Here is a 72,089-nt window from a genome sequence, read left to right on the forward strand (position 1 = left end):
GTAAACGTAATTAAGGCACAGCATTTCTACATTACTCTTTCATTAAGTTTAATTGAACTGGCTTTTATGCTCATAAATTGGTTCAAATCTATAAATATAGTTTCGTAACTCAAATTTTGCCGCTTCTCTAAATTTGCAGTCTAAGAAAGTACCTGCTGCTTAAGTCCACCCAGGCTTCATCTATTACTGAATTTTAATTCTTGCTTAAGAATTTTAGCACTTGATATATCACCCTTTTCTTATTGGAGTTATTTTAATGAAAGTTTTGGATGTGGCGAAATATCAAACTCTACCCTCTGTAACGTATATTTGTTTAAATAATATTACTTGATTTGTTCAAAATTATAGTTTCAATGAGAGATATGTTTACTTAATAATTGTTGATGCATTTTTTTTTTTTTTGAACCTAACTTGCTGAAATAAAAATTTAATAGAATGTATCAGACGAGAAACATTAGGATACAGTGCTATTTTACAAGTAAACGTAATTAAGGCACAGCATTTCTACATTACTCTTTCATTAAGTTGAAGTATGTGCCTTAATTTTATTTAAAGATGTTGCACATTTGTTTGTTGGTACCGTAAATACATTTATTTATTCGAAGACTTAGTAATTCGTAGTGTATTTGTATGAACACTAATAATGTTAAAAATATACAGCAACGTTTAAAAAGAAAAAAAAAAAAACTGGCACGTGTTTCGGGATTTCATGGAACATTTTTTTTTTTTTCAATGAAGAAAGATGTGATGTATTGACATCTAGCAACTCTAGTTTACAACCTATCCTATACTTTTATCATTTAATCTTCATTGTTTCAACAAGTCTAATTTGACGGAGATACATGTCTTTACATCTATAAGCTTAGGTTTTCTTGAATTAAAAATAATTCTTTGTAAACCCGAACGTGTTAACATTTTTTTTTTGTAAATTTATATTTTTTTAGCTCTTGTATACATTTTTACTTTTTATCACAAAAGTATTTACATATTTCCTAGTAATATTATCATAATATTTAACATGCCTCCTAAAACAATAAAACTAATTCCTAAAGAAATTTGAAATACTTTTATTTTTAAGTTACTTCATTAAGTTTTAAAAAGTTGCAAAAATATCCAAAAATGACAGTTGTAAAAGAATGGCTGTTATTTCAATTGCTTATGTTTTAGATCTTTCGAATTCTTAATAAAATTTATTAATGTACAATTTAAAGTAAAATTGGGCGTAGCTTTTGTGCAGGAAAAATTGCTTGCTAGAGATAGAGAAATTATGAACATTATTTCTATGTATGCTAAGAATTTTGTCGATAAAACTTTTTCTACCCTTTTAAGTTTGTTTTCTTCTTAAATGTTAGGAGAACCATTAAATTATTTTAGTCTTGAACTGCGAAGCGGGAAATGTGAGTCTTTGAACAAGGGATGGGTCATTCCCAGACAGAGTTATATTTTATGTCCTTCGGAAGGAAAATCTGAATTATGCAAATTAGTCAAGAATATGTCAAATTTCTCAAAACTAAATAAATACATATATAAAAAGTTATAGATATAATTCCAAGGCGTTTCCTAAACTTTTCAAACAAAATCTCTTTTCTTACAGATCTCCTAACATTTAAATTCATAATGCACTTATTCTTTATTTTTAAACACACTTGTTCGAGTTGAGTTTATTTTAAAGCTATTTTCACATAAAATGCTTCCTTATTTTTTAATTAAAAATTATAGAAAATTACAAAATTGCTACTTTTGCCGATTATTTGAGCTTAATTATTTAGTTTTTATTCATTTCCATGCTTCTACCTGTCATTAACATGGCCTAAAAAGTATTATTACCACATTTTCGGTCTGACATTATCATATCCAAATGATAAAAAAATACCAATAAATTAATTAAAAGTAATTAAGGAGAACGATCTTAAACCGGTGAAGTTCCTCATAAAAGGCAACATGGATAATTGTATTATCATAAAGAAATTGGTTACTAAAACAATAAAATAGTACGGTGAAATCCTGTTATAGCGAATACTAATACAACGAAGTATCCATTTCAGCGAAATAAGTTTGAAGACCCTATTAATTTGTTACTAGCGGTACCCGCACGGCTTTGCCCGTACTAGGAAATTAATAGGTCATTTGCTTCGCCTGTATATTTAAAAATGATGGATGATGAATTTCTCGAGAATTTGCTATGTGAATTTGCTCGCCCAAGGTCGCATATGGTAGTTTGCTCACCCTCATTATGGTAATTTGTTCATCAACGTTGATAGTTTTCTCGGTAAAATGTTCTTAAAATTGGAGTAGAAAAAGAATAAAATCGGATTTTCGAAAAATCGTTTCGAGGTGCTCATCTCTACGTTACGAACTAATTTTGTGCCAAATATCATGAAAATCGGCCGATCGGTCTAGGCGCTATGCGCGTAACAGAGATCCAGACACACAGACTTTCAGCTCTATAATTAGTAAAATGCATTACTTGAATTCCATTACAACGAAATTCCCGTTATAACAAATAAAATTAAACTCCATTGAAGTTCGGTTTGATGGGATTTCTCTGTATTACAGTTTTAGGCAATGTTTCCCATTATCTAAGAAGGAATCATGAGATTATGCAGTGAAATTTGAAATATATGACCTTTTAAAGGATTTTATAAATTTAATTGGAAGAAGGGACATTTATTTTTTCGACTGTTTTGATTAATGTACCACATTTTAAACGTACAAATTCATTAATTAGCAATGTAGGTCTAAGGATACTCTGAAATTTTGAAATATTGAAAAAAAGCCGTTTTTTTTTTACTTAACATTCCTCAATACAAATAGCGAGTTTATATATATATATATATATATATATATATATATATATATATATATATATATATATATATATATATATATATATATATATATATATATATATATATATATATATATTAGTCTTTTACGACATTGGGCCTTCCGAATTGGTCAGAGCGAGACACATGTGTCTGAGATCCAAAAAGCGAACTCCCGCTGTCTTAACTTCATACTTTCATTGTGGCAAGTGGTTTGGCTAAAGTGCAGAATTTGCTTGTTGAAGCTAAAAAGTAACCTTGCGTTACAAGAGCTTATAATGAGCTGTTTCCTTTAACTGACAGCTACAAACCTAAGATTTCAGTCTAGGTGCTATGTTAAACAGTGGTGGATTTAACAAGTCGCAACTGTCGCAATGTCAAGGAGTTCCCAAGACAGAGGACCCCAAAGGGGATCTAAAAACTATTTTTTAAAGCTCTATAGTACCCCAAAAAATCATTGTGACGGGTTCCTAAACTTGTAAATTCGCCATTGCTGTTAAGCATATATATTGATGCAGGAAAATAAAAGTAAGATGAACAACGCATACGCAAGCGTGACAAAAAAAAAGGTGCAGACACGTGTTTCGGATCCATCAGCTCAGGTCTTTTTTCAATGAGAGAAAAGTTCCTTGAAACCTCGAAGCAGGTGTCTTTAAAAATTTGTACATTTAACGTTGTTTATATACCATATACTTAAGCGATTCTTTAAAAGCTAAATTGAGCTAAGAGTTTCGAAAATTCTGCTCGAATTAATTTCAGAACTAATAACAAGAAGAAAACTCCCCCTCCCGCATTTTATGAAACTTTTCGCTTAAAGTGTTCCAAAATTTACGATTCAAGTAGCAATTCATGATCCTAAAGACTGGGAGGCTCTATTTATTTCCTAAATCTCTGATTTGCTGTTCGCCCAGTGGAAGACATTTGAATCTCAAACTACAGCAGTCCAAAAAATGTAAGGAAGGGAAAAAAAGAGGGGAGGGGGTTCCGTGATAAAGTGATGGGCGCGGCTTTTAAAGCGACTCCTGCAGGAAAAAGCTTTCTCCTCCTATGGTTTTTATATCCGATGTAGCAATGCGAAACAGCAGAATATAAAGAACGAAGAAAAAGTAGGCCGAAAGAGAGAGAGAGCTAAGAATTATGGACGAGGAAGAAAATGTCACTAGGGGAGAGGGCTGCAAAGCCAGTAGCATCGAGAGGAAGACATAGAAATGCAGGGAAATAAGTGCCTCCAATATAAAATGCCCCCCCCCCCCCAGCAGCAGTACCCTTTGTTTTGTGTGCCCTTCTATCCGCAGTGCCGGGGGGTGAGAGAGGGGTCGGGTTATATAGGGATCAGCAATGCCCAACCATAGCGCATTTGGCTCTGGCGCAGTAACCAATGCCTTCGTCTGGCAGGTCATCTTTCGTCTCCAGTTGTGCTGCGCGTGGGCTGAGCATGTCCTTCTGCCTCTATGCATCCATGCTCTTGCCTATCTTCCCTTCAGACGTCTCGCCATCGCCGCTCTTGCATCGACACTCTTTTTTCCCTCTCTCTCTTTCTCTTACTCTCTGAGATTTCGTCTTAAAACGTCTCACATGGTAAGCTAATTTCAAATGCTCTGGAATTTCACTCGCTTTGCTCTTTTTTTTTTTTTCCCTTTAATGGATTTTGTTCATATAAAGTAAGGCATTTATTTCAGTTATTTTCCGATGCAAGAGCGGCTCCTTGTGACACGGTAAGTTTGTCGTATTTGACCGAAATTATTAATGTTTTCTCATGGTAATTGAGGCATGACCTTGAAGAGGATAAACTATCATAACTTTAAAAATGCGTTCATTTCCCCATTTTTACGGCTTTTCTTTAACTCTACAAATCGATTTCCATTTGAAACTAACCTCAAAATGAAATCTGTTTTATTGTTTTCTGAAATCATATTTTTTTATTGTTTTAACTCCAATAAATCAAATAACACTTTACCTTAACCTTTTTTTTTATTTATTTATTAATCACATGCCAAATTATCTTTAAGTCTAATTTGCATTTTAATAAATGTGTGATTTATGGTGAGTATAATTGCTTGTGTATCCTGATTGTGTTATGTTGAAATTTTTATAATTAACTGCCGTAATTCATTAAGCATCATGCGAATGCAAATGCTTTGAAATTCAGTTTAAAATCAGATTTCTTAATTTTTGAAGACATAAAATAACTGCATTAAATTCATCATAAATTTTGAGCTTTTTTCTTTGTGACTGTTCGATTCAGGTAGTAGGATTTGGTAAATTTGATAAGATATTTTTTTAATATTCATACTATGTTTACATATTGCATCTTAATCACTTAGTAATTGATGTCTGATGATTTGTAATACTTTTGCGTCCTTGGTAGAAAGATTGATATAAAAATCTACATGAGATATAAGTTTTGACTTATATCTAGAATATGTAATAAAAACATCATTCAATCATTTTTGCCGAAAGACAACACTCAGGTTTTCTGAAAGCGAAAACATATTCGAGATATATTTTCCACTTCTCCCGTTTTTTAGAATCTAGCCTGTTATAATATTTTAAGTTAACCTCATTTTCTTTATTTCAACTTAAAAATTAGTGTTTACTTTTTTACTTTTATTGGTTTGAATCTTCAATTATTTAGAATGCCAAAAAAAAAAAAAGAAAGAAATTGTTAATATTGACTGTAATAACGTTTGTTATAACTGTTATTATTGTAGTCACTTACAGAGAGGTGGTTTTTCTAATTTATTTCTAAATCGTCGTCTGATAAAATATCGAAAAGAAATAATTATCGAATTTGTAGTTAAAAATGCATAATCGAGAAAAATTTTTTTGATTTCAATGAATATCTGATAGAAATAAAACTATTTGGTGTATAAATCATTAACTGATTGATCTTCAATATTTTCTAATTTTGCGCTCCCTGAAATTCTATACTTTTTCTAAATGGTTTAATTTTTATTTCATTTGTGTTATGTATCAACATTTTTATTTTTCTCAGATATTCATGGATCAATTTATGTAAAGGTAGGATATATTTCAATAATAATTATTTATCCGATAGGCAAGATATGTTAAAAGTTGTTTTCCACTTTAACGTTTTTACTTAAATATGAAAAATACTTAAGCTATACATTAAAAAAGAAAAAATCTTTTAACGTGTTTAACATGGTTTTGGTTTACCTTTTGATAGAAATTTTGATAGAAGTAAACAAGAAAATTTAGCTGTAAAATAATTAGTTTATTATAGCTCATTTCTCATATATTTGCATTTCTAAATTATTTTTTCTCGCAAAATTGGATATTTTTACCATTATTTGACCTTAAAATCATCTAACGAACGTATTGTACTCAATCTATTATTCAAATTCAATTAAATGATACGTAACATAAGTTTGTAGTCTACATGATCCTTTTTCTATGAACTAAATGTTTCACCGGCTGCAATCTTTTCTTCTTTTTTTTTTCCTCAGCAAATTAGAAATTGCTCAAAGAAATGGTAAACTGACCATACAGCACGTCGGGCACACACGGTTCTGGTGCTCATTTTGTTGAACCCCACGTGCTGGATTTATAAATTTAAAAGTGTTATAAAGATAATTGCGCAAAAGTTAAAAATACTAAAAGCGGTAAAATCTCACCAGACCGTAAACATTTTTAGAAAATCAAATCGTAAATTCAGTAACGTTTATGCATTTACATTAAATGCCGTTAATAAATGCATATTTTGTCAAAGTTGTGATTCATTGCTAGTTATATTAAATTGTTTTATTATTAATAGTAACAGCTATCAATTACGATTTTACAATGATTAATAATGACAATTATTTACCATTGTTAATAATAATGACACTTATACTATTAATTACTAATATTATTATTAATAATATTATTATTATTAATAACTTAATATAGTATTAATAATATAAAGTACTAAGCTAAATTTCATTAAAATAAAAAATTAAATTTTTTCAAAACAGAGCATAATAATAGTGCATTCTGTTATTCAGAGATGTAATCAGAAAACATTCTAGTGCGGCCCTCGAGCTCACTTCTCTTAGATTTTAGCTGATAATTGTTTTTAGTGAGTACCATTGCTTAAAGCAAACAAAGATAATTTTCTGTTTGACAACATTATTATTTGTTTTTAAGTTAAATTTCTGTAAATGTGTTTTTACTGTATGCGGAAACGTGAAAAGGAGACTTGCCTGAAGTATGTCCCGTCAGAAGTGAGTATGCTTAGGACAGTTCAACAAGGATCTGGACCAGACTGGTTTGCTGCAGCCTCTGGAAGCATCTAAAGCAGGAAGTATAACAGAGTGGTCTGTTACGTATACTGAAGGTATACCGGAAAATGAACAAAAATCAGGATACATTCAGTATACGAACAGAATGCTCTTTGCATCCATCTCTACAGTTCTTGGGAGCCTGGAATCAGAGGAATCAACATTTGGAAAAAGTGACATCGACATTATAACTAATTATTCTTTATTAATGGCATATATTTACTATATTTAATCAATATTTTACTTTATCTCACATTTGTTAGTTTAGAGTTTATTGATGATGCCAATAAAAATGATTTATTTTATTTATTCTTTTCAAATGGCAGTCATGTTATGTGTTCGTTAGCTAGAATTATACTTGAACTCATTTTTTTTTCCATCCAATTTTGTTCAATTTATCAAAGCAGAAATTATTTTCAGATTGGGGTACAAACCTTTGTAAATTGCCCAGTTTGAGTCCACACAAAACATAAAAGTAATCGTTTAAAATTACTCAAACTGAAAATATGCTTAATCTCTAGTGCAATTATACAACATTTCTTGAGTACGTAAAATGTATTCTCTTATGTGGTGCTGCGAAGTGGACAATAAGAGGAGTATCATAACACCTTTGTTGGGGGGTTATGACACCCCCTTCAGTGCTTCTTGAGGGGTCAAGAAGTATTGAAGCTATTTATGTGTATGCATGTATGTGTTTATAAGTGAAAATTCCCCGTGAAAAATGTCCCTCTACTCTTCTGCTATCCATAAAATGGGTCGAAGAAATGAGGCCACCGTTAAACTACTTAGTTTTTTTTTTTTATGCTAGTGCATAGCTTTTAAAAAATAAAAGTAGTCTCTTAAAAGGAGTCAACTTGATGAAGTTATCATTTAAGTTCCCTTTACTCTTCTGGTATCCCTAAAGTGGGTCGAATAAATGAAGCTAATGTTAAACTAAAGAGTTTGATACTGGTACATAACTTTTAAAACACAAAAGTAATCACTAAAAGAAGTCACCCTTAAAGTGGTTCGAAGAAATGAAGCTACTGTTAAACTAAATACATAGTTTGATACTAGCATATAGCTTTTAAAACATAAAAGTAGTCACTATAAAGGAGCCAAATTGGTGAAGTTATCATTTAAAATTATGCATTAATTCGTCTTGTTTTACTAGAAGCCAATTTCTGTCATGTCATTTCGAATATTATTGATTCAATTGATTTTACGTTGCGCCACTTGACATATTATCTGACTTTATTTTTCTGTTAAAAGATATTTTTCTTAGTAAAAAATATTTACGCTAAAATATATTTTAAGAAGATCAAAAAATATTAATTAGGCAGGGAAAATTGAAAGAAATGTATGCAATCAAAGTATTAAGTAAATTGTCTTTTAGTTCTGCAAAATAAAAGTTTTAATATGAACGATTAGCTCTCCCGTAATAAAATCGAATCATTTTAAATGAAGAAAATGATTAATAGTAAAAAAAAAAAAAAAAACACGTCACACATCAATATTTTATGGGCCATCGTTTTAGCAAGAGTTATGCTCAGAGCATAAACCACTGACACATAGAATAGTTAACGTTGAGGATTCCTGGGACGCTTCAAGTGTATTTAATTGAATGTAAATAAATGATATCAATGAGTAATTAATCAATGTGTTAATTTGCAATGGGGAGGGAATTAAGTGTTAAAATAAAATTAAAATGTCAAAGATCAATTCAGCCTTACTTGATATTGTTATGATACGTACTGTTTGTTTGTCAGCACAAGCAAACATTGTGATTAAAGAATGTTAATGAATATTTCAAAGGAGTAATGAATTTAACTATTACTTGAAACGTCAGAAAATATCAAAATAATAATAGCAATTATTTTTTTTCAAAAAATCAAAAATCAGTATGGTCCTACTTGGGCTACTTAAGTATGCTGTGATGTATTACTTCTCTTACAGCACGTACATAAATGGCAATTTATTGCAAAGTAGAATAAAATTTAATGACCCAAAAGTCATGAAATTTCAGGTTTCTCTGTTGTTTATCTTTGGATTTAGACATGCAATGACTTAAAAGAGAAAAATAATTCCTGCGGTCATTCTAAGGTTAAAAAATTGATATGCTAAAAAGTTAGGTTACGTAATCAATTAGAATCTCTTATTACTTTCTTTGTGATATAAAACTAATTATAAAGTGGAAATAACATACCTCTCGAGGAGTAAGACACCTGTAAAATATTCATAGTATTTTTCATTATTCAAATTGTAAATTTATTATATGAGGCAATGAGATGCAAAGGAATGCAAGTGGGCTTTTTAAAGTTTTGAGCAAAATGAATGCTAATTTCAAACTTTCTGTAGACTTTCATTTAAAAAGTTTTTCTAAATCAAGAAGTTTAGCTGCTTCTACCAGAACTACTTTAGTACCATTTTGTTTCCAAAACAGAAGAGTTTCTTTAACTTGTTGTACAACTTATCTCCAAATTTTTTAATTTTGGCACTTACACCCCCCTTTTGCTTCTGGGTGTCTCATATGCCTGCTGTATTAAAACTATAGGATCTGAATAGTGGGTTTCTGTGAGAAAACCGTAGATATGATTGGATTTTTAAAAAATTATTTATCTTTTTTTTAATTTTATTTTATTATTATTGTTTTAGCTATTTTAAAGCCTTCTGCTTTAATCCTGCTAAAATTGGTGGTTTCGAAGAAGTTTCTTACAGTATGCAGCTAGAATAAAATTGAATAAAAGTTGTAAGTGCAGTTTTCAAAAAGAGTTGTATTAAAATTAAGGAAGTATGGCAAATGCATTTAAAAAATGGGGGTTTGATTAGAATCTGGGAACCAGTGTAAGTACAAATTTAAAAAAAAAATAAATAAAGATTAAAAAACAGGAAAGAGCTGAATTAGAATCTGAGAAGTATAACTGTCAATGCGTATTCAAAAAGAACTGATTTGATACACTGTAGCATGTTTTGAAAAGTTTTGAACTAGAACACATTGGCAAGAAGCGAGTTTAGTTTCGTTCTTTCTGCTTAGATTAAAAAACTTAACTGTCTGAGTTTGATGTCATAGTATATAAATGCAAACTTTCCGAGGGGGAAATACAGCATTTTTGGGTAAACTACTAACATTATGTTTCAGATGCATTTGGTGTGGGGGGAGGGGGGCTTCAAGGAGCTATACTTGATCTTTTAAAGTAATGAAGCCTAGCTGAATATGACAAATCTTGAATACATCATTTTACTCTTTTGTACTGCATAGAAAGATGCATCAGACTAAAGGTCAGGTCAATGAAGAAAAAAGCTTTAAATCCAGGGGCATTTGATGGACTATTATGAAATAAAAATTTAATTGAACTGTCAAATACAAAAAGTCAATTTCTTAGTTTTGTCAGAATATGTAAACAAACCGATTCGTTGTAGGAATAATGAAATAAGTAATTTAAATTTTGTGAAAGATTTTATAGAACAAGAATTAAACATTTTTGTAACCATAACATTAGTAATTGTATTCATCCTTTATTTGATAGTACTGTAACGGAGAAAAAACTCAGGACTTGTTCTTTTTTGGGGGGAGGGGGTATGTTTATGTGTGGGCATACATATATGTTGTATGTGTGTGTACACAACAGAACATAGGGAAAAAACCTCATAGGTGAAGCTAAGGTATATCTTAGAAGATAGATAAGCTGAGCGATAAAATATATACAAAATGAATGGTAAAGTGTTGTATGTTTGTTTTTATAGCGTAGAAAAAAAACTTAGTAAATAAATGCCACCACCTTTTCTTTAAAAAAAATCGCAAGTTTAAAATTTTGAATTGACTTACCATTATTTAACGACAAGTAACAGTAGAAAAATAAGATACAGATCTACTAGCTTTTAAAAGTTATTTATTTTGAAGAAAAATTTATTAATGTAATAAAACACATAAATTCCTAAGAAATTTTAATCTATTTTTCAAAAATATCAATTTTACTCAACGGTAAAAATTACCCTTCGTTAAAAGAAAATGAACATTTGATCATACTTAATGTAAATACTTAAATTTACAATTGTAAATACTTAAATTTATTTTAAAAAGTGTTAGTGAACTTATTCCAAACGTTTCAATAATCATTTTTTACATGAAAATGCAAAATAACGTAAACACAGAAGAAAAAGAGAGATTACTAAAGATTCAACCCTAAGCACCAGAAAGTTTAAGGATGATATGAATATTACTCATTTCAACAAGAAACTAGAAATTTTAAATTTTCTAAAAATAGACAAACAAATGGCGACAACGCGTTTTGAATTCCGTACTAACAATAGAGAAATGTTGGGATTAGACTTTTTTTTAATCCTTTATTTTCAGCTGGAAACCAAATGAGCAAGCTTTTACAATAAAGCTGATGTACAATAAATGGCAAAATGAAAAAAAAAAAATAATAAGTTTAAAAAATATATGCAGATACTGCGCTTCACCTTCCCACGACACTTTATCTGTCTCTACGTACATAAATATATCTAAGAGCACTTGATCAACATTACTATTTAACTTAATTTTAACGACTAAATCCAAGTTTCAAAACGTTTTCATTTTGTGTTATAAGAGTAACTCGGGGACCGATTAACCTATGAAATTAGGAGAAGCTCAGTCCCATTTCAGGATCTCCCCCCCCCCCTTTTTGTTTGGGGAAATGCTTTTAACAAACACATTGTTAAAAGCAATTACAAAGTTTTTTTTTTCTTCTATACACATTGAATTGAAACAAAATTCACTTATGCTACAATTATTTCCAAAAATGGCTCAGCAGAATTATTCCGCTTCAAAAATGCATTCCACCCCCCACCCCCCGACATAAATTTTGTACATTACATATATGTTTACATTGCAATTTTCAGTGAAAGAAAGTCGAAAGCTTTTGAATCAAATTTAACACTTCAAAAAATTAATTAAACGTAATAAAAATGCATTGTAACATAGTTGGGCCAAATGCCATATTTTAACATAGCTTGTTAACACATTTCATAAAGTTTGTTCTCACTTTTTAAAATTCTTTCGAAATTTACCTAGTTATTACGTTTGCAAACTTTTTAAAATTGCATTTATTAGAAGAAACTGCAATTTTTACGTATATTTTTCAGTCATTTTAGGGCCCTCTGGAAATTCCCAAGCTTTTTGGCTAATCAGGCCCTTTAGTCACCCCGTTTATAGCAACATCGTATATAGCCAATTTACGACTATAACGCAATAATTTCAATTCACAGAGAAAAAATCAAACTTCTCAGATATGGTGAAAAAGAAAGTTCTCACTGATAAATCAAGATTCGCCAAGTAGGAAAAAATAACGAATGGAATGGAAAATAAATGGAAATTCTGTGAGAACTCGATCAAAAATTCAAGTATTTTGAAGCCTCTACTGAAAAAAAAACTAAACCACCTGCGCATGTTATAGCTGGAGAAAAGGAATTTAACAAAAATGAAAAGGAACAAACATAAATTTGTTCAGTTTAAGGGCTCGGGGCAGAAAGGTGACGAGCCACAAGGGGTGACTTTTCGACCAAAATTTTTGTTTCTCAAAATAAAATTGAAATAAATATGACAATGGATTGTGTCATTTTTGAGAAAAAGATGTCATCTCAGAGTAACAGTAAGATATCCAATTCCAGAAATAACACTAAGGTATCTTACCGTTGCTCTGAGGTGACGATATCTGGTTTTAGTATTGCAGAATATAAAATGTATAATACCTTGCAAAATTCTACAATTTTTTTTTTTGGTTGGAAGTTGGCCTACTGAATAATTTACATCGTGTGGCATATCACATTCTTGCCCCGAGCCCTTCAATTGAGAAAATAGTAATGTCTTATACTACACAGAAAAAGCAAAGATTTTTAGATTCCTGGTTAATAAACAAATGTAAGGGTCAAAATGTTTTTAATTTTTTTCAAAAAGTGTTTGATATCCAGCATTTTTCACGTTTCACTGTGCATTAGTAATTATCTTTTTATAACGAAATAAAAGGAAAAAAAAACAAACTTTGGTGGGTCGCTTCGACTCGGTTAAAAATGAAGACCGTTCTTTCCTGTCGTGAAAAGGTAAAGCGCAGTATCAGCAGTAAATGGTTTTTGAAATATTTGGAAGAAAGTCGTTTTTGATTCCCCACTAACATTACTGAAATGTTGAGATTTGACGTTCTTTTCTTGCTTTATTTTCAGAGGAAGCGAAAGAAGAAAGCTTGTACACCAAAGCTAAATTACAACAAATGACAAAAACGCTAAAAAAATGAAAGATTTGCAGATACTGCGGTTTACCTGTCCACGGCAGCTTAGTATATAAATCGGCACACGCGTAAGTGTTTCGTACCATTCAAGCACTATAGGACCTGCTAATCTTCCCTTATTGATTTAAAATAAACTCATACTCTATGCTGCAATATATAATGTAACAAGCGAGGGGAATTTCAAGGATATTGAGTTTCCTTTTCAATTGCATTATTCCCACAACTCCATGTATTTGCTTCAGTGCCGTAGGGATGTGGTTCCCGGGTCCATACCCCTCCCTTGAAGCTCAAAATTAAGCTGCAATAATTAAAATTGAAGTTATTCTATTCCACTTAGAAATATTGTTTTCGTTCAAATCAATTTAACGTAAGCAGTATTGCGTTAGTAAACTTAAAATCAAATTATCTCTGCTTCAATTAATGTTTCCAAGTATTATTGTTGGTAGGTTTTAGACAGGACCCTACTCTTGCAGAATTTCTAGCTATGCAATTGATTTGCTTAAAAAACTTAAAATGGCCGACAGAGGTTAAAATTGGGATAGATTAGATATCGCTTCAATGGTTCCATTATTGATTTGAAGCGTCGACAATTTTTAAAATTTTCAGGACAATTTAAAGAGCATACAGAAGTGCGTTGTGTCACAAGTCTATTTATTACCGGCTCCTCGATTATTATTTTAGTCATCAGAAATTGAAGGGCTCGGGGCAAGAATGTGATATGGATGCTTCACTTGCCAAATCGATAAACTCTATAAAACAAAAATAAATAAAGTTTAATATATATTCACATTCAGAAGCATTGATTAAGCACTATCAAAGCAGAAATGAGGATTTTTTTGAAAAGTGGTGTTAATCGATTTGGCAACTGAGGCATCCATATACGACATGTGAATTTTTCAGTAGGCCAATTTCCAACTTATGAAAAATATTCGTAGAATTTTTTAAATTGTTATACATTCTATATTCTGCAATACTAAAACTAGATACATTTTTCTCAAAATAGCATAATGCATTGTCATGTTTATTTCAATTTTAGAAGCAAAATATTTGATCGAAAAGTCACTCCTTGTGGCTTGTCACATTTCTGCCCCGAGCCCTTCAATTATTTTACGCATGATGGTGTCAAAGTATTACATAATGAATAACTCATCGTTTGAAATCACTTCTTTTTAAATTATAGGTCTCATACCTGGAATTTGAATAGGGATAATATTCCTAAATAGATAATAGCTAAATAGATAATAGATATATCCTAAATAGATAATTAAATAGATCTGATTACATAACATTTCTGAAATTTACTGTAATGAGCGAGACCGTTTAAAAGGCATAATGACTGAAATCGGTGAAACATGCTTGAGGGCCATTCCACCGTCACGTGCGGGCAAAAATAAGCTTAAATTTCATTAACATTTCGTCATATCTCATAATATTTTAATGAAACAGGGATAAGCAAATTTTTTAATCTTTACATTTGATACAAAGATATTCCTGACACAATTATATTTTTATTAAACAATTTTTTATTTAAAATAAAATACATCCAAAGTGAGCCTCTGGTAACTTGCTTATGAATAAGCTAATATTTTTGCTCTATTAATACAGCAATAACGAAAAAAATTTTAGATTTTGAAAGAAATGGTTTCAACGTAAAGGAAACATATCTCATTAGTTTAGAAATAATTATTAAACCATTGAAAAAAAAATGATTTTGCCCTTTCCATTGAAAATGGTCATTTTGTCCCGCACGTGACGGTTCTTATATTTTATAAAAAAGAAAAAAAAATTTTTGAAGAAAGTTTTTGCTTAAGAAGTCACACATGTGTTTGTGATTTCTTAAGCAACAAAATTTTGTTCATCATCCTTTTAAATTATTATTTTTTATGAAATATATGAAGCGTCACGTGCGGGACAAAATTACCGTTTTCTGTGGAATGGCCGTTGAAATTGATAAAAAGCACAATATGTATGACGACTGAAACATCAGTATTTGTGTACGCGCATTGAAGGAATACAAACATTTGAGCTGCTATGTATCGTCGCCTCAGAGCAACAGTAAAATATCCAATCTCAGAAATAACACTAAGATATCTTACTGTTGCTCTGAGGCGACGATATATGCACACACCATATAATACATTGAGGAAGAGTTGAAGTAGAACAATAACTCACATACTTGAAAATTAAAATCATTACATTTCTAAACCTTCAGTGTTACAAATATCTGCAATTTTTTGTCTTTCTCAAACAGCGTTTTTTCTCACTAAAATAATAAAAATAATATCGTTTAAGAATTACCCAATCTCTTACGAGTTATATTTAACAATGGCAGAAAAGAAATAAAAATTAAGTCATTCATTTAAAAATAGTAAATCATTGATGGAAAAACATGCGCATGCAATGAAGTACGTGAGATGCAGACTGATGAAAAACATTGAATGACTAATCTGAATGCAAGTTTTAGGATTGAATGCGTATCCTTCTTTTATACATTAAGCTTATATGGGCCATTTCACGGAAACAGCAGACATTTTGTCCTGCTCGATATTTCATTTCCAAACGTGCAATAAACAAATATTTTTGTCTTACAAATCACTCATCATGATTGATTTACTTACTTTTTAATTATTACTTCAGAAAAAAAATACAGTGAAACCTGTATAAGTAGATCCCTTGCACAGTGCAAAAGAGATAAAAATTAAGTCATTCATTTAAAAATAGTAAATCATAATAGTGGTGAACTCAAGCAGGTGGTTAACTTATAGAGGTTGATTTATATATATTACTAATTATGTACCTAAAATGGCGTTCAATTTAGGCAGGTGATCAACTTTACAGGTTTTGCTATAGAGGTGTCATGTGCAAGACAAACTTTGCTGTGGAACGGCCCACGATTTCAGTCTTTTGAACGTAACGTTAAAGAATAATTAGTAGGAAATCTAAGTACATTAAAACATTTTCAATAGTTTCGGAGGACATTTTTCTAGAATTAAGAACTGATGTCCAAAAGTGTGTCCGTTTACCCTCATGTGACAGGTAAATTTCATTCAAAAATTAACAACCAAAACAGATATTGGAAATAATGTGTTTGCTTAACAGATCACAAAAGTAAAGTAGGGTGAACTGCCAGAAACTGACCCTTTTGTGAACGTTTTTACAAAATTTTATTCAGTATTTTTATTATAATCAGAAAAAAAGAAAATTTTTCCACTTGTGAAAAGGGTCCATTCATTAATTACGTAAGGATCTCAAGGGGGAGGGGGGTTACAAAAATCTCTACATACCCTTATTTTGGGGGGAGGGAGGGGGCAAACCCATTCTTACGTAATATTTTTCAAGTTGATATTTTGTATTGGAAACCGCAGGGTCAAGTGATTTGGAAGAGATCATATTTCATTTGCTTCTGGAAGGTAAAAAACATATTAGGATGAGCTGGTTTTTCCCTTTTTTTTTTCAAAGAATGAATAGTGTAAGATATAATTAAAGAATCGCACTATTCCTAGCATGTTTGTATTTAATTAGTATCGCCATCATATGATATATTTGAAAAAAAAAATCTTTGATTTGTGTCAAACTGGGAGTTTTAGTGAAACTGATCCTTTTCTATTGACATTTTATTATTTTGAAAAACGAAATGGAATCTTACGTAAGAGTCGGGGGGGGGGAGGGGTTTGGAAAATCTTACGTAGGGGGGGGGGTCAAAAATTGCCAAAATCATCCTTAAGTAGTTAATGAATGGCCCCAAAGCAAGGGCAAATTAGGGCAAAAAGAACTGCGTCTATGGTAGTTAATGCAACTCTTGTTTCTAGAGGATTAAGAGGCAAACCTAAAAAAAGATGGAGGGATTGTCTAAATGACGGTTTTTAAATTAAAAATACTGGAGGCACGTTTCTAAGAATATGATAGAATGGGAAAGGCTTTTAAGGAAATCAAGGACTCACAAAGAGCTGTCGTTCCAATATTGATGCTAATTTAATATTTAATAGTAGCAGTACAGGCGGGAGCAATGTCAGACTTAGCGCCGGTATACCCCTCCCATAACTTTTAATTTACTCTCTACTGTTAAATATTACTGTAAAATGGAGTATTTACATTACAGAAAAATTTTACATAAAATTGTACCGAAACAAAAAATAAACGACTGTAATACCAGTTGATACACTATGTGACTTACAGAACGAAGCGTATAACACCGTATTTCCCCATACTCGATGCGTCTCGACTGGTATGGTGGTCAGCAACGCCGCCTGTGCAATATGAAGTTTCTGAGATCGAAACTGCTGCTCGCATGTTGCGTTTTTAAACATATTCTACCGAAGAATTTTACAGTAAAATAGGATTTTACGGTAAAGGTTACTGGCAACATGGATGGTAGTAACTTTTACCGTAAAATTTCAGGATTTTTTAAAAGTCTCTTATATGTACTCCTCCGATTCCGAGCCGTGTCCCGAGTTTCCTACTTGCATGACATACCCTCTCGGTGGCTTGATATTTTTCCTATTAGTAGTGAAAGCTTTTAATAAAAAAAATTGATAAACAGTTCTAGAAATATTGCACCCCGACAACAAAACTGACACAACTTTAAAAAAAAAAAAAACAACACTGAAAAAATCAAAGTTTTATGAAATGGTAATTTCAAGTGATTTAGTCTGAAATGTAACGATAAGGACAAAAAAATGACGGGATGATTATAGAGTAGTTTTTATTGCCGAAACGCATAATTAAAATTCGAAAACGTTTTTTCTCAATTATGAAATTTTAATGATGTATCGCTTCGTCGATCTATCTATTCATTTTATCTGTTTTACACCACCACGCGTTTTGTAAGCTAACTTTATTCGGGTTTTGGGCAAAAAAAAAAAAAATTAGATTTTAAATCAATAGTTAGTGCGTCTTTTTTTTTAGAATGTTGAGTTGTGTCACTTTTATTGCCGGGGTTCACATGTAGGCTATCTGAAATTATTTAGTGTTTGACCAAGAATGCTTGTTTTTAACTGCACGAGTCGATTAGTAGAAAAATATATTTTTCTGCATAAAAGTTTTTATATATTTCGCTTAAAGTAAAAATGCTTGCAATCACTTTGAGGAAAAAAAAACTTTAAAACTAGAAAAAGTTCATTAATTGACCGTTTTGATCAATTTCTAGCATTGATAGTATTTTTGACAGTTTTTAGTCGACCACTCTTTAATCAAAATGTAAAAGTTTATTTTTTAAATGAAAATTCATTTATTAACTTAAAACAGACATATGTGATCTGCATACCTCCTTAAATCTGTAAAATTGCATTTGACTTGATTGAATAAGATCAGGGCCGGACGAAACTTCCCCCCCCCCCCTTTCTAAAAGAGTAAAATATCTTAAGGGCTAAAAATCACCGCAGCAAAATAAAAATTGATCCAAAAGAATCTCGAATGAAATTTAGTACTTAATTTTCTGAAAAAAAAAATCAAAACACAATTATTTATACTGATGATCAAACATTTTTCAAAGCGCTACTTTAATATAAATAGAAGGGGGACATTTTTTACAAAAATATAAAAAAAGTTTCATGCAGCGAAAGAGTAGAAATCTATTTAAAAAAATCCACATGAGGAAAACTACTCTTTTGTATGCCACTCTTTTGTAAACTACTCTTTTGCATTCGAAAAAAAAATGTTTCTCTATTTCTAGAACAACGTTTTACTACAGAAGAGAACAACAGAAATGCACCTTTTCTCTACAGATGAAAAGAGCTCACCACGAAAACTTCCGCTCCCCGTCTCTATAGCCAAGTAACTTGCATATGAAATAAATTCGCTATGTGATATAGAATTGACTATATCACATAGCGATTTTTTTTTTTTTTTTTTTTTTGAAGAATGTGTGCGATAACCATTATTATTGAGATAACCACATAAGGACTACCGTAATGTACGTTATATGGGCTGCCGACGTATTTATATGTTTTAAGTAGACATAGCATCATAAAATCATACATTGGTGAAGAAGAAAAATACATGAGTCGCCGAAATAGGGGTTTCAAAAGGGGGGAAAAATATTTAAGAGAGAGAGAGAGAGAGAGAGAGGGAGTGAGGGATTTATATATATATATATATATAATTTTATTGCTATGAAAAGTTACGCCAATTGTTTTCAAATGTTTGAAAGTAAAACACCTATACCTTATAGTTTAATAAGGTGCGCATTTTTTTTTTTTTTTAACTTTAGCACAGAGGAGTTTAATAGCTAAATCCGGATTCAGATAATATTAAACAATTCATCTCATAACACTACACTGCCATGCTAAGCACAAAATCTTCAGTCGAGCTCTAACTGCGATATTGCTTTTTAAAGTTTTACGCCTCACATATTTGGTTCAAATGCCACTTTTTTAGAAAAATTTAAAAAAATATATTTCAAGTTATTAAATGATCATAAAGAGTTGTATTTAGAGTGAAATACGTTACAAAGAACCATTTGGTGACAATAACTCAATTGTGTTAAAAAGTGCCGATACGACATCTGTGCTTAGCACGGCAGTAACAGTCGCAAACATAGAAGTGACTTCCTTTCTAGATAGCTTTGAAAGCGTTTCGTCCGAAATTCCAAACAAAACTTTAGCTACAGCTATAAATTATAACGGAGTTATTCACAGAATGCTAAAGTTTGTTATAGAATGCAGATAAAGGATATTTGCTTATTTATTCTTGTTTTGTGCATTTTTGTGCTCAAGCTTTTGGTCCGATTTTTAAAAAAAAGAAGTAACTTGCTTCTATCGTAAAGAGTCGTTGACACATATTTTACTACAATAATTAAATTTTGCTTATTTTCTGGACAACCTTTTTGAAATGCTTCTTAAAATTAGTGAATAGATGTATCCGGGTTCAAAATCCCATTACAACGGTTTGGTACATTGAACATTTATTACATTAATCGAGATATCCTTCAAACCAATATTCTAATAAGCAAACTCGACTGTAATGGTTTGTTTCTAAAAATATGTACGAAGTACAAATCAATGCGACCGATAAAGATTCAGTCCAACAATTTTTCATAAATTTTAAATTTAAAACACCTTTTTAACATAAAAAATATTCTATAGCTCCTAAAATTGGAATTTTCTCGTAGATTATAACTTTTGATAGACGAGATAGTGTCATGTGGGTAGCTTATTTCAAGTGACAAATTTGTCTGAGACGTTCTGTAAATTAACGCGAAATAAATTAATATAAACTGCGTCACTGATTGTGTCTGCTTCATGGCTGAAATCTCTTCATAGACATTGAAGCTTCTGAATACTCATAAAGCACACGTTACTGCTCTGGGAATGTTCGCTAATCATTCCATTTAAAGCACAAATACTCGTGCTTGAAAAACCTCATTGGTAATGGTTTGTTTCTAAAAACATGTACGAAGTACAAATCAATGCGAGCAATAAGAATTCAGTTCAACAATTTTTCCTAAATTTAAAACATTTTTTTAACATCAAAAATACTTTATAGCTCTTAAAATTAGAATTTTCCCGTAGACGAGATAGTGTCATGTGGGTAGCTTATTTCAAGTGACAAATTTGTCTGAGACGTTCTGTAAATTACTGCGAAATAAATTAATATGAACAGCGTCACTGATTGTGTCTACTTCATCGTAGAAAGCTCTTCATAGGCATTGAAGCTTCTGAATGCTCATAAAGCACACGTTATTGCTCTGGAAATGGTCGCTAATCATTCCATTTAAAACACAAATAGTCGTGCTTGAAAAAGCTCATTGGTATGTTCACGCATTTATTCATGAAAAGACACTATTTTGAATATTTTCATTGGCAACATCCGGTGCATGCATAAAATGGCGGACTGAGATTCTAATGCGCTTGAACTTGCAGGGTACAACAATTGGACGGAGGCAATAAAAACAAGCAATAAAGATCTCGTAAAAAAATAATGATATCGCCATAAGTCATCGTAAAGTAACTACGCTCCTAACATCAACGACTCTTTTTACACCTCATATGTCTTTGATTATGGTTCTTCTTGTCAACTTTCACACCTTACTGTGCAGCAAACGTGACCAATTGCAGACGCTCGAATATTAGCACGTCTCATAAATGATGTTTAAGTCACTAAAATACTACGCTGGACTTTTCAAGATGAAAAAAACGGTAAATGTGGTTGTGCCTTAGTAATAATTTAATTAATAGCCGCTCGCAGTTGATGTTTCATAATCGATGTATAGTATGTTTTTTTATCTGGATAAATAAAAAATGCGTTTTTAGGCAAATTTATGCAGCATTTAATTTTGAACGTGTAATTAAAAGATTACTGCATTTATTTTTATTGACCTTTAATTATGTTATTTCTTTAAAGTACTACACGTATAAGTCAACATTAATGTAAACGTTCCTCCAATGTTTTAAATATACATTATTTTAGTAGCATTATATCTGATTTTCTGGAAATATGACGAATAAAAACTACTTCCGGTAATTTACTAAGTAAAAAAAAACCTTAGTTAACTAAAGAAATGATGATGATTTTTTTTTATCTTTAATTTCTGTTATTTTGAAAAAATTGAATCAGAAGAAATATTTACCACCAGCTAATTGCCACCGGTATGAAACTTTTCTTAGTTTAACCTAACTTTTGAGTACATTTTAAATAATTTAGCTGAAAGATTTTATACGATTTGAAAATTGTGCGTATATTACATAATAAAACAGTATTCTATGGATGATTAAAGTGAAAAACCAACATAAATAGGGAACTGAATATTCTTTTGCGACTTTCTGGTTGTGTGGTGAGCTTTTTGCACTGAGGCTCCGTTATAGCCTTGAGATAGCTATTTTCTGGAGAATTTGTGCTTTATTTATGTTGATTTTTCACTTTAATCATAGTGTAGCACAAAGCTTATTTGATCATTTTTCATTGAATATTTTATATAGACATATCATATCAGCCTTGAACCAGGTGATTATTAATGATTATCAGTCCGTATGGGGCTGCTAAAGAAAAACTAAATGCGAGTAATGTTCAAACAGCTGCAGCTCTGAAGCATAATTTTGTTCGTCATCGGTTAATTAAGACAACTGTTCAATAATTATCCCTCAGTTTTTTAATTCAGAAACTATTCTTGAAGATTTCAGTTCTTGTTTTAGGAACTAGTTCTAGTCAAGACATTATTATCATAAGATAGAGCGTAAAGACATGTGAAACTTTGAGGCCCCTTCCCTACACATACTCGAAAACTCCAACACTAATATTTAACTTTTACATTGGTCCCATAAAACAAGATCAATGTGCAACTGAAAGTATTGCACTTTTTGTTTTGAAAATCAAGCAATATGTACGATAAGAACTCAACACAGTCCCTTATACGGTATTAAACTCAAAACTTTGTGTGTGTGTGTTGCGCGCGATTTAGCTGTGATTTTTGTTGCGAAAACTATTTTTAACCGACTTCAAAAAGGAGGCGGTTATCAGTTCATACCGTATATATGTTTTTTTTTTCTTTTTTTTGTCCACTCACAGTGTCTCACCTAGTGAACCAATTTTGCTGATTCTTTTTTTAATGGATAGGGGGTGGCTCAACTTAGGTCCCATTACTTTGTTTGACCATATTTGTCCTTTAGAAAAAAAAGTTATGGGCAAAAAACAGTAAATTTTACGCAATATCCCTAATAAATGATTAAAATGATATGAAACCCATTGTTATAAAAGTTTGGTGCCATATAACAGTAACATTAATAGTAATCGTAATGATAATTTTGAATAAAGGCTTCTCTGAAGCAATACAGTGATATGGAGCCGAACTTGTTACTAGGTAACATCATACTTTTACTGAAATATCTACATTTTCACTAAAAAGAATAAAAAAAATTTTTTTTTGAAAAAAATAGAACCGACTTCAAAATTGCTCTAAAAAGGGAAAAATAATTTTATTCTTTAAACACCATCGATAATACTTTTAAACATAATTTTTGAAGTTGGCGCAAAAACGATAGATATGATCGTTCACAGTCATAATTCAACTACAACTATAAATTTAACCAGGCCTTGTTTCTTCACTACCACATACATTATGCATTGATAACAGCATATTTAAGTAACGATATAAATGTTTCATTCCTAACTTTGGATGATTTTCTGAAAAAAAATATGAACGAAGCATCATTACACTGGATTTTACTTTTTGTTTTTGCGCCACCTTTAAAAATTATGTTTAAAAGTATTATCGATGGTGTTTAAAGAATAAAATTATTTTTCCCTTGTTAGAGCAATTTTGAAGTCGGTTCTATTTTTTTTTTACATCTACTTTTGTAGTTTTAAACGTTTTTTTATGCGATGTTTTTCATGCGATCTTTATACACCTCACAAAAACAGGTTTCAGTGTATGTGGTTAAATGTGAAGTCATTAAAAAATATTAATGCCCTAAACAGACTTTTCAGTTTACTTCAAAATCAAAATTCTGTGTATGTTTTACTTTTTATCATAACATTAATGTTATTCGGTTATTCTGAAACATATTGGGAAGTGAACAAATTTTAACTTTTTATAGTAAAAAGAATGCTAGTGTTTTTTTTTCCTTTGAACAAATATCGTATACTATTTTAAAATAAATACAATATTTTCATACGCTTTTCCAGTGTTCTTCAGTTAACCAAGTTCCATTAACCAAGAACTAGTTCATATACGAATGAAAGCTAAAAAACTTCTTTTTTCTTGAAGCATTGACGAGCGTATTTGTGTCTAAAAGGAGATTATAGTCTTTGGCGAGAACATTGTCTTTCGCAAGAAAAAAGTAAAAACAGAATGTTTCTCTCGAATATGATTTTAGAGCATGTTGGCAATTTTATGCTCATTTTTCACAACGTAGGAAAAATTTTAAGCTTTTCTGGAAAGTTTAATGAGAGTTTTTTTTTTTTTTTTTTTTTTTTTTTTTTTTCACGGATATTACTATCTATTTCCAAGCAAAAATGTAACACTTAATTTCACTTGCATGAAAAAAGCGCATTTGTTCTTTATATATTTATACGATTCCATGTTTCTTGAAATATGTGAAATCAATGCATCACAATAACAAAATAAGCAATCGATAAGTAAGTTTAACTAGGATGTATTTTACGGCTCGTGGTTGCAATTAATTTTTCAGGTTTACTAGATAGCCTAAATCTTTCCTACAAACACTTTTTTTTTCTCTCTATTTAATGATCTGTCAAAGCTCTGTAATTTCAGTGCTCTTTGAATTGAATTACTTGATAAAGCAAGTTGAGTTGAACAGGTTTTGTTTGTGTAAAAGATGCTTTTGTGTATGCGCATTAGCTTCATTTTGTTCAGTTTGAATCTTTAATTCCGGCAAGGTACCAGAGAAATAATAGAGAAATCATTTTCATGACTACTCAAATATCTGACGATTCCTGATGATTATATTAATGGGACTGAAATTTAGAAAGGATGGAATCAACATCTGTCTCGGAATTTCGAAAGCCGGCGTCTCTGCATACATGAGTTTCGTGGTTACAAGAAACCGATTTTTCATCGCAAAATAAAATTCGAGCTCTCGACGCTAAGCCGTGTTCATCAAATAAGCTTTGAAAAAAAAATGTATGAAACTATCAAGTGATACGAAAGATCCCTGTTGAGTGAGACAAGAATAATAATCAGAACTTTAAAATATGGAACAGAAGCTAAAAATAAATCAGCCTATAATTAAGAGCAACACCATTGGCTAGTTTCTCCATACAACCCGTTTCCACTCAAATACTCGGGATTTTAGGGATTATTTTTTCACCAAAGAGGTATTGATCAAGTTAAAGAGACGAATCCCAACATTAATCTTCTTGGCTCCATTGAGTCCCGGAGGGACGGTGGTAAGAAGGTCTCTTTAGAGAATGCTGTATGGCTCCAAGTTAGCAAGGACAAATGAGCAATCGACGTAAGCAGTCGCTAACAGAAATAGGATTACATGGTGTTCTCTACTTCCAGTGTCAAGATTTATTGCACCGATTCCAGCAACGTGTAATTCCAGTATTTTATTGCCAATAGCTTTGGGTCAGAGCCAAAAGAGGAATGCCTTTTACCTAAATTACGATCCAGTGTCAAAAGCGCTATAAAATACTCAGTTTGCAACTGTTGGCACACAAATGCTTTTGGGTATGAGTTACGCTTTTTTCTCTAATTAAATGTTTCCTTTCATGTCCAGCTCTAATTTGTTTATTGGGAACGCCGGAGCGCGGGAAACTCTCGCCCAATAAGAGTTAAGAAAAAAGGGTGGACGTGAGTTCCCGGATCGAGAACCAAGTGGGTGGTCTCACGCTTTGGACGTTTAAGTGTCTCTGACATTTTTCTATCGCAGAATCGTTTAAGGGAAAAAGCAGTAAATTTTTCTATTCCATTAATGCATTTCAGTGAGCGGTGTTTAGTTTAAAAGGATTGCTTTTCGAGCACTGATTTGATAACATTATCGCTAATGCATTCTTGTATTTTATTGGTCGCTTTCCAATGAAATTTGGAAAAAGAGCTTGAAAGAAATACTAGGCAGCATTGCGTAACACGAGCGAATCAAAATCTGGATTGGAGAATAATATTATTTTTTCACAAATAACTAATAGAACTCTGAAGGGGGTTGAAATCAGGGGAATGACGTCTTCCTACTTTGTCATTTTTACATAAGCGTACCCCCAATTTCTGATTTCTTAACTTATTTTGCTCATATCTATAAGCTTTTCCATACACTGCAAAAACTGCGAGTTGCATAATGTACCTTTTTGGGGTGAACTGTTTTAGCATCAGAGGCACTTCCTTAAGGGTGCCATTTTGCCACCTATGGTGGCACCATAGGGAGCCAAATGAAACCAAATGGCAGCTTTTAGGGTGCTGTAGATAGCCAAATGGCAACCTGAAGAGGTGCTGCTGGTGCTACAACGTTTAACCCTAATAGATGAAATATGCAACTTGCAGTTTTACAGTGAACCCCCCCCCCCTTTTTTTTTTCAGTGCTGCACCATTGATTGAAAAGTGTTGTAAATAACAGAAAATAATCTAAATTATGAATTACTTTTCGCAGGAAATTAGTAACAAAAAAAATGCATCAAACATTAAATGCTTTTAAATTGTGTTCTGCGTACAATTACGCATTTTCAATATTATACCTGGGCTAATTTCAAGTTTAAAATTCCCCAATACCTCACCTTAAGGAAACCGTCCGCTGTCAAGTTGGAAAATTTTTCATTATATAGTTTTATCCTTGTTTCAGTTAAAATGAGGACATAGAAGGTTTGGACTATCCCTCTGTGGAGCTGTGCCTAAACTCATGCCTGTTCCCTTTCTCTTTCATCTTCAACATGATGAAAGTGTATAATGAACACGCGTTGTGCTGTGGCATGCGTTATGAAATTTCTAATGATTCAGCTCGTAAAAAGGCAACCAACAGCGCACACCTTTCATGCATTTCCGATTTCACCTTGTTGAATCTAAAAGGAAAGATAATGAGTGTAGACAAGCTTAAAGATGCTAAATAGGTGCTTGGTTTAACCTATTGTTCTAATTAAAATGTTGGACAATTAAAAAACAAAAATGCATACAAATCTGGGAAGAGTCAAACTACTTAGTTTTCTGTTTTATATTTATTCTGAGGGATTTTCATCTACGAGAGGCTTCACAAAAATTGATTTCAACGATAAAAAGTAAAATACAATATATAATTTTAAATTCATGTGTCATTCGTAGTTACTAATACTGCACAGAGTTTCTGAACTATTTTTGAAAATATAAGAATAAATATTCTTTAAAAAATACTAAATTTAAAAAAAAACACTATTTAAATAATTTGGGAATTTTTGGATTTTGGATCTATGTTTTGAAGTCCCAACAAATGCCTAAAAATACTAGCATTAAAATATTTTTTAATGTCTTTAAAGCGACAAAAAAAAATTGCCCTAAAACTTGAAAAAAAAAATTGTTTTTAAATGTCACAAGATCACCACTGTAATGTTGGTGAAATTACAATTGTATTGAAACATATTTAGAGCTTTCTGATATTTTGAAATGTGAAAAAACATTTCTCGCCTGAAATATATATATTTTTTTTATGTTTGAAGAAGCTTCTAAATCCTGACTATGCTCTGTTAAACTAAATGAGAAATAGATTTATGCAAGCGAGGTTGCATTAAAAAGATCAAAGTGTGTTTTACATTTTACATAAAAGTAACCATGCCAAAATGAATACAGAAAAAAAAAACATTTTTGAAAAAAACTTTTAAGCTCAAAAAAGGACCTATAAGAGAAGAAGTGTCAATGCAATTAAAGCAAAAAGCTATTACAGTCTGGCTTTTACGCGGATTACGCTAGTTTCAAGCGAAGAAAATTTTTCGAAGCTCTTGAATTAATTGTTATAATACAAAAGAGCGATAACACTAAGTAATGTGGATTATGCAAATAAAATTTGAATTGATCAAAGTTCACCAAACTTCCAAATAAAAGATGTAAATGTGATTGTTCTAATGAAGTAAATTGTTTTCCACAAGATACAAAATTTTAATTCATACAGTGAAACCCCTATTTTGCGTCCCGCGAATCTTAAGTTTTTTCCGCATTTCATGTTTTTTTCATCATATCCCAGTTTTTCTGTGTGCTAATAATGTTAATTTAACCCGGATGGAAAGTTTGTTATCTATGAATTTCCCGCATTTTAGATCCCCCTCCCCCCCCCCCCCGAAAAAAAAAACAAAAATGTTCTAAAATTAAGCAATATGTTTTCTTCTGTGTTATTTTACAGCTAGTCCACGCCGTTGAAAAAAAATATGAAAACATAAATGCTACTTCTCCATGCGATTATATAAAGGACTCGACTGTTACAGACTATTTTCACCTTTAACGACAACTAAGCAACTAACTAAATGAGTTAAAACGATCTAAATTGGTAAGTATGATGGTGATCTTTTCGTAAAATATAGACATTATGCCTTTTAAAAAGGTCATCCTTACTACCTACAGTTTTTTCTATTTGATTTTCGTTTTCTATGTATTTCCCGTATTTTACGTTTTTTTACTCAATCCCTTGAGAAACTTAAAATCGCGATTTCACTGTCTTTTAAAAACGTGAGCTTCAATTCGTAGTTAGTATTTGAGGTAAACATTTGGTTTTAAACTGTTAAAATGAGGCAGATAAAGAAATGAAAATTTCGAATTTATGGATAAAATGCAAGATTATTTTCGTAAATACTTTTTTTCTTCTTGATTATATCGAAACGTAAGTTTGTTGCAAAAGTCATTTTATGCTTACTTTAATCAATTGTAAGGAAATAAAAAAGAAAAAGATGGAAGAATTACACCTTAGAAAGTCATAAAAACACTGTTTCTGAAATCAGACAAACTTTCAATTTTCCAACTAAATTTTTCTCGAAGCTCTGAAAACTAATGAAACTTTAATGCGCGCTCTTTAAAATCCAAAATTATCTTAAAATTTAGCGTTGCGAGGCGAAAGATATTTTTTTCCTTCCAAAAATCTATTTTCCTTGTTACGATCCACAAAACTCAACAACTCCACCCTAAGTAAAATCATAAAACGACATTTTGTTTGATGTTCCCCCCTCCTTTCTCAATATCTATTTACCCGTGCTGGGGTATTAAAAGGGTGTTTATGACCCGAGGAACACATAAATATGAATATTAAATTCTGATTGTAATTTTGAACCATATCCTTTGGCGTAATCTTGTCGCCAGAAACAGCCCCTCTAGCCTTGCCTCTCACTTTAACAATCTCTAATACGGTCAGCACTGCGGTCCAATAGTTGAGCTAGGCTTTCTTTACAGAAATTCTTATTTATTAGGATCATAAAGTTTGCTTAGGAGTTTTATTATAAAATTCTATTGGAAAAATCATGTTATCCATTTTTAAGCGGCAACCCTCCTCCAGCGAAGGACTGCTTTAGTGCTCGGAGCATGTGCAGTGCTCCATCTCACCTCCCAAAGACAAAGCGATGCTCAAGATCTCCTTAAATTAGGGTTGCTCCCCAAAGAGATGCTCTTTGACTGCGCGCCAATGTCGCCAAACCATTGGAGACTTCCACATTTGGTGCCTGAATTGAAAGTTGAATTAAAAATCAAGGGGAGGAATTGGGAATGTAGCAAGTGACTTTGATTTATCTTAAGTAGATTTCATTTGGGGCCCTTGGAAAAAGCAGCGTCTGCATTCGAGATAATTGACTTTGTACCGTGACAGGATTGCTAATTTTCTTTCGGATTTTATGACCTCGATAAAAATTGATGTCTTTCTACAAAGTAAACGAAAGGGGAGGGCATCAACTGCTGTGTATTCAAGAAATAATGTTTAAAATAGATCATTTTTCGTACGGAGATTTTTTTTCCTAGGTTTTATATCCAATACTGCTCGACTCTTTTATCATATATTTGTGTACACTCCACACACACAGAGATATTCATGTAAAATATGTATATACAAGATGAAAACCTTTGAAATATATGAAAAAAAAGATAACTTTTGAACAATAAGCAATTTTTAATTAAAACTTTTGGTGATTAAATTCAAGGTACGTTTTATTTTGTTTTCTTTCTTTTTTTTTTTTTTTACTTTTTTGAGAATGCTCATTTTTGTTGTTCCTTTTCTGGTAAAATTGTCTAAATATCTTTTTTCTCAACTTTTATCGATCATCAAGCCCTACCATTCGAACAATAATAGTTCGATTGTGGCACAAAGGAAATTTGAGACCGAGTGCAATCTAAAGACAACCGATTCAAGTGCGATAAAAAAAAAGTCAAATGACAATATTTCAAAAATTAAAAAAATATCCTTTTCAATCCTGTTTTTTACAGTAATCTAGATTTCAAAAAGATGTGGTTCGTTCAGGACTGATCATTACCTAATCAGAATGATAGACTGTTTAGGAGGCCTTTAAAAGCAGTTTAGGAGGATCATTCTCTTTTTGGGTGCGATGAACACAGGATCGTCCCGATGGGAGGTCACGGAAGGTCACTGTGAATTTCTAAAAAGTTCCTTATTCGGCAAATTTTGTTTGATGATTCGACAAAATTATCATGATTGGACAAATTTTTGAGTTCTATTCAGGAAAATTATCATCAATCTGCGAAATTGGGAGTTCCGTTCCGCATAATTATAATCATTCGGCAAAGTTTGGAGTTCCATTCGACAAATCGAGAGTTTCCGCCCTCCCAAAAATTCAAGTTCGGGGCCCCCGTGAGTGAGCACAGAAACCACTGAAATGAAAATCACTTCGCAGCCTCATTCTCCTGTCTTCATCTCTTGAGGTTAATTTTGTGCGGAAAATTAAAGACAAAGTTTACAAAAATTACCATAAATCCATTGCTGCCATTGAGGGGGTCAGAGATATCTCGGTGCTTCAGTGACTGTTTCAGAATGTTGCTATTCAACTGTACCACATCATAGTCACTGAAGGCAAGTACGCGCAAGTCATATAAACTTAATCCGAATTTATGTAGCTATTTTTAAAATAGTACGAAATTTTTAAACTTAATAGTTTTTTAAATTTTTATTTTTATTTTCGTAATGCTCAATAGTTCTTATTTGATGTAAAAAGTCTAAAACTTCGCTCTAAAATCCTTACAATGACCGCGAGGATCTTTTTTCGAATTATCGCCGAAGCATCTTTTTCTAAACACCATCAGGAAATTCAAAAACAACTTTTTTTTTTGGAATTTTTTACAATCGCGTTGTAAAAGTTTTCACGAAAAAACAAAAGATTTGCTCCAATAATGAGACATGAGTTATCACTAGAATTACGGCGGTCTTGGTATACCTAGAACTACGGAGGGGATCATTTTCACCCCTGAGAAGAAATCTACGTAGTTCGCTACATAATGTTATATGTTCGTAAAAATTAGTTTAAAATAAACATTTTTGTAATAAATACAGTTTATTTGAATATTTCAGATTTTAAGGAAATATAATGAAGTATTTAATTTAAAAAAAAAAAAAACTTTTAAAACTACCAGCGCTGTTTCAGTTGTATTTCAGAAACTAGCCGCTAGTGCTCCCTTTAATGTGCAAAAACGTTATGAATGCTTCAAGTTCTTGCAATAAAATGTTCCAAGAGCCATTTTTGAGTTTCTGCTCTGTTTCAGAATGAGTTAATGTACTTACATTTCTTTTTTTCTAAAGGAATCAAAATAACACCTGCCAACACTTTTAGGTTTAACCCTTTAGTTTTTTTTTTTTTTTTTTTTTTGACCATTTTCTTGAACACTTTACATTATTACACAGCACGATGATTTAGGAAAAATCAAGGAAGGATTAAGCTATTTATGAAAAAAAGAGGAGCAGTTAGCCAAAAAAGTTTGCTTCTCGATCAAAATCCAACCCCATCATTTAAATCCAAATTGAAAGAAGAAAAAATTCCTTGCAAAACGAAAAACTTTTTGAAAGAGATATTTTGGTTAATATGTCTAAAATGTTTAGAAGATGGGTGCTATTAAAGCATTTTAAAAGGAGCTTATGTGAGTTTATTAAAATATTCATACATTTTTGTTAACAGAAAATAAATTTAATAAAAATATTAATTTTGTAATTTTCCTTGATTCCCGTTTCAGTGTCGATAGTCAACCGGAAAATCAACACTACGTTCAATCAATTATTTAAAACTTTATATCATCTTAAAGTTAAATTTATTTATTTATTTATCGTATTTTAATTTGCTATTTTTTTATTCGTCACTCTCTCTTTCTCTCTCTCTCTGTGTGTGTGTGGGTATGGTTAATTGTTTTTTACTTCCTTTTACAAAAAAGGAAGTATTGTATTTGCGAAAAAAATTTTAACTCAAAAATCGACCATAATTTCCATTTTGTTCACACCCGAATGAATGTTGAGTTTTTTTTTTTTTTTTCGACCCGACCACACGTGGCCTATAGGAACATACAGACACCTGAAATATCCATTTTGACGTTTCCCGAGTTCATTACAACGAGTTTTCTCGTGACGTATGTATGTGCGTATGTACGTATGTGCGTATGTATGTCGCATATCTCAAGAACGGTATATCCTAGAAAGTTGAAATTTGGTACGTAGAATCCTAGTGGGGTCTAGTTGTGCACCTCCTCTTTTGGTTGCATTCGGGTGTTTCTAAAGGGGTCTTTTGCACTTTTTTGAGGTGAAACCATTGTTAATTTCGAAGCAACTCAAGTGGTGTTATAATTTGGCGGACACTTGGCAATATATCGCCAGTCTTTTGGTCGCCAAGTTTTGTCGAGAACTTGACGACAAATTTGGCGATTTTATTAAAAATCTGGTTTCAATTTGACCACTGTTGGTGATATTTAGAGAGTTAACTATTGAATCAGATTAAAATTGCAATAATGGGGAAATAACATTAAATTTTTGTAAAAGGATGTCATGTGATGCACACATCAGATCGGTTTTTTTTTCTACATTTCATATTTTTTCTTCAATTGGTGTAAAGTAAAAAAAAAGCTGCCAGTTGTCAAACTAATTCATTTTAAATCTGTAATTCAATGTACTTAAATGACATGAATTACTTAGTTTTCACGGAAAATTCTTTTGCATTAACAAATAGTGTGATTTGATTAATTTTTTGCACAACATATCATGCATACTGAAAAATCATTATCTTATTATTTTATGAAAATGATCCGCCATTTAGTTTTAAAATGAATCCGCCTTTAAATTGAAATTAAAAAAAAAAGCCTTAAAGTTCGTGGTAACACCATTATTATTATTTTATTATTATTATACTGCTAAAAATAAAACGAAAAATTGTTCGAATTAAAAAGTGAAATATTGACTCCTGGACGATAGCTTTGAAGCACAAAATAGTTTGTCTGAAGGGACTATTCCCTCAAAAGTCATTAAGGGGACAGACCGACCGACGCATCTACATTTCCCCATCTTAACACCCTACATTCAATTTTTTTACTTTTCAATATTTATTTAACTTGCTTTTACTTTTGTTTTGTTTTTTTCAAGTGACGTTTTAAAAATGAAATACAAAGGTTTGTTTCTTGCTTCTTCATCTCTTTCTTGTTTTTACTTTTACGGCAAAGTAGGCTAGAACATAATCTAACATTTTATCAACCACATTTTTCATTTTATTTCAGTGATATAAAATTTTAAAAAGAAAACATTCGTTTTGTTAAAAGTTGAAAAGGAAAAAAGTTGCAAAAGTTTTTTTTTTTTTTAAATTTAGGATATCCGATAATATATATCATTATTAAAATTAACTAACTTAAGAAACTCGAAATATGTACGTTTCAGGCATTTTCAACATAAAAAAATATTACAGAAAACAATGCAAAACAACGACAAGCCTCAGTATAAAAAAAAAGATAAAAAAAAAAACATGAGAGTTAAATAGGACCATCTAGCTTTTCGTCTTTTGAAAAAAAAAATCATAATGTTTTCATGAAAACTACGGTAAGGTGAAGAAAAAAAGCAGGGGTCACCGAGAATGTTTCAAAAATAGTGTAATGAACAAAACATGATCAAAAGATCCAGGACAAAGAAGCATGATACTTAATGTAAAGTGATAAAAGCGATCAAGTGAAAGTGTCAAAAGTGAAAGATATCATTGCAAAATACCAACTCAGTCCAAAATGTTAAAAATTTTTATTGCGGCAAGAAATGTATGTATTTCAAACAATAAAAGTATTCGGGGGAAAATTGAAAAATTCATTATGGAAAACCACAACAAATATTTTTGGAAAAGAAAAACTGACTGAGGGCTTCCCACAAAAGTTTCATCAAAATACTAAATCAAAGAAGATAGAAAAAGTAGTCCCGAACCCTATCTCTTTCTCCTCCAAGCTACAAAGATTTCCTACAATTTCGTTTTTAGGGCTTTAATTTCGAAAAAGTAGAACCTGATGTTACATAGTCTAAAATTGTGAGTTCCGGAACCCCATCCCTTCCCCTAACGTGACCAAAGATGAACTTCAATCGTATTTTTAATCAGAAAAACTTTCGAACAACACCTAAAAATCTCAAATTGCGCTTCTGAAACTTCAATTTCTTTAAAAATTGCCTCCGAGCTCAGCACCCCCCCCCCCCTCCCATTGAAATTTTTTGTTTGCGTACGCCACTGCTCGTGTAGAAAAGTTTCTCTCCGTACTTCAGAACAGTTTTAGCCTCGTGATGTTAAATCGATAGTTGAGATTTAGCGGCAAATTCATCTGTAACACAAACGATCGGCTTCGATTCAATCTAATTCAATCTACTAGTAGCACAGCCAAAAATTACCTCCTCCCTACATAGAAGGATATTTCTCGCTGTGTTATTTGCAGATAGGATTCGATCAAACCGAACACGATCAATTGAACTAGAGATGAATATCCACTTTGTTTTTGTGAAGAGTGCATTTAGTCAGTTTTAAAAGAAAACTACAGCTCTGGGCATCATTTACTAATTTTTCGTTTTTATTTTTATTTAATTCATCTTCTTCTTCTTTTATTTATTTTATTTTATTTATTTATTTTGCATTTTCGTCACCTATTTTACTTCAGTTTTACTGTATAAGCACATTTATATGGTTTCCGCTGAATATAAGTTATGAACTTATGAAAATACCTTCAAATTTCAATATTCTACTGGTGTTTGTTGGAAATCAAAAACACGCTTCTTCAACTATCTCGAAAACTCATTTTTGCGGACACTACCATTTATCCGCCTCACGGCATAATACTGACGTAGTCCTGGATTATATTCTAGAAAATTAAGGAAAATACGGACCTTATTTCTAACTAATTATTTTGAAACTAAAGTATTTTTTTATCAGAATCGTGTCTTCTGATTCGCTTATTAGGATCGGGTGTTATTTAAATTATTATTAAAGTAGTGGTACCCGCACGGCTTCGCCCGTAATAGAAAAATTAAAAGGTCTTTTGGTTCGCCTGTATTTACAAATAATGTATTGTGAATTTTCTCGTCAATTGGCTTGTACTCATGTTACGGTTGCACGTTATGATAATTTCGTATCTCGCCAATTGGCTTGTGCCCATGTTACGGTTACACGTTATGATAATTTCGTAATTTATGATAGTTTTTTTTTCTTAAAATTGGAATAAAAAAAGAACCACATCGAATTTTCGAAAAATCGCTTCGAGGTGCACACCCCCATGCTACATACTAACTTCGTGCCAAATTTCATGAAAATCGGCCGAACGGTTTAGGCGCTATGCGCGTCACAGACATCCTACAGACATCCTACAGATATCCTACAGACATCCAGACATCCAGACATCCTCCGGACAGAGAGACATTCAGCTTTATTATTAGTAAAGATACCACAAATGAGGCAGTGAGAAGCAAAGGGATGTAAGTGGCAAGATGAAAAATTTGGAGATAACCAGTACAAATGGTAGGTGAACCCCTCGTCTGTCTTGGGGCAAGAGATGGTACTGGTAGCCCTAGTAGTTGCTGCTGTACAGCTGGATTTAGGAAAAAAAAATCAATGTTAACCTACCTAAGGATATTATCTTTAAAGTCGTTTTATTCAAAACTTGAAAATGTCCACTTACATCCCTTTGCTTCTCACTGCCTTAAATACACTTTTGTACTTAGATTATTATCCGCATTTGGAGCAAGAGTGGGCAGTTCCAATAAATAACGGTTTAGGTCACACATTACATATATATTTTTTAATGTCATTGAATTTGGTCTCGTAAAGATAAACTAAAACGTAATGTTAAATGAAAAGACTAAATTTTTAAAAATGAACTGTCAAAACCTTTTTTTGTGATTCCTGGAAGTTTTTGAAGTGTAGAGCTGTGTGTGTGTTCCGTTCTTTCATCGAGGTCTTCAACAGTGGTTTAATTATTTTCATACGTGATAGTAGCTCTAGCTCTTTGATTTGTAGAAGAGAATTTTTTTTCATAAAATTTAGCCCATTTCTGCTTTTTAGGCCTGTTTCTGCGTCTTTTTGGAGAAAAATCTGGTTCAAAAATCACTGTTTAAGCTTTGCTTCGAATTTTTAACTTTGTCTTATCATCGTACTCAAAACCGAGTAAAAATTTTACTCAGTGATCACATCAACTTTGCATGAGCAAATCATGCTTTCCTTACTTATTTCTACTTTTCTTTTCATTATTTTTATTTATTTATTTATTTATGTGACAAATGTCATAAAAATTTAGTTGAAGGATTAATTGCATTGATTAATACTTACTAAGTGATGATTGAAAATATCCAAATCAATTTTGGCACAGAGCTTGTTTCAAAAGGGGGTTTTAGAAATCCAGGCATAAGAAGAAACCGCATTCCTAAAAAAATATTTAAAAAAATAGTGTAAATAATACACATTCAAATTTTTTAATTTTAAAAAAAAAATTTATAATTTTTTTAATAAACACGATTGAATTACATTTTTTCATATGTATGCATACAGAATTACTGTCTGTAAGAAAACTGCAACACGTAAGAAACTTGTTCAAATGTTATTTTTAAAGATGGCAATAAAAGAATATTCGTTTAGTACTGACACAAATAGAAAATTTCAATCACTAGCAATAATGAATGTTGCCCACTTCGTCAAACTGATTTCATTGTAAATGAAAAAAAAAAAACGTTGTTCTTTTACCATAAAATAAGGTGCTAATTTAATTTATCTTGGCAATTTATAAAGTTTGCATAAAAATCTAGTCAGCTAGCTATTGTTAAAAAAAGTCCATTTTGAAAATAGATAACTATTTCTAAGTGGATAGTAAAGTTTTAAAAATAAAATTTGCCGTCATAATATTTGTACTTCAAGCCAAATTGATGTAAGTCCAAAAATTGCAATTTTTCATTTACTAGTGCATTGTATGTGGAATTCTATTCCACATCGAGCCATGTGAACGTAATTCTTTAAAAAAAATGTTTTGTTATACCAGCGATAAATATATTGTGATTGCTGGGTGATTATATAGAAAAAACAAGCATCAACTTATGGATCTTTACCTGATATTTTTATTTTTACTTGTTTATTTACTTATTTATTTATTTATTTTTGAATATGTACGTGTACTGCTGAATTGCCGAAAAAACATCAATACCCATAAATGATACATTTTTCTTCTTATATTTGTCAAATTCAAAAAAAAAAAAAAAAAAAAAAAATCCACTCTAATAAATGATACCGTACTTAAAACTGTTGCAGTTTTCCTACAAAACAAATAACGGAACGAAACTTGAAACTGGATGCATTGCTGTGATGCAATTAACTGTTTTCAAAAAGGACATTATATTATAGTCCCTCTAAAATAAGATTTAATGTCGGTAAAGAAAATAAAATCAAGATTCTACAAGAGCTTTGATATAGATTCTGGATGAAAATAGGAGCTATTTGCATAATCTAAATGTCAAAGTTTTGTAAACTTTACATTTCTGTAAAAGATCGAATTCTTAATGGCAGTTTGTGTGTAAAAATGAACATAGAAATATATTTTATTGTTCCTTTTTTTTATTTATTCATGGAATACCATATTTTAAAAAACCAACAAAAACCTTTTTATCTAACTTACCATTCATTTCCTTATTAAGACCTTTGCATTGTGATTAAATAAAGTTGCAAAAATAATTTTGCAAGTTAGTAGAATAAAGTTTTGATATCCTATTTTTTTCTGATCTTATCAAGAGATTCCTTTGAGGAAACTGTAATATCAAAGTGTGAAATGGTAAATACTGCCGTGCTAAGCACAAAAGTCGTATCTGCACTTTTTATCAAAATTGAGTTACGGTCACAAAGTGATTCTTTGTTACATATTTTATCTAAATACAATGTTTTATGGTCATTTGTGAAGAAATATTTTTTTTTATGTATGAAAAAGTTGTATCTGTATCAAATACATGGAAGCATACAACTTTAAACGGCAATTTCTTATTTTGAACTCAGATTCAGATACGACTTTAGTGCTTAGCACGGCAGAATACTCCTGCTATAGAAGTCGAAAACTTTGTTCAAATCATCACGATAAAACTTAGTATAATTCGCTAATTATACTTCAGTTGCGAGTTTCAGTTATATTGTTGAAATATAGAAGATAATAGTTACTTAACGTTGTGTTTTAAAATTGTACTGCAGTGAAAATTCCGTTACACCGAGCTTCAAGTCACCGCAAATTGTGTTTGTTATAAATTCGTTGCAAGGGCATTCCAGCAACGTAATAGAAATTTATTCGGGACTAAATATTTATTTCGCTAAAACGGATATTTCACTGGTATTCGCTGTTACGGGATTTCACTGTACTAAGTAACAGATGTTGTAGTCTGGTGTCGAAGTTGTAATTTTTTTGATGTCTCAGTACGAAATACTGTTATCAGGCACTTTTACGATTGAATAATCTTTGACAAAGCATTTATGGCATCATTTTTTTATGTATAAGTATGTGTCTTCACTTGAATGGAAAAATTATTAAATTTTTGAGAAAATAAGTTGGTTTCCAGGAAAATGTTAATGAGTGAATAAACACGGCAAATTGTAATGTATAACAAGCATCTGTTTATTTAAAAAAAAAAAAGTCGTTTCTCGTGACAACCTTATTTTTTTAAATTTTTTAAAGATTAAATTATTTTTCCTGTTTTGGGGGGAACTCATTATTTTTTTTCTTTATTTTAATTCTGTTTCATTCATTTTTTAAATTTTTTTGTTAAGTTTGATTTTATCTTTATTTTTTTTTCTTCATGTTTCTAAGGTGATGTCACTAAGCTATTTGAATAGAAAATAGCTTTCTAACCTAACTAATGGTCTTATTTTTATATTGCGATCTTTTAATTTTAAATATTATAAGTTGTTTGAACGTATGCAACAACTTGACTGCGAATAATACAGTAGAACTATTAAACTCATGAGAGCAGTAGAGATTTTGCAAAGATAGATTTTGGTGACTATCGCAAAAATGGTGTTTTTTCACAAAAAAAAAAAAAAAAAAAAAAAATCCCTAACAATTTTTAGAGCACAACTATTTTCTACATTATTAAGAGAATAATAACAATATTCTTTCGACAAATTACAACCATGTTCAACGATGAGTACACTACCCACATACCGTCACCTCAGAGCAACAGTAATCTAAGCACAACAAGATATCCTACTCTTACTCTGAGGTGACGATACGAAGCCCCTAGAAGCAAGGGAGTGTAAGTGCTAAAATTATAAATTTGAAGATAAGTAGTACAAATGGTAAGATAAACATTCATTTGTATTTCGGCAAGAGATGGTGCTATAGTAGGTGGTGCTTGGTAGGGTGTTGTTATGTAGCATGCTTAAGAAAAATTCTTTAATGAAAGCCTACCTTGACCTTAGTACAATAAAAGTCCGATTATCCGCGAGCGGATTATCCGCGATTATGTACACTTGTTTTTTATTGATGTTAAGTTCTGCTGTGCAAAAGCACAGAACATTTTTACTGTACTGTATATATTTTCACTGTTCGAAGAAGGAATTATGCATCAATACAGCTATGTTTTTGAGGAAGGTCAATTTTTACCGTATGTGTTTCTCATTTTAGACTTTTTTTTTTTGCGGTTTATTTGCGATTTTTATTATCCGCGGCACTTGTGCCACCCAATTCCGCCGAAAATCGTGAGTTTTCTGTATATGTTAACTTAAAATTTTAAGTCCACGTAACAGTGGCACAACCGGAATATAGTTTTAGGGAATGAGGACTTTAATTTTTTCCGCATATTAACATTGTGTCAATTATTCTAAGTAGGGGAATGTGGGGCAAAGTGAAATGAAGTATTTACTCCGCTTTTAGTACCACTTACCTAATATTTCAACTATGTAGTAAAATATATAGTCTATTCCAGTCAAGAAAAAATTACCTCTGAAAATCAAAGCATATTATAATACATGCAATTTTCAAAAATTGATACTCAAATTCTGAATATTTTGTAGCGAGTAAAAAATTATATTGATATAATTAAAGGATAAAGTTCTTGTTATTTACATTTTAAATATTAAGATCTTCTAATGTTCGGTGAAGTAGTAATTTAGTTAATATTTAGCTTATTTGTATTTTAAATATTTTCACAATTAGTCAAGTGCATGCGTGGTAAAGTGGATGGGACAAAGTGAAATAGTTCATTTCTTTCACTCATTCAATCATTTACTAAATCTCTTACGGATTCATTTGTTAACTAATTTGTTTACATTCCTTCATTTAATAATTCACTTATTTATTCATTCTTTGACTTATTTTCTTATTTATTTGCAATTTTCTTCACTCATTTATTTTTCCTCATGTATTACGCAATAAATTAATTTATTAGTTTATTGTTTCATTATCTTTTCCTTTATTAAATTATCCATTCATTTGCTCATTATTTTGTTCAAAAATATTTTTCTCAATCGAATAGAAATATTTCATTCGAAAAATATTACATTTGTGACTTTGCCCCATAAAAAAAATAGTGAATTTTCCACTTTTTTTGAAAGCTCAATTTTACTGCCAAAATTTTTTTTAAATGTTTCAATGCAAGTTTTATTATAAAAAACAATGTTTTTTCTTTATGCGCTGTAATTTTCAAAACAAATTTCCAATTTTTTCGTTTAGAAAAAGGTCAGTCATCTTAACCATTTCACTTTGCCCCACTATACACAGACACACACACAGGGTCGTTGAGAGATCAAAAGTTAGGAGAGAGTGCGTCTGGGTTTGCTTTCCCCCCGCAATGTTTTCCAAATATATATAATCTATGTATTATAGTTTTATTAGCTCTCTCTCTCTCTCTCTCTCTCTATATATATATATATATATATATATGTGTATATATATATATATATATATATATATATATATATATATATATATATGTGTGTGTGTGTGTGTTACCGTTAAAGTATATAATGCAGTTATTTTATAGAATACCTATTTATTCTATGAAATAACTAGGTATTCTATAAATTAACCAATAAGGGACAGTTAAAGTGTAAAATAAACAATTTATCTAAAATGAAATAACTAGGTATTCCATAAATAAACTAATGATACACAATTAAAATGAAAATGAAGCAATTTTTCTAATTTATGCAGCGTATAAATGGTATTTATGGAAACTTACCATAAAATCATTTGTTACAACAAGGATTACCAAAATGACACTTGGAATTACAAAGAATATTATTTCTAAAGGCAAAAACATTTTTCTGTTGACAGACTGGGTTTTACACGAACATTTTTGGAAGTGGTTTGAGGTGGAAGGTAAATATATTTTTCATGTAAGATATATGATATTGATTATTTTACTTTAACAGGCTGAAGATCGTTATTCTATGAAATAACTAGCTAAACCATGAAATACAAGAGAGTTTTACACTTTAACGGACACGATCAGTTATTCCATGAAATACCTAGGTATTCTATAAAATAACGGATTTCATTCTTTAAAGATAACATATATAATGGCGTATTTACCATGGGGCACCCGGGTCGCCCCCCCCCCCCACCTACAAGAGCAAAAAAAAAAAAAAAATTTCTAGTGTTCTGTGTAAACATGAAATTCATACAATATTCAGAAATAACTACATACTTTTAGAATAAAATTTTAAGTTAACTAATGCACAAAAGACAAAAAAGAACAAAATAAACAAACACTTTTTGTATAACTTGCCCCAGATGCCCATGTGCAGTAGGGTGGGCCAAAAAACAACTCTGTTTTTATTTTGATGATGGGTAGAGCGAAAAAGGTGCCATTAGTGGAGCAAAGTGCACATAAAAAATTGAATTTTTTCTGACAATTTATTGATCTGCCGCAATTGGGTTGAATTTTTTAAAAAATGCTGTTTTTTTATGTTTATAGCCAAAATTAGTAAAAATAGTATATTTTTATTTTCGATGATGAGTTGCGTGGAAAAGGTGCCATTGGTGGTACTAAACTTCTATAAAAATTTTGGGGTATGTGGTATAGCTCTTTCCGTTCCTAGAAATAATAAGTTTTCGCAATTTTCAGTTTTTTTAATGTTTTCAATAAAAATTCTCAACTAGTAAAATTTTGTTTTCGCCATATTTTTCTGCCATTATTATATAGTTTTATCACATGTGATGCATTTTTAGATGCGTGGTGTGTCATAAATTAACTACTTATTGCGTGTAAAATTTTAAATTTGAAATGTGTTATCTGAAAACGTTGTGCAGCTGCGTCCAAAATTAAGGCTAAACAGTACATAACTCAACAAAGAACTAAAGATGGTGTTGATGTACAGAAATTTTCTGCTTGTACTTTCAACAGACAATTTTTATCCACACTGTTTTAGACAAAAAAGCTTTTTTCGAGTTAAATTTCTGCCTTTGAGCGCTTTTACTTCTGTTAAAGTATTGCTACAATGAAAGCATCTGTTCCTTCGTGGACATTTGCAAATTCCCGTGCTATTTTAGTAGTATTCTAATTTACTAACACACAGCTGACGTAGGACTTCACAGGTTCTAAAATTGTTTCGGATGCTATGTTTATTCCAGTTTCTTGTGACGAAAAACGTTTCATGGTTCGAGGTTGGCTGATATTGGTTGAGAACCAAACCGAGCTCGTCGTATTTAATTAACCTGAATTTTAATTTTGGAACCATAAATCTTAAACACTCGAATTTCTTGGTCTTTTAATTGCTATCTATTTATTCATCACAATGTTTTAACACCTTGGTTTTCGCCAGTTTCCATTGCTGTGGTAGCATTGTTGTGAATTCTTAGGAAGGCCATGTTGTTTATTTTTTTTAATTCCTTTTTTTTTTTTTTTTTGTACCCTTGTCGTTCCTTTAGGCGAATCATATGAGCAAATCAATCCATATTACGAAAAGTGCGAGACATCCTAAGGCATCTTTGGGTTTCGAGGTACGTAAGTGCAAGTAAAGAGTTCTTTAAGCAGCTGTGAGCTACCTAGACTACGTGATAAATAGGCCCTGCACTGTAAAAAAAATCTGTAAAATTTACGGAAAAAAAACTGTCAGCCAGGACGCCAGTTTTCTTCCGTTTATTTTACAGAAATCTTCCGTATTTTTATTATTTATTCAAGCTGATTTATTAATTTATGAAGATTAAAAAATGAAACTATACTTTTATGAATACATTTCAATATTTATTATACTACTACGAAATACATGTATACAAAGGTAAATTTCCGAATATGCCTCTGTAACAGATGACAAAAAACATAATAATAAAATATTGATTAGAATGTAATGAAATGGAAGTTGCAAACGATTTAAGACTTACTCGCTTTAAATAAATATAAGATCAAAAAACTCGAGCACGAGAACCAAAATCCAAACAGGCGGGCGAAATTTCGAAGAAAAACAAAGTACGCGGTGAGGCGATGGTAACGGTTAACGCTTATAACCGGTTACAGATTCAAAAAAACAGAGAAATCCTGTATTTTATTACGAACAGTTTTTTTCTGTAAAAAATACGGATAACTTCTTCAAAATTTACAGTTTTTTTTTACAGTGTGATTGACTGTCTTGAAACTCTGGGCAGTCCAGTTGAAACAGTTGCACAACTATCAATTATGTGTTTTTTGTCTCTGCTCAAATTTTCAGTATATTCCTTTTCTTTTGCCAATGTAGAAATACATAACAGAGGTAACATAAAATGATAGCATAAGTAGGTTTTCGCATGCCATCAGCTCGGGTTTGATTGGGCCAGAACGTTCTTAAGTTCAGTACTTTCTCGATCTTATTTATCAGGCGTCAAACCGGGAGTAAATTCGTGTGAAAAATGTACACCACAAATGTTGCAGTTCTTTACTTATTTCCCTCTTTTTTTTAACACTTGCAATGACCACCGTTGTTTTTTGTTTTTCTTTTCATGTGTTTTTAGTTAAGGGTTTAGTTAACGTTGTTCTTATTTAAAAAGATTAACCTGTGATTAAGAACAAATTCTGCCTTACTCCCGTTTGTTTTGAACGCTAATCAAACAGAGAGCTGCATTAAGTTTTTAAATAGCATACTTTAAATTTAAAAGTTTATACGCAATAAGTAGTTAATTTATAGCACACCACGCATCTAAAAATGCATCGCATGTGATAAAACTATATAATTATGGCAAAGAAATATGGCAAAAACAAAAGTTTTACTCTTTGAGAATTTTTATTGAAAACGTTAAAAAAACTGAAAATTGCTAATACTTCTTCTCATTTCTGGCAAAGAAAAGAGCTATACCACACACCCCAAAATTTTTATGGGAGTTTAGTGCCACCAATGGCACCTTTTCCGTGCAACTCATCATCAAAAACAGAAACACACTATTTTTGCTAACTTGGGCTAAAAACATTTTAAAAAAAAACAAGTTTTTTCGAAACTTCAACCCAATTGCGGCAGATCAAGAAATTGTCAGAAAAAAATCAAATTTTTTATGTGCACTTTGCTTTATGGCACCTTTTCCGCACTACCCATCATCGAAATAAAAAAAAAAGGTTTTCGACCCACCCTGATATGCAGTGTCGTCGTGTGAGGTCAAAAAAGTGAGGTGGTGTATGAAATTGATTGCTCCTCAACTATTTCTAACACAGGGAAAGATAATGGGTTTGTTAAAGAGGAAGTCACTACTAGGTCTAAGTATTGACGATAAGATTCTAGTGCTGAGTATAATAATTACTCGATGACGGGGAGCGGATGGTGGGGGGTCTAGGAGTTCCTCCCCCGGATCTCCTGGAAAATTTCCAAATTTGTAGTCCTAAAAATGCATTTCATATTAGCTTTGATAATGTTTGGCAGGAAGAGGTTCGTCGTGGAGGTGCAACTTTGTTTGATAGAGTAAATATAATTTCAAATATTAAGGGAAATTTCTTGACAGGTGACACCTGGGGCGGACCGCCCCCTCCGCTACCCGGTAACGATGCCACTTTTGATATATATATATATATATATATATATATATATATATATATACACACAGAGAGAGCTAATAAAACTTCTGGTTTATGAAGGAGTCGGTCATTACCCGAATATGAACAAGTAGAGATATAGGTGATTCCGGCGGTTCTCCCCGGGAAAATTTTCGAAACTCCAGTTTTAAATACGCTGTTTTAAACTATCTTTGATGATGTCAGGGGAAGGAAATATTCGGGGGCTCTCCCCGCAATTTTTCGGAAGTGATGCCTTTAAATCGCGTTTATAGAACATATTTGTTGACATTAGGGGAAGGGATGGGGCTTAGAGACTGTACTCGGTCGATTTTTCAAATCTGTTCAAAATTGAAGTTCCGGAAACAAAATTGTAGACTATCTATGATGGATCTGGGGCTTTCCTCACAAAAAATTCAAAATTTGAAATCCTAAAAGACTTTTTCCAGTGATGTTTTTGGGAGTGGTTCAGTGATTCTCTTCCTTAATTTTTTTGAAATTGTAGTTTTAAAAACGCAATTTTCGTCCTTGTTCGGGGACCCCTCTCCGGATTTTTTTTTTTTTTTTTGAAATTCGTCTTAAAAATGTGATTGAGGATGATATTTTTTTTAAGTTTAGGAACCCGATAATTTTTCGAAGTTGAAGCTCCAGAAACAGAATTTTATTCAATCTTATTACTTTCCAATTATATTACCTTCAGGCATAAATATGACAAACATGGGGACCCTAAAGTGTTGAGATAATTGGAAAACTGCTTGGAGTTGCCACGGTTATTTTTTGTAATGATAATCTCACTGTGGTCTTAAAACATAATGGCCAGTAAAAAGTATTGCACTTGTCTGAAGTTTGCCAAATTTCTGATACTAACTTAAGAAAATTGCTCGCAAAGCCCTAGTTTCAGGGTTCATTTTCTGGCAATTTCAGAACGATGTCAAGAAATTATTGCGTTTAAAATTTTTATCAGCATTATATAAACTAAATATGAAAACAAAATTTTGGCACCTATCTGAAGTTTTCACAAAATTTTAATTCAAATTCGGCATATTTCAACTGCAGCTCAGAAAAAAAAATCTGATATGCTGTTCCACGTTTTACTATGACAGTATATGAAGCACATCTGGTATGAACTTCTGCCAGGTCAACAATGTCAACTACTATTGCAGGTGTACCAAACCAGGTCTTACCAAAAAAAAAAAAGCTTTATTATTTATTAAGTAACCAAGCTTCACAATAATGAATAATGCTTACATTTTTATTCATTTGTTCTCAAAAAGAAATACTAGATTGTAGGAGGGGGTGTGCAAACCCGGAACCATTGGCCTCAAGTCATATTGTCCATCTTGGCATAATGTTTGATAGACATGGAAGAACTGTTATGATCATCTCTCCCCCATATAGTAAATTCTGTTTGCGCAAATGAACGAATAACAATCTCAAAAACTCATTTCTGTAGTTTACCTCCTGCAGTGTATGACTTTGTTTGTATGCACCTCTTAGTACTGCTTCAGATACATTTATATAAATAAACTAGACAAAAATCATTGGAAAACGTCCTATTTTACTTTGCCAAATTTTGCGGAGTGTACAAGAAATGCTGGGGTTACATACATCCCATCTCATCCTTTACTTCACAAAAAAAAAAAAAAATCTCACCAGTTAAGGGTTAACGGTATTTTATAGAGCTGAAATAATTAACATTTTACGCACATATCATGAAGAGGGAGAACAGATATTAAAATTTAACTGTAGGTACGACACCTTATTATTTTAGGAAATTTAAGATAATAAAGTAATGTACCTGTAATATTTTTACCTGCACTTCTTGATCGTGATATATGCATCAAAATGTTACTTCAGCTCTGCAAAATAATGCCCTAACCTTGAGAGATGTTTTTTTGTCGCGTAAAAGATGAGGTAGAGTGCATGTAATGTAACACCATCATTGTATTTCTTGTACACTCCACAAAATTTTGCAAATTCAAGTGCAGCCAAACTCCCGATTATCCTCTAACTTCGAAAAAATAAATAAATAAAATGTTTCTCGGAGATAATTAACCGAATATATACATTTTAACTTAAAATTGAAATTTTATTTATTTTTCTTTTTTTTGGGTTGTGCTCGTAATTTAATACTGCAGTTACAAGCTTATAAATTTGAACATGATTTCTTTCATGTCATTTTGCATCGCTATTGAAATAAATTCCTCATTATTCATGTTCATCCGAAATGTGTTAAAATATTATTACCTTGCCCTTACATTATAAAATATGCTTTTGAACTTTTGTATAGTAAAACGACGCCTAAATAAAAACGACCTATAATCAAAGCATTTAGAAATAACTTTGATTTTTAAGGGTTTCTTCCCACTAATGCAAATTTTTGATCATGCACTACCGTTTTAAGGTTTTATTTTATGTAACTTTTTCAAGTACTCTGTATAAGGTTTGACCAAAAATCATTAATTGCATTTTTAAGTAAAACATACCTTTTAAATAAAAAGTACCTGACATATCTCCAGTATTAATGATCGAGACAGTATCGAGAGACGTATAAACGATGTTTTACTGTATAAGGTATCACAGAAAATCTTTATTGTTAAACGATTGGATATCTTATTCCGAAAAGGTAACATCTCTATTATCGATCTCATTTCACTCTTCTGGAAAGGGAACAGCTTTCAGTTTTGATTATTTTTTATGGCATATAAATGAGAAAATGTTTTAACTAAGAACACTATTATTGCTATTACCTTCCGAAGCAGTTTAGCAAAAGATAAGACCTAGTAACGTTTTCCTACCTTTTATAGCTTGGCTTTTTCTTTTGAAAGGATGATAACTTTTCAAAATATACTCTTCAATGACTCAACACTGGTAAACAAAGATTTTGTTACATAAAACATTTATAGTGTTTCCAGAGTAATTTTTGACACTGATTTCAAATATGCAATCAGAATTTTTCCATCACCCACAGTTTTTGTGTAATCATAAGTAATTTATTTATCTCGTGTTTTCCTATTTCACGTAATGATAAAAACTCATAATTAGAAATTAAAATCATGTCATAAAGACAAGAAATATGGAGATAGATAATCGGGTTTGCTGGTACTGCAGTGGTAACATTAATGGTAACATACCCATTCTCGTGATATATGCGACCTGAATTGAATCATTTTCTGTAGTTTTCTATGTGAATGCAAACATAAAGAATTTATCGATTTTTACTCTAAGGAAAATGCTTTAGTATACTGTAATAGTATTGACTCTGTAACGGATAAATGCGTATTTTAATATCAAACAGATGAAGCTTGGTATTAACTCTTTAGAAACTAGTTTAAAAGCGAACTATTGCATGATTGAAACATGTTCCTTTCGGTATCACTAGCATATTCAGTCAAAATGAAGGAAATATATAGATATTTGTTAGTATTTTTAAGATAAAATTTAGTATGATATATATCATGGGACAATTATTTCTATCCTAAAGTTGAATTAAACAAATTTTGTTAACTGCTTGAGCTTTACACGATGCTGCATCTCCTCTTATTCTACTGACCATTCATATAAAATGAGGCATTTTCAAAAACTTAGTGAAGACTTTGTAACACTGGTGCTGAATTTGAATACTCAAGATCAGAATTTCTACACATGAGTGATGCAAAGCTAAAAATCTGTATCTTTAGAACCCTCTCCATCCCTCTCCCATTGTCAAAGTGAATAAATTCTTGAAGTTTTTCATCATTATTTTAGCATTAATCATGTATGTGAATTTTCTTTCCAACTTCAGTCTGGTGTTACAAAAAATATTTGACTGATTTAGGAAAACTGTTTATATATCTGAATTCAGTGCATTATTTTACACTAAAATCAGGTTTTTCTCCATGTAAGAGAAAAAAAATTTTTTTTCTTTTTTTGTAGACTAGTGTAATTAAAGGCATTAAAATACCCCTTTTATCTTAGAAATGCACTATGCAACGAGGAGAACATCATTTTTTATAATTTGGTGAAAGTTGGGTGCTGTAAAATTTGGTTCAAATATAAATTCTGAAAGGCCTGAACAAAAGGAGATTAGGTGAAATTGCATCCTCCAACAAATAGATAACTCAAGCGTGAAGCGTTACATTTTTCGAGATCATAATCAAACAGCCGTGAACGTGACCTCACGTTCGAGAGGTGTTAGAAACAGATTTAAACGAACATAACAACATGTTTTTTAACAACTTCTTGAATTAATTCATTAAAATTATCAACGCAAGTAACAGAAAAATATTTTTTTTATTTAAACTACGCTCAGTGAAAATATCAGTGCGTTACGTATTACAATGAGTGTCTGCATATTTTGAATGGAATTATTTAATTTGCCCCAAAAAACGCACTCAATCTAGTAAAGAAATTACAAGATATATTCCGGCGCTGAATAGAATAAAAGCTGCCAAGCAAGCGCTGTGTCGCCAAGAGTGGGCGTCTCCTTCCGAGATCAGAGCTCCCCATGTTGACGGTGCTGACAAAGTATTTATTTGGGAGAAGGGGCGAAACATTTTAGGGGCTCAATGTGGAGGGGAAAGGTCAACCAAATGCTAAATTGGAGGGTGGGTCGTCAGTTCCGTGATGCTTATTGGTCCGCAAATGGAATGAAATGCTTTCCTCTGGAAAGATGCCAGGTGTCAGACGCACTTATTTATGACTGCAGCGTGACAGATACTTTTGACACTTGAAACAAACGCTTTTTCTCCAAGTCGCATGCTTCTGCAACCGCTGTCAGCAATATTTTCAGGTAAGCAAAAAACCAGCTTTCTTGTTAAAATTGCTCTTATTAAGATATTTTCCTGGATGTACCAGAGACGTCTTGTTTTATCCCTTAATAGTTCTTTAACGGGCTTTCGTTTTTTATTAGTTTGTTTTGAATTGCGGATGTGTCATTTTTAATTTTAGTTGTTATTTAGTAGTTGGCAGAAGCATGTGTTTTAATTCTATTCTGTCCTTTCTTAGTAAAAATTAGACAATCTAGTTAGTTGTTCCGGAATAGCCATTAATATTGCATCTATATTTTGTGTTATTGATCCTAATACAAACATTAGTTAAATCAAGTAAAGAATAAACAACTATCGATAATATTCAATGCACTATTTTGCTATTTGTCATGAAATGATTTCCATATATTTGACTAGCATACTTCCATCCTGCACTTCCTTACAGAAGTTTAACAGTCAAATTAATTGTTTCGGAACATCGGGGAAAATTGCATTTAGGTTTTGTATTAATAATCCAGATGAAAACATTGAGTTCAGTCAGGAAAATAATAAACACTGTGGAGAACATTCAGTGTAGTATTTTGCTATTCATTATAAAAAAATTCTAAACATTTGACAAATTTTAATTGCAGTACAAGTCCCTATAAGAACATGTTTTCATCAGCAATATTTGTAAAACTTGATTGGAAATATTCAGTTCATCTCCTGTTTGTAAAAAGTAGGGAATAAAATCTTAAAGCACAGATTTTCAAGAAAAGAAAGCAAAAACATTCTCGAAACTTGTACTGAATTTGCGTTGTTTTTTTCATTTCATTCACATTACCGCATGAAGCAATTTTGATTATTTTACATTCACCTGCTATTTGTTGTGGCACATTTCAAACACTTTGAAAAAAGTTTAATAGCAAGATTATCTGTACATACAAATTGTAACAGTTGATCAATTGTGTTAACATATTTGAAATGTGTTCAAATGCTAAATACAGTTTTCAACTGTATTCAATATTGTCTATTTTCATGCAAATCGTTATGACATGCAAATAATCTCAATAGAAAAGTTCATTCATGCCAACCCACAAAATCAGTAACATTATTTCAGTAGTAAATAGTATCACTAAAGATCCACTATTCAAAGTGTTTCCCTTGAAGAGGAGAAGGGGGGGGGGGGACGCTCCATTGCTCAGTTTGAGCTATTTAAATTTTTAAGGGAGACAAAATTCAAATGGAATCTTTCTCCTTTGGGGGGGGGATTCTCACTCTGGGGGGGGGGTACTCTTTGACGGGGAGCGCCATCCCTCTTAGGAAGGGGGGATCCTGCTTTTTTAAATACTTTTACTATTTACTGATATTTAAGCTTACAACATTATTATACATTTGTAATGAATTCATGTTAATATTTTTCGTGTGACAGGAGCAGCATTCTACCACTAAATGGAAAAAGAAATATTTAAAAACATTTTTCGAGTAAGATAACTGTGCGCAATTATTACAACTATTATCTATTAAAACTATCTGTTGCAATTTAAAAGGGGAGACAACTCCTCCCATCAACATTCCCAAAGATCGCCTGAGACTGCGTTTTAAAGCTATCGTGTATGCCCCAATGGGAGGTCAATGTAAACTCCAAAAATGACCGCATTTGATACAATTTGTTGGATAATTCGAAAAATTTGGAGACAGGTGTAATATTATTATTATTTTGCTTTCAATGATATCTAAATTTTTGCTCGAGGTGCCGTGAAAGCTACAACTTAGGAAATATTCCGGGAACATCCTCCTAGTTTTCACCAACATCATTCAAGATTATCTTAAAAATTGGCTTCATTTCGAAAAATTTCCTGAGGAGGGTCCCCGAAATATCCTCCCCTTAAGATCGTCAAAAATCGCTTAAATTTTGTTTTTGGAACTTGATTTTCGAAAAATAACCGGTTCTCTAAGATTAGTAAAAATAAGTTACAATAGCGTTTTTAAAACGTCAGGCTCGTAAAAGTTTCAGTGAGAGATCACCGAAACTCTCCTCCCGTAACATCACCCAAAAAATCGTCTAAAACTGTGTTTTAGAACTAGAATTTCGAAAAATTACAATTGGAGAACCCTGAACCCCCATTTCCCTAATGTAAGTCGTTTTGGAGAGAGAAATTTCGCTAACTTCAATTTCAAAAAATTACACGGGCAGAGTCTCCGAACTTCACTCTAGACCAAACATTACCAAAGACCGTCCCAAAACTGTTATTTCAAAATCTTTCCAGCAGAGAAATCCCCTAGACTTCCTATTTCTAAGTGAATATTATACTTACGACTAGATTCATATTGCTAATACGTAGATCTAGTAATGACTCCCTCCTAAACCAGAAGGTAAATTTTTTTTTTCTGTACTGTCTTACATATAAACGTTCGAAAAAATTTAAGTGCCGTCGAACTCGCACCCCCCCCCCCCTCCCACGATTATTGTTTTTATTGATTTTGTTGAATGTGTATGAAAAAGTGCCGGGAAGGGAGGCATCCCTAAATGTCTCCAAGGGTGTGGGGCCCCATAAGTACGTCACTGCATACCAATGGTATTTCGGGCAGTGACCTCAGGATATGCATATAAGTGAAAGAAGTAATTTTGTGTGTGTAAAATTACATTTCAAGTCTGAAAATAACGAACACGGTATGTTGCATGAAAAATTAATTAGTATCTCGTATTTAGTTCATAATAAATACGCGCTGCTCCTTCATACGTTTCACATGAACTTCATAACACTACTGCAGCCAGAATTTACTTTAGAGGAGGGGGAGGCTCACAATATTCTCTACTTGTATATAAATAACTAGATTAGAAATAGCAATATATGTTACATCCAACGGGTCTCACTGTTTTGTCTCTCCCCTCACTGCACCACTGTTTCCTTATAGCCTAAAATACCCGTAAATTCACTTACGGTAAGTAAACTACGGTGAATTACGGTAAGACGACCAAAATGTCGCAAAATGTTCAAACTCTGTTATTATATTGATTATGCTTCAAATTTTATGACAAATACTTATGGCAATTGATCTTACTTCCTTAATAACTTACTGATTAATTTAAAAAATCATATTTACATTTCCTTTCTCTTACCAGGTAGGTGTGGCCGCCTTTGACGGAACTGCTTGACATTTTCCGAATTTTCTTTTTAATGTGACCAAGGTTAAACGGTAAGAATTTTTTAATGTCATCCTATAAAAAAGCAAATGAATTTTATTACATGATTTCCATACTAGAGAGAAAGAAAAATTCCTGTAAATATTTTGAGAACTTTAATATTAACCAGTTACTAATTTTCGTATTTAAGAAAAAAACTTTAAAAAAAAATTCAAGGTTGGTGTTGGCAACAGATACAATCGGCATTTTGTATCTGATTAACATTTGACAAGCTTTATACGGTTTCAAGAGAGTGTAAGAATATAATTATAAGTAGATTTACACATAACACATTCTACTGTTCTTATTCTTTACTCTCCAGAGAGCGCTTGAATCTTATTGATTCTTAATTAGAAACTGTCTATGGCTAGAAACCAGTGGAGCAATGTAGTAGATCCAGTAAACGAATTTTAGTTCTTTGCGGGAAAATACTATAATTGTTGTTAAAAAAATACTCAAAAACAGTTCTGTATACTGTTAAAACTGCAGGTTGCATATGACACTTTTTAGGGTGAAACGTTGTAGCACTAGTAGCACCTCCTTATGAGTACCGTTTAATTCTCTATGGCACCCAAATGGCGCCTTTAAAGGTGTCAGTTGGTTCCGCATGGCACCCTATGGCACCTGAAAGAGTGGCGTTTGCTCCCTCTGGCACGCTTAAGAGTGCGATAGATGGCAAAATGTTATTCTTAAGGAAGTACCTCCTAGTGCTAAAACAGTTCATCCTAAAAGGTATGCAACCCGCACTTTTAACAGTGTACCTAGAAGCAAGATCAACCAGTATCAGATTATGACCAAGTTTTGTTAATGATAGAAATCTCTCTACGAAGTAGTAAACTTTTTGATGCAACAACAACCAAAGTGATTTGGCACCCTAATATGGAGTAACAGTAATTACAATTCCAAATGATGTCTTTGATTTTTCAGCAGTCAGCATTTTTATTTAGAGCGAAAACAACCAATTTCACAAGTTATTCTTGAAGTGTTCAAAATTTCACTAAAAGTTACATAGAGCCAGAAAAAAAATAAGAAACTTAACGACCACTTTTCTCAGAGGGGCTGTCCATATATAAATGATGTCACACTTTTTTTCAACAATTTTGATCCCCCCCCCCCTTCTCACTCCTTTGTCACGAATTGTCACACTTCACCATACCTCCCCTTCTATGGCACATGTCAGGCTATTTTTCATAAAAGAATTTTTGTGGAAAAAAGTGCGTGATATCACACTTCTTGTGCCCCTCCTACTCTCTGTCACTAAGTGTCACACTGTTCGTTACTCCCTCCCACCATTTGTCACTAAGTGTCGCAACTCACCTTACTCACCCCCTTCTTAGTCACATTTCACGCTTTTTTTCACAAATGAATTCTTATAAAAAAGTGCGTTGTGTCACATATCTTCTTATCCCCTTCCACCCTTTGTCACTAAGTGTTATACTTAACTTATTCCCCCACCCCCCTTTGTCACATGCTACACTATTTCTCATAAACGTATTCCTATTTTTAAAATGTTCATGATGTCACACTTTATGTCACTTCTTCCTCCCACTTGTCAAAACTGTCACAATTTAAACCCCACCCCCTCTCCTTCTCAAAGCGGAGGAGGGGGGATTTACATCATTTGTAAACAGCCCCAAACTAAATTTTTCGACATTGAGTGCTCTTGCTCCAAAATGCTATCTTAATTTTTATTATAAATTCCACATAAAAAATAATATTTTTTATTTATGTATAATGTTTTCTCTGCCGTTCGGGTCCTCATGTTCATTGGCATTATAACTGATGGCTGAAATGAAGTCTGTTTTGGAGACAATTAAATTCGACTAGACTGATTTCGTCGAATCTCTTGGAGCGCTGGTCAATAAAACGATATTATTAAACAATATTCACCGATCATTAACCTCTTTACGGTATTTTTATTTTCAAGAAAGCGGTCATAAATGTGCCTGTTTTTTAATTCAGGAAAATTTCATAAACAAAGGCGGTTGTGGGATATGCATATTTATTTTTGATTTTTTGAATGTTTTTTTTTTTTTTTTTTTTTTTGCTTGAACTTTGTACGCTTTAGCCCGGAAATATCACGAGCACGAGAAATAAAAGACGGAAGTTCAGCCAGTGATTTTGATAGAAGCTAGAGGGAAGGAGTTAAGTTCATTTAAACTGAACTAATTTTTGTAGTTTGGATCATATCCTTCAGAGTAGAATTAGACACCGTTTAATTTCCCAGTATGTGTGACTCAGTTTTGATCTAAACCTTTACCAGTGACGAAATTATTAAATGCCTTGTCCAACGAGCTAACCAGGGAACTACACGAATAGTGTAATAATGCAAAAAGTTTTAATAGGTAGCAATGGTAAGAGAATATAGCGATTTTTTTTTTTTTTTTTTGGCGAGAATATTTGCCCTCGTCTGCCAGTTATCGAAAAATACGGTCTTAAAGTCTGCCAAAATTTTAAGAGAAGCGCCAAATTTAAAGGCTTGGCGATAAATTTATCACGTAATTTCCCCGTCTGCATCCATCTGCGAATCGTGTGAAAAATGTCTTCCATAACTCACTGTTACTCGCTCAAATTGGCAACTTTTCTTAAAATATGCGCATACTTCAAGACCTCATATTTCGATAACGGGGACGCGAGGACAAATAATTTGTGTGCTCAGAAACATGCTTTGCAATGCTCTTTCAAATGCTACTTATTTATTTTTTTTTTTTTTTTCATTATTACACTATCGTGTGGTATCCTGATTTTCTCGTCCTATTCTAACTTTCTCGTCAACCAATCGCAGCGGTCAGCAATCGGTCGATCTCGAGCCCATTTTCACTCGATCGTGGCAGGCAACATTTTGCTCCTTGTTTTTTAATTGTCAAGGTACAATTATAAAACGTTATTTTCTAGAAAAAAAATACTAGATTCATTTTCTAAATCTGATGTTATTTGAAAACATTTCGTTTTTTTTTATGATCGCTAGGAGTGGTGGAACGATTTTTAATGTTTTAAAATATCTTTCTGTTTTTTTGTTCTTGAAAGCATAGTCAATAACATTTATAATGAATTTACAGATAAACTTTGATACTAATATTTTATGATTTTTTTTTCTTGTTAAGAAAACATTATTTTGATGTGAGTTTTTCTTTGGATTTTTACTACAAAATTTTAAAACACCTCACAAGATTTATCCCTAAGTTCACGAGGTTAATTTTTCTCCCAATTATTCATATATTTAAAAAACTAACAATAATACAGTCACTCAGTAGTGTACATGTATACTAAATAGTATATAACTTCAAATCACAATTTCTCTGTTTCAAACTATCCCATTCGTATTTATGAAAGCTTTATTGTACTTGTTGGTGCAATAGAATGGAATAAATATCATTAAAGTAATGTATAATTATCCAAAATTTTTTCACGAGATTTGTATTACAATTTTGTCACTTACTCTTCATAAAATCAGTGAATAGGACTCACTCCTATGAGTCCCACATGTCCAAAAAAAAAAAATTACGTTGCAGAATGTTTTTTAAAACGTTTTGGAAGCATCGCATTTTGAAGCATAGTCAGAGTTACATCGCAGATCTTCAGTAGAGAACCTCCCTATATTATTTACTGGCTTAGGATTCAAAGATGCATAAAATCGCGATTCGCCCCATAATTCTTCTTTGATAGAATCGGCAATTCACAGTAAGGAAGCCTAAAATACTTGTGCTCTTTGGTGCCTTCTCCTAAAACTATTTCTGTATTCGCCCCTGACTCTGACTATGCAACTCTTTTTTACATTGTGAAATTTTTTTGAGAAATGGTGCTCATAAGAGTGAGTCTTAAAGCCTGGTTTTATACCGAAAAATAAGAGAAAAAATTGTGAAACAAGCCCCAAGAATATTGGTTTTGATGATTTAAAAAATATTTTAGAAAGGAATACCCCCATGAGCACCCCCCACTTGCTCCAAATGTTAATGCTTTTCAATTTTACATCTCTCAGCCCCTCTCGCTTCCCTTCGGAAGAATGTTAATGGCTAATATAATGCACCCATTGCCTCCTAATAGAAATAATGGCAATGAAACTGTCGAAAACTTTTAAAAAATGGGGGGGGGGGGAGGGCACTATTTCCAAAAAGCGGAAAGTGATGGGGAAAAACGGTGGCCATATTTGGATTCAGGGGTCATTTTACATAAGAATCAACACTAATCATGTCAGAAACATTTTGAAGTTTTTTTTTTTTTTGCCGTGCAGAAAAATGATTGAATTCATTTGAGTGAATGATTAACCTGGTTCAAAGTTACCCTACAATTTGGGGTCACTTTGAACCTCGCCAGAAATGGGCGGCAAAAGAAATTATTTTAATATTTGTAGTCCAACTTTCAATCAGAGAAATTATGTTTCTATTTTTTTTTTCTTAATTTCCTTTTTGTACTTCACACCATCGCAAAATTTCTATCTTTTAGATTAGAACATTTCCTAAGATACACTGTAAAAACGATTCAGAAACGTTCCTGGATAATAATAGGCAGTTGATGTGCCCAATTTCTTCCATTAACATATCTTGGAAAAACCAGGAACGTTTTCCGCTAAGTCAGTAACCTTTCTGAAATTAACCTTGAAACTTTCTGAAGAAGTGCAAAATCTCCCCTGTTAAAGCCATTGATGTCTCTAGAGCCTTCTAGAAAAATTAAGTAGGTTTAGTGTTATTGATTAGAACCTTCCTGATTTACCAAGAAGACTCCATAAAGATCAGAGCGATCACGGCCAAAGCTATGCAAGAAGGAACCAAGCATATCTCTTGCCTACAATTCCTGCCTTGCAAAACTGTAGCTATCCATTGACTTTTTCGCTCTTATTGGGAGCTTAGTTAATCTGGATAGGCCGTAAGTAACCTTAGGCCGATACACTTAATAAACACGGTCATTCAATCTTTAAACTGGTTGCTAAAAATATTTTCCACAACAGTGAAAAGTCTGCACGCGTGCAACTTGTAGCGATTCAGGAAACAGTTTTGTGAAGATTCTTGTTTTTACGGAGAAATAGGTGAAAACGTGTGAAATCCTGAGACGTTAAAAGGAAATAACCAGTAACGTTTCGGAATTTTTTTACAGTGTATGAAAATGTGGGAGAACCCTTTCAACAATTTCAAGAACGGCTTCCAGACACAACCTTCAGAATTCTGAATGACGCAATTAGCTCTATACATTGCACAATATTGCTTTTTTTTTTTTTTTTTTTGTGAAATAAAGAGGAGAAAACTTATTTCATTTTCTTGCCAGGAAGGTGCCAATGCTGGGTCTTATAGGTTTTTTTTTTTTTTTTAATTTATGAGCACTAAAAAACTTAAGTGGCATAAGCTCACCAACGTGGCTTATTTTTTCTCAGAATCATTATACGCCTCTTACTTCATTAATATATCTCTTAATGCAACTACATTAGTGTTGAACAGGCCTTTAGTGACCAAATTTATATACGTCCAAGGCTGACTAATATATCACTGATTTTGCTTCTAGTTCGTTTAGTTTCGCTTGAAAATAACCTAATTTTACTGTTGATAATAGTAATATCAGCCTCGTCGAAATGTAAATTCTATAAACGAATAATCATAATTATTCTATGTTGGCTCTAAAAATGACAGTAGTATTTCTTCGTTTTCGGTTTGTATTTTGATTAACACCTTGACATACTAATGAAATCTCTTACAGTTACTAAAACTTTATGAAGAATTTAACCCCTTCACATAAACTGTCTGGAGACGTCAATCATTTCATTTACAGTTATAGACTCTTTGACATCACCGCGACCGCGTTAATTTCGTGTGCCATTAGACTCTTTGACGTCGTTTATTTCAAATGCCGTTGCAGGCCTTTTGACGCATCTGAGACTTTATTGTAGTTCGTGGGGTTAATATTTCACTTTGCCATTCGTTTATGTTGTTTTTGTTGTCTTATGAAAGCTAGACTGGCAATTTCGGGGGAGCTGCTTCACTTTTCCAACTGTATCGTAATTTGGGGTGAAGTCCAAGTTCCACAATATGCCATAAGCCCGTTTATAGTAGGCAGCCATACACAGTCAACAACAATTAGTTTTTATTAATTCACGCTTTCGCTTTTCTTCTCTTTAAAAGAATTTTACTGCACCGGAACCAAAAAAGAAAACTCCAATAGCTAAATAAGTCTCTTAAACAGATTGTTTCTTAAAGACACAGATTAAAATGTCATTGAATTTTCTTTCAATTGTTTTTGTCTTATGCTAGATAGAACCTGACATAACTGTTGCTTATCTACCCTTTTGTCGGCTATACATTTGCAACTGTTAAGTATGACTGCTTGTATTGAATAACAATGGCAAAACGCATAAATGCTATCGTATTTGACGGCTTTGTCTGCAGTCTTCTGGAACGATTTTTGTTGTCAAAGGCTTTAAGATTAAAAAAGTAGACACTATTTTTGATCGGAGTAAAGATTTCAAATCTCTTTTGATGCTTAGTTTGCACCAATTTTCTGGTTTGTCAAGTTGTATTTTCTTATCTTAAGTATTTTTTAAAACCACCATTGCAATGAGCTGTTTAAACGATGAGCTGTTTTAAACTCCAAACTGTACTTAATTCATATTTATTAGTAATTGATGCATTTTCCAGCTAATTAACATGCAGTGAAATCCCATTAAAACGAATACCAATGCAACAAAATACCCGTTTCATTGAAAAAAATTTTCAGTCCCGATTTAATTTTCATTGAATTGCTTGAATTCATTACATCGAAGTTCTCGTTACAAAGAAAACCATTTGCGATTCCTTGATGTTTGCTGTAACTGGATTTCACTGTATTAGTTTTTTCGTGGACGGCAAATTTTGAATATTTAAAAAAAAAAATGGTACTATATATGTGATATTAGTTTTCTCGGGAGATAGAATTGAATATGCGAATTACTGATTTCAAGAAATACTTCGGAATTTAATCGTAACAAACGTATTCCTAATATGGCACTGATTGCGATCGTTTTCATTTTTGAAATATGATCATGTAATCAATTAAAAGGTACTATAACTTCATAATGCATTAATTTAATGCAAATAGCACGAAATGATAAGTTACCTTCTTGATAAAGAAAAGAAAAGAAGCCTAGCGGTTGTGAGGGATTGGCAATCAAAGTGATGGTCAATCAGGGACTGATACAGATTACCATTTTAAAGGGGGGGGGTCATAATAAAGAATGACACCCCCCCCCCCGAACGAACTTACGGTTTTGGGCACGAAAAATCTCTTAAAATGCTTGAGTGTCAATAAAAAGCACGTAATCAAGGGCGGATCCAGAAAATGTTCAAAGAGAGAGCGATTATATTTTACCCTTTACTCTTTGGAACTTCAATTTCTAAAATGTTTCAAAGGGGTGCACTAAACCCCATCGTTCACCCTTACGTAATCAAAGGTGCCATACACATGTGCTTCTTTCGAAAAATATCCAGGCGGATTCCTTGAACCTATCTCTAATATCATCTAAGATCGTTAAAAAAATGAGGTTTTGGAACTTAAATTTCAAAAAAATCCTGTAGAAAGTTCTGGTCCCTATCCCACAGTAATAAGAGATAGGCAACGATAGCGTTTCCAAGACTTCAACTCCGGAAAAATTCCGAGGAAAAGCTCCTTTTCGCCTAACACCATGAAAGATTAGGTAAATTTGCGTTTCTGGAACTTATGGAATATCGAAAATATAACTGAAGAAAGTTTCTGTATCTCGGCTCAAGGAGGGGGCGATCGCCCCCATCGCCCCTTCCTTGTATCCGTCCTTGTACGCAATCGGTCAGGAATAGGGCTCTTAATTGGTATAAACGTTGCAAATTAATTTCATAAGCATTTAAAGAAGAAATTTCAAAAAGTTACTTTCAAAAATAATTAATAAATTGAATGACAACTGAAATCGTTTACATTTTATTCATACAATGTTTTGAACGCAATGTGGACGATACTATTGTCGACCGTTAAGGGGGGGGGGTCATGACCCCCTGACCCTCCCCTTGTATATGCCACAGGGGTCAATCGTCATTTTTGTGCCTCGATGCTTTTTGGCCTTCACTAAGAAAATCTTCCAATGTAATACCAGTATGATTACTTTCAAATTACCATGTTTTATTTATTTTTTTGTGAACGTCTTTTCAACAGGCCAGTCATTGAGTGAAGTGAAGAGGAGCAATTAACTCCTACTGACAAAATCTAAGATAAACTAATGTGTTTACATATATGTAGGAGCGGTTCTTGTTATTGTTTGATATAATATACATTAAGTATGTAATACCCTTTGTCCCCTAGAAAATTTTAAAACAACGGGCGTGCTTGTGGATGATACTGGAAAGGAATATTAAAACGTTTGGTAGAATCCTAAAATTTACCCAGATTTATCCTGAAGAAGAAACTAGGTTTAGAACGCTTAACCAAACCAAACATGTTGAATCATCGAATATAAATTAATGTGTTTGCATGATGGACGTCTAGTAGATTATTCGTGCAGTGAGGGTAGGATATTACAGTGGCCGCCGCTTATATGAATCACGTTTGTTCTAAACAGCTTTGATTCCATAAAGCGGCTGATTCAATAAAGCGGCAAATTCAATAAAGCTCGATTTTATTCAGTTTTTGACAATTTGACTCATTAAAGCGGTCGATTCAATTAACCACTGATTCAATTAACCGGCGTCCACTGTATAAGCATGAATCGCACGCAAGCTTTCTATGCTGGTAGGTAGTTTTCAGGCTTTTTACAGATTTATTCCGAAATCTTATTACTAATTAAGAAGAAAAGAAGCAATGTAAAATAAATGCTGTCACTTCGATGGCTTCTTATGTCGGAAAACTCGGAGTTAAACGGGATAGTGGGACAGAACGGGAAACGGCAGTTTTAGTGATTGAAGTTAGTAAAACCTATCGGAATGAAACCTCCTAACTTTTAAATTTTCCTCAATTAAATTTAAAAAAAAAATTCTTGAGATGCAAGAAAGCCTCTTTTCCAGCTTCTCTTTCCAGAGCTTTACGAATATTTTAATCAAATCGAATGCAATGGTATATGAAAGGGCACATTGCCGATTCACATTAAGTTCGTGTGATACATTCTTGGCTCCAGGAATGAAGTTTGTTCTTGAAGGTCACTGTTTTGAGAGCGCTGCAAGTGTGTCAAATAGTACTTAAAACGTGGGTTTATTGAAAAATGGCGCGTGGCAGATCAAAAACAATTACAAATTCGTTATTTTCAACCAAATATGTACAAGAAACGAGTATTTGTACCTGAAAAACATCTTTCATGTTGCTCAGTGGAATTTTTCCTATTGTTGCACGCGCACTTTAATATCTAATATTCAAACCAAATGTTTACAAATAAGCATATGTCTTGAACAACTTGCATTTGCAGAAGATCTTTGCAGCTAGAAAACATTCAAGTAATTTTGTAACTTTAGAAATTTTACGAAGTTATTGCATTTTTCGTTTCGAGAGCTAACTATTTTGAAAACTCATGTAGTAAATAATGCACGCTTTAATTTTTCTAGATTTAAAGAGTTCTGTAGCTGGGGAAAACCTAACCTGGCAGGGTTATAATGCTATGATTAGGATTTGCGCAGCCTTCACAACGCTGTCAGGTTAGGTTTTTCCCAGCCATGGGTTAGTACCCATTTTGATTCTAAATCTATACTCCGTTACACTCATACGTTGCATGAAACGGTAGTTAAGAAAAATTCCAGCATGCAAATGATAATTTTCAGCTACTGTTATGCCAGTTAATAAATTCAAAAGTGCATTTACAGGTTTATTAAGAGGAAAAATATTTTGTAATGTTTTTAATTCTAAATTTTCTTTCTCTCCTTTTTTCCCCTATTATGTATTTCACTATATTCCACATACAATATCCAAACACAATTATGAGCAGAAATCGTTTTTTTAAACAAAATTTTAAGGATTTTGTGCAATTGCTAGTTTTTCCCGTTATACAAAACCATTTTATTATCAATGTGACACCAGCATGTGTGAAATTCTTCAGTTCACAATATCCTTATTTATTACATGTCTTTTCTTACTTTTCCACGTTTCTATAATTCAGAGCTTAAATAAAAGCAGACGCCACCAAAAGGCTTCTGTTCCTGTAAGAACCGATAGTAAAAAGTTCTCATATGCAATGAGGAGTTGTAAAAGTGTAGTGAGCCAGAGGGGAAAAAAATCGAAAGCGAAAGGTTTATGCATTCTGCAGCTTTATCTCTATTATAATCTGGAGCTATCGCAGTTGGCAGGTCCCCAGAACTACTTTATTCGATTTTGTCTTGGTGACGGGGGAACTCACGTCTTAAAAGGCGCAAGAAAATCACGTGACAAACGTACGTGAGAAACATTTTTGCGCTCATAAAACCAAGTATTGTAATCAAGAATAGAACTTCATATAAACAAAGCAGCAGGAGAAGAAAGAGAAAAAAAAACTCAGCAAGAAAAGTTGAGCAGCATGATCCAAGCACTTATTGATCCGAATCTTTACTTCATCTATCGCAGCTCCTGAGTCATAAAAGCGGCGAAAATTCGGGGCAGTCTGGATGAAAAAAGGACCTTCGAAGTTTTGCGCATAATTCGAAGAAGATAGCGAAATTTGTAACTTGTTTGAAGAACCGTTGTAGGCGTATAAACTCTTTGAAACATTGTATGTTTAACACAGCGCACCACTGCGAAGTTAGCTAGTTCTGTTCCACACTGAATATTTCCATACACTGAATAATATATTCAACACGTGTTCCGTAACATCCTTTGTTTTTCAAAGAGCAAGCGCCCTTAACCTCCCTGCTTTCTCTCTCAATCCCTCAAATAGTCTTCCTTCAGGCAGATTGTATTATAAGGCCTGTTCCTGTATTATATTTAAGTTAGAGACAGATTATTACCTTATTCTATTTGAAACAAATACGCTCTAAAGGGGTTTTCCGTTCTGATATGATATACATCTGAAATTATAAGTATATTAACATATTTTTTTATTTCATTCTATTCTAAAAAAAAAAATTGAAACCAAGATAATCAATCGTACCAGGAGGAATCTTTCTATTATTGACACCCCAGGGTCCCTCGTGGCTACTATGTAGGTGATTTGCTGCTTAGATTGGACTTGAGCACTTTTTTCTTTTCCTTTAATCCAAGTCAAGAACCGAACAACCAAAATCAGTGGATATGCTTCTTATAAAAATCATGATAAAACGACATTTTATTTCATGCAGCAATGATATGCTAGCCTGTGGAAAATATTAAATACTAGCCTGTGATCATTACTCCTGGATCTGTAAAACACCTTATAGGTAGGCCAAGTACTGATGCATACCCAGGTGTTAAGCAACATATTATCATACATCTTTTTCTTATACTAAAATTATTTCTGAAAAATAAATAAACGTGTTTGAGCTGTAACGTCGTTACTTCTGCCAACTGTCTTTCTTCCCAATAAAGAGTCGAGTCACCCAAAAACATCCAGTTGTATGGATCCCTTCTCTATTTCTTCGTGATTGTCCAGTCAACCATCGTGCAGACTTTCCTACCTCTTAAAGGGGCACTGAAAGTGGAAGCGTGGATCAAACTGCTCCATCTTTCTATCTGCAACGGTGAAATTCCGAGCTTGCTTGAACCGTATTTTAGAGCTAATTTGAAACCTCTAAAGCCAGGGGTGCCTGTCCCCCCCCCCCCCAAGAGCAAGGGTGCATCCTCTAAAATAGCAAAGACCCGCTCCAAAAGCAAGAGCCCCCCAAACAGGGAAAAATACCACTTAAAACCCCCCTTCCCCCTCAAAATTTCAAATACGCAGTCTGCGCCACGACCCCTACTTGGCACCCCTGCTAAAACTTAGGGAAAATTTAAACCAGATGTTAGAAAACCATATGTGCTATTGAATGCATTCAATATTTTGAAGCTAAGTGCATGAATAATAATACTAGAAGCAAATCACAACATAATGGTTCAATTCCTTCCTATTTTCTAACAGTTTGGGCGACTGTCGTTGATGTGCCCTTGATATAAATCATTCTACAAACAACTTCCTTAGAATACCGACCGGATAATGTTTCTTAAGTGCTTTTTGCTGAGAGCAATTTATCATTGCTCCGAATAATACAGTCTTAAGGCACGTTATGAATCTAAGAGAATTAAACACTTTTTTTTTGATGAACAAGATAATAAGTTCACTCTATTTATGTATTTCTGTGCAAATTTAGCTAGATAAAAGTATTAAAAATGACATACGTTACAAGAAAACTATCGTAGCCGGCCTGAAAAGTTGTAAACTCCAGGTATAAAGAGTGGTGCTTCAAAAACTAGGTTCTCTTCAACTCAAAATGTTAACAAACGATTCCGTCACCCATGTTCTGAGCATGCGCACCACGCATTAAACGAAAGTATTTATCATGGGGGAGACTGGAGGCTAATGGTACAAGTGAATTTTCTCAAGAAATAATTAAATTCATAGTTTTGAAATTTGTTACTATATTGCAGTAGTAACACTGCACATGACTATGCATGAGGCATTTCTTTTTCATTACCTATTTGGATTTGGGCAGCAAAGGAAGAAAACTTGTTCAAGCATCAAGGTAATGTTTTATCATTTGTTTTTTAAATATCTGTTTCTATCAACTTTCATCTCTTTTTTCACAACGTTGACGGCTGCTATTTTGAAGTTTTATTATATGTTCTTCTGTTACAGTTCCGGTTTTGTGTTACTTTAAATAGTAAACCGAAAGTTGGTCTAATACTTGGGCAAAGTGGCATAGGGGCTAATGGGACTTTTTATACGGGGTCTAACGGGACGTGTCCCATTATACCCTTAACAAAAATAAGAGAAAATATAAGATCTAATATTTAACTGAACTCATATGTTTTTGAAATAGCATTATTGGGGCCTTAGTATTTTTATTAGCATCACTGATATGAAATGGTTTTGATAATTTAGTAAAATGTGATTAACTTATTTATTTGGATATTTTTTAATGCCTCGAGTTTAAAAAAAAATGAAAACTGAGAGGGCAAATATATCTAATGATGTATTGAAAGAAGCAAAAAAAAAAAATGTGTTGAATAACAATGTCCCCATAAAAGTTGCTGCTGAAAAATATGGCAAAATTAGCAACATTGTTTAGATACTTATCTGCTGTTAGGAAAGCTATTGATGAAAGGAAAACTTTTGCACCCGAGATGAGTTCCAAATCATGTATTTGCAACTGAAAAGAATAATCTTTGGTAGAATATTTGATTATTGCCTCCAAAATGCATCATGAATTAACAATTGTTGAATACAGAAAATTGTCAGATCAATTGGAACGAAAACTTATCAAGCTCGACCGGACAGGTTGTACGAATTCATGAAGCGAGGCATATTAATACTTTGCTAACACTATCTAACGTTGACCATGTTAGACTGCGAGGTGCATCTTGCATTACGTTTTGGAAAACATTATAGAATATGTAACATTTCTTTCTGTAAAGCAATAAATGTGTCATTAATTTCATATACAGTAGTTTAATTCATACACCCGATTAGACCCTTGGCAAGTTCAATTAGATCCCAGAGTCGAGGCTCAGTAGGAAAAAATGTATTTGATCAAAATAGTCAAATTCTTGTTGGGGAAAAAAAACTAATTTCTAACTTTTACTCCTGAATAGAGATGTGTTTAATTTTATTAAGCATTGCTAATTATTTATTCTTTATGGGTTTTTTAAACCCGGCAATCGATAAAATCAATTGGAGGTTGACTTTCGACCCTCTCTTCAAAAATTTCCTATGTGCCCCCCTCAGTGGCGGATACAAGAAGAGGGTCGTGGGGGTCATGACCCCCCTAAACTGTCGACAATAGTAACCATCCACATCTTATTCAAACACTTTTTGAACAAAGTGGTAAACGATTTCAGTCAATTTTTCAATTCATTGATTATTTTTGAAAATTAATATTTAAAATAACTACTTTTTTTTCATTGCTTATGGAATTAATTTATAACGGTTTATGCCTCTTAAGGGCCTTATTCCTAGCCAATTTGGTGCTTGTTATTAACACCCAAGCAGTTTCAGAAATGTTTCGTTTCCTAAATCGTTGGTTCGTTCATTTGGTGAGGGGGACGTTCTTCAGCATGATCCCCTCTAAAATGGCAGACTGTATCCACCCCTGCATATAAGACATACTGAAGAAAGGGCTCCAACTAATTCAGTATTGAAAATTTTCATTTTAAGCTTGTATGTGCAAAGCTGCATGTTTCATCTTGTTTGGGGAAACCCTAGCCTTGCATTTAACAACCTGGCTTATTTTCCCATGTAGTGAATCTTCTGCGATATTCACCCTATAATTAGAAAAATATTTATACGTCTGTTAGTTAAATCAGTTATTTTCATGACTAAAACCTTCGAAATAAAAAATTAGAAATTATCTATTCTTGCATGTTCTGTTTTTGAGTTTCATTTATTGAAAGGTCTGTAAATTATTTTTTCAACTTAGTCTTGAAGTTGTTTTACTATGAAATGTCATTAGCAAAGTTCTTGAAGTAAGCAAATATGCGCGAAATTGCGTTGATGAGCTCGATCGCCCTGAAACTTTTCATGCTGAGTGAGGAAAAAAAAACTTTTTTTTACAGTAATTTCCATCTTATCTTGGATTCTCTTCTGACTATTAAAAAAATCCTATAAAAAGATTTTTATCTTATTTGGCTCTAGTACAATTTAAAAGAAGATTTGAGATTGAATTAACGTTTGCTCAACCTTGATTTGAAAGCTTAGCCATAAATAAACATACATGGAATAAGGGCGTTTTTGTAAATAATCACCTAAGTGTCAAGTTTTTCGATGTGTACCATAATTTTCTGTCAAGGATACAAAATGTGACTTTTACATTTGATTGAATATAGAACAGCAACGCTAAGGTCAATTTTACAATTGAATGTAGTCAAAATCTAACAGCTAATTACCGGTTGAATCTAGAATAACAATTTTTCAGCCAACTTACTGAACAGCAAGACGGTTTGAATCAAGTTAGAGCGACAGACCTTACAGTCAACTTGCCGACTGAATATTGAATAATTTATCATGCAGTTCTTTTCTAGTTTAAGAAGGTAGAATCGTTTCAAAAATGCTGATTTTTATTTGTCAACTATTAGTAAAAATAAAGATATTTTCAATAGCAATTAGAGGGTTATTCTCTGCTATGACTGGTACATGCAATATATGTATATGAAAGCCCTGTTGTCACTCCAGACTGATGAGTTCCAATATGAACGAAACTGTCTCTGGATGTGATAACCGTGCTATCTGGTATATCATGTAGTTCGATAAACTTACTGCTTAAGTTGACTGGTAGTTTGATTAAATTGAATTTTAGAATACTTGTGTTTTCCCAAATACTGCTCTGGTAAGTAATGCGACTGTTTTTTGGTTTTAAACCAGGGATACACTTTCTGTTTTTGGCGGGGGTCAGTATCGGAAAGAGAGGGGGTTAAAATGCAATTTCGTGCTCAAATAGGGGGGTTGGGGCAATATTTTTGAAATATAAGTTCCCAAAACATAGCTTTAAGTAGTATTTGGTCACTTTAGAGTGGGGGGGGAGTCATGACCCACATGATATCCCCCCCTTGGATTCGCGCCTGTTCTAACCTCCTGTTCAAATTGTGAGAAAACTACTTTAAAAAATCATTGTTTAATTTACCTTATTATTCAAGTAGCAGTTCAACTTTATTCGTCATAGAATTAAATGTAGGCATTTTTGAGTGCACTAACTAAAAAAAAGTCCTACATATGCGAATGCCGGAAAAAGAATTATCTATTCTCTCTTCAAGAATATCTATTCTTGATTTACATCAGATTGGTGCATTTATAAGTTTAAAAATTGATTTGATAGCATCTTCAGTGAGTATTTCCTTGACTATTGGCAGCCACAGAGTTTCAATTTGTTCTTATTGTATTTTAAAATACTAAATTGGGTACGTTGCCAAAGGGGAACATGCCCAATTAGACCATTAAAGGGCAATTAGGCATTAAAGGGTTACTCTTGATGCTCGCATGTACTATGTTGTTCAAAGTAGTAAGAAAAAAGTTAAACCTAGAAGTTCACCATTTGAGATAAAAGCACTGATAAATTAGAGAAGTTCAATGGTTTGTTGTACAAATTGCATTCTAGAGATTATGAATCCGCTTAATTAATTATTCGAACAAAAATTAGTGTCTACATAAAGTTTTATTTCATGCATAATCAATTTACACACAAATGCGACAATTTTACGAAATTTTAAACAATGGATTTTCATTGAAATGTTTTTGAGCAGCTGGTATGTGTCATAATGTGAAGTATCAGCTTTCTAAAATGTTTTCATGTATGTAAAAAATACTGCGTTGCGGGAGTGACCGAACGGTCACACCCGCAACACGCGAAAATCATAATTTTTCGAATTCAAAAAAAATTTTTTTTAGAAAGTTGATGCTTCATATTATGATATAATGGTTCTTTACATTCGAATGTATTACAATTTAAGCCAAAGTTTAAAACTCCGGACGTAAATTGCAACTAAATGCTTAAAACTATTTCATCCGTTTAAATGGATTGAGCATGTAATGATAATACTTTTGAATAATTGAAATTGTATTTTTGAAAATTGATTCATTAATTATAACTGTGTCGAATCCCCCCATCAAAAAGAAAAAAAATAGCTGTGCCGCTGCCTGTAATTTAAATGCAGTATATTGAGAAAGTTTAAGTGTAAATTCAATTCTGAAAAGAAATTTCAAGAACAGTATTGCATCCGTCGAAAATAATATAAGATTTTAATTAATCGAGAAATGACAGCAATGTTTCATAATTCGCGTCCATAGAAAAAATGGTGATCATGTTAATTTCTTTTGAAATGATGCCAAGTTGAGAAATTGATAGTAAAATATGCATAAAAATTGTTTTTAATTCTGTGATGCCGGTTCTCATAAGTTATGATAAAAATATCCTATTATATTCTGTATCCCAAGAAAAAATAGCGGTTATGCTGATTTCTATTGAAATAATGCCAAAATTGAGAAATCATCAGTGAAATATCTAAACCGCTCCATGTAAAGTAGCTAACCCCAAAGAAATTCCTTCTTTTTTTTTCTTTTTTTTTGGATGCATTTGCAAACCTAAAATTGTTTCTAGTTCTGCGATGCCGGTTCTGATATGTGTATGATAATTACAATAGCCACTTTTTCCACGAGACCGGTTGTTCAAGTTTCTAAACATATCAACTTCTTGTTCTTTTGTCCTCAGCTGAGCAAGCATAAAATTCATATTCAAGCTCACTCATGCGACACTTAAGCCATCTCGTGGCACGAAAAGGAATTATTTTCTCGCTTGATTGCTTGAATCGGCTATCTTCAACTTACTTTTGCTTTCCTGCCTTTCTTTTTATTAATGCATTCATTAATTTTTTACTAAATATCACGTGTTTCATCTATGTTTGCACTTTTAAATAACCTTCTGAAATTATTTTAGCTTCCAAAAATTTTAAATGGTATGTTACCGTTAAAAATCAACAATATTTTTCACCGGCGACAATAGTGGCACATCACAAATAAATAAATAAATAAATAAAATAAATTTAAATAAATAAAAAGAAAAGAAAACAGCATTGGAGAAAAAATGGTTTTTCGCATTTGAACTTCAACTAATTTATTCACAAATACTACAGTTCGCGCAAAACATTTATGATGTAATGTTTACTTGTTGATTTTTGTAGCCTCAATTCGTAGGATTTGAAAATTTGTATCCTAAATTATGAAATTTTAATGATTCGTTATTATTGATTGTATCGTTTATGCGTTTCCAGGCACCAGTTATGTAACTGACTTTGACCGAGTTTTATGGCATGAAAGAGCATTAAATTTAGATTTATAATCAATATTTATTACTCTTTTTATTTTAGTTTATTTATTTATTTATTTTTGTTCAAATTTTTGAGACGTGCCACTATTGTCGCCGGAAAGTGATCATCATCAGAGCGAGTGTATCAAAATGTTATTATATTTACAATATTATTTGCATTATATATATAGACCGGACTTGGCTTGCCTTAATTTTTACCTAACGACTTAAGCTTTTTAAATTAAACTTCTATAAAACCGAATAAAATATTCGTATTCATGTGAGTTTCTATATTTGGTTAATGTTGAAACGAACAGATACCTTTTGTTTTATTTTAGGTAAGTATTTGTAAAAATTGCTTACATGTAATTAAGCATCAAATTATTTTTAAAGTTCGTTCTAGAACTACTAATACTATTTGATCCAGTGTAGAGATAACATGTTATAATAGATTTAATAATTGCGAAAACATGACTTGAAATTCAGCCAAGGAAACAGTTTCAAATTTTTGTTTAAAAATATAGTCAGCTTCAAGAGAGAAGTACCATAGTATTCCGTGATGAAAATTTATATGTGCGTGAACGTTGAACGAACTTTTCCACATTTATCAGAAAACCTTATTTGATGGCAGGTAGGAATATTTATTGATTCGTCAGAAGGCTTAGTTAACCAAAAAAAAAAAAAATCATTTGCTATCCCTTTTTTATTTTATGTACGAAAGAACTTCTTCATAAAATTAGAAATGAATGCAAATATTGGAACAAAATTGAAAAATGGTTTAAAGTTATGCACGTTGCATCAAAAATTTAAGTACCTGAAATCGGTTCAAATATTTTAACAACGAAAATTATAAAATCTTCATTTTAAAAGACAGTACTTTTGAAAAATGGGGGTACTTTTGCTGAAAATATGTAAATATAAATAAATGAAACACATTTCTTCCAAAAACCGTTCATTGTTCAGAATGTTCCAAACATTAATGTGCTTCAGAACATCATTTAGTAGGATGAATTTTCGTTTATTAACATTGTTATTTTGACTTCTTATTTTTAGTTCGGGAGAATGCTTAGGTAAAAAAATCTTCCTGGCAAAAAAGTCCTAGCGAAAATGTTTGCTTTTTATTTTTATGTTCCTTTTTAAAAAATCACTATTTAACGGAGACACAGAGAGGTGCCAAATGTTTATTCACCAAGCATGCTTT

This window comes from Uloborus diversus, chromosome 10 (assembly GCF_026930045.1).
Source record: "Uloborus diversus isolate 005 chromosome 10, Udiv.v.3.1, whole genome shotgun sequence".
In the NCBI taxonomy this organism is placed as follows: domain Eukaryota; kingdom Metazoa; phylum Arthropoda; class Arachnida; order Araneae; family Uloboridae; genus Uloborus; species Uloborus diversus.